The sequence below is a fragment of the Rattus norvegicus genome, chromosome 14, assembly GCF_036323735.1.
Source record: "Rattus norvegicus strain BN/NHsdMcwi chromosome 14, GRCr8, whole genome shotgun sequence".
Classification (NCBI taxonomy): Eukaryota; Metazoa; Chordata; class Mammalia; order Rodentia; family Muridae; genus Rattus; species Rattus norvegicus.
Window position 1 is genome coordinate 72,701,450 of NC_086032.1, and position 72,089 is coordinate 72,773,538.

Sequence of the window (72,089 nt, forward strand, 5' to 3'; positions counted from 1 at the left end):
TACCTTCTTCCAAGATGTTTCCTGAGCCTTGGAAGGAGTGTTAACTCCCTGCCTCTCAGTTTTCAGTAACCCTACAGACAATTCTTCTGTGCTTATGCTAAGCATGCTATCATATCCTTGGAATAATCACTCTGCACTAGGTAGATTATCCCTTTTGGAGCTTTAGACTCAAGCTTATTGATACTCAAGAAAAAAAGTAAAAAGTCTCTTAAAGATACTTTTATCTTTAAGAGAAAAGGGTCAAGAAATTGCACTTTTCTGATTTAAACCCATTGTATAACTTCTGTATGAATAGTATGAATGCTAGAAGTTCCAAATGCTCCTCTTTCATCAACATACTTCCTTCTTGATTTTGTTCCCTCAATGGATTTTTTTGTTGTTGTTGCATGGAGAAGCATGATTTTTCCAACTCCACTTAGTAAGAAAATTATTCAAGAAAGAAAAGGAACCTACCTCTGATATACTATTTAGTCTGTGAAATCTTTTATTGATTTGCTTCCTTAGTTCTCCATGTACCTAATGAAAAGAACATTAATCATCTCTATTAAAGGGTCTCAAGCCAAGGCATTGTTTTCATGTACCGTGCTCATAAGAAAATCTAACTTTTTCATAAAATAACATTGACAAAACTACAGGGAAAAAATCAATACATTGCTTGTCCAGTCCACTAAAGGAATACTTACATGCTGTAATCAAGATTATACACACTCTTCCTTTCTTTAGTCTATCATCTGTAATTATGGGAATATTGCTCATGCACTTTAAAAATAATAGATTATAAGATTATGTTTTAAAATGTCACTTTATAGCAATGATCAAAATCTATTCAAATGCTCACCAGTAACATTTTAATATTAAATGTAATTACTAAGCTATTTTAAGTCATTAAGGAGTTTTCAATTAAATAAATCAAAAGATAATTAGGATGTATTTTCAAGAAAATCCAATGACAGGTAATAGTATGATATCTTAGTAGTTTATTTCCTTTTGCATGATAGAATATTGACCAAAATCAACTTGGGGAGAAAAGAGTTTATTCCGTTCTACAGCTAACGTCTGGTATGGAGGGAAATCAGGGCAGAAAACACAGAAACTCAATGGAGAAACCTGGTGTTAGGAATTGAAGCAGAGTTCATGGAGAGATGCAATTTCCTTTTTTTGTTGCCAATGGCTTGTTTAGCCTGCTTTCTTATACAATCCAGATCTACATGCCTATGAGTAGCACAGACCACAGTGGACTTTAAACTCCTACTGCAATCATTAATCAAGATTAAACCCACACAGATTGCATATGGACCAATTTGATGGAGTCATTTTCTAAGTTGAGGTTTCCTATTCCCAGATGATGCTAACTTGTGTCAAATTCATCAGAGTTAAGCAGCAGAGATGTTAGTGTTAATAATTTGTCATTCCAGAGACTACAGATTTCTATTGCCGTTTGTAACAGACAACTGAAATACATAAGAAACTAGTGATATTTAATACTTTTCAATGAATAGAAGAATAGAAAATAGAAATAAAATGAAAATTTTCACTATTAATCCTAAAAGTAGATAGGTAAACGTTATATAACTTTTGACTCATTGACAAAGCATAATGTGTATACACATAAAGCAGTAATTAATATCCCAACTAAACAAGAACAAATGTCATGATTCCAAAATCATGCAGAATGTCATGTTTTCACTTCACTGTGCCTCCCAAATGTGTTTAAATGGGCTGTGAGATTAAGAGATGAGAACACAAAATAATAAAGACAATATTTTTACTTTCTCTGTATACATGAAAAGCCTTTATACTAAAACTTACAGTATCAACACTACTTGTGAAGAGACTAGAACATCTTTTCTCACTTAACAACCTAATTCTCAATGACTCTGACCTGTACAACCAAATTGGATTTTCCAGAATTGGTTTTATGGGTAAAAACATTTAGAATATAAAGTCATTTCAAGGTAAAATAGATAATATTCATTCAATTAGCAAAGACTTGCATAATAAAAGTCTTAAGCATTATATCAATTGACTCAGAATAAAAGTCAATTTCCAACTAGAAGAGAAGCAAACCTTGCAAGGACTTTCTAGCCTGATACTTTTCAATGGCATTGGCAAAATGAAGGCTTTGTAATTACTATTCACATTGACACTGTCTCAGAATTCAACTATACCTCTTTAAGGATCTCGTCAGATTACATGTGGCTACCTCTAGATCCAAGGTCAGAAGACATATTCCAGTGTTTAGTGGTATGACCTGACCCAGACATAATTAAATACTTCTCTGTATACACCATTTCTTTTTCTGCAAAATAAGTTATTTGGTCTATATGGAGTCTGCAATACCCCTTGGTTTTGCATACAGTGTCTCAATTTTATTTTTACACTGAACACAAATGGGCACCCAGATGTCCTGCACATGCTCTCAAAAACATGCATTAAAAATGTGGGTCGGTCCCTTCTCCTCTAGGTCTGAGAACACCCACCTGCAGCACTAGGGAAGTGATAGCTGATCCTTAGTATATCTGACATGAAATGTGTGGTTCATAACCTGCAGCTAAATGATGTTGGTGACATTTGTGTTAGAGAGCTCTTTAACATTGGTCATCATGTAATTTTATTATATTAAATAAAAAACTGTTTTGACCAAAATGTTCAAATGCTTAGGAAACTTTTGACTTCCTGTTTCCCCTTTCCAGTTCAACCAGCCCAGATTGCCCCAACCCATGCAAGAATTGACAATTAGAAAAGAAGAGGGAAAACTAGACCCTTAGCGATATGCAACTCAGCCTCACTAAGAGCATGAAAGAAGGAAGAGTAATGGTACCTCAGGAAGGTTTTCTTTCCATAATAAAATCTCCTGTGAGTTAGCACCTAATATGTCTTCTGTGTGATCACTAGAATCCAGAGATACATATCTCCTAATGTTCCCTTTTTATTTACCCACTACTCATAGGACACATGTCCTAATTAGGCTCTCTATTGCTGCAATAAAACAGCATAATCAAAAATCAAGTGGGACAGGAGAAGATTTATTTGTCTTATACTTTCCTTTCATTGTTTATCATCAGAGGAAGTCAAGACAGAAACTCAAACATGGCAGGGGCCTAGAGGCAGTTGGTGGAGAGGCTGTTTACTGGCATGCTCCTTATGGCTTGCTCAACCTACTTTCTTATCAATTTGAGGGCCACCAACCCAGGAATGGTTCTATGCACAATTGACAGCACCTACCTCCATCAATAGCTAATTAGGTAAAAGCCTTACAGGACTGCCTATAACCCTGTCTTGTGGGGCATTTTATTAATTGAGCTTTCTGCCTCTCAGATGACTTTAGTTTGCATCAAGTTGACATTGAGCTATCCAACACAACACATTTTCTCAGTACTTTGAGACGCCATGCGTCTGTGTATTCACAATCACTTACTAGAGATTGAGGTCTCTCTGATTACTGTTTCTAAAGGTTTTCAGGTGAAGAGAAGGTGACATAAAAATGGAAGAGATGATTAAAAGTAAGGCTGATGTGTTTATATATGAATTATTCTTGTTTATAATCCATGATAGGCTTATGAGTTTCTTCAGTGACCTACTTAAAACTATTGGTGATTTTGGAACAAGAAAAGGTGTCTCAGTGCCTTGGGCTTAGAACAATAGCTGAATGAATTCTCTGCCTCTTTGAATAGTAGCTCATTTATCAAGAGCCTTCACCCTGGGTCAGAAAGTGGAGAAACAGGATTGATGGGGATATCTAAGGATATTTATTTCGCTTGTTTCTAGACCACATCAACTAGATAAATTGAGAGGATGTGTCCCACTTTGTTTTTCTGTTACCATGATAAACACCATAATCAAAAACAAGTTGAGGACAAAAGGTTTTATTTGGTTTACAAGTCTGGATCATAATCCATCATTGAGGGAAATCATGTGAGAGAGTCAAGAAGAAGCAGAGGCAGGAACCATGGAGTACAGATGCTTACCAGTTAGCTCCTGTTTTGTTTAGTTAACTTTCTTATAAAGCTCAGGCCTACCTGTTGAAGGTTGTCACCACACACAATGCCCTAGGTACTTCTATAACAATTAGCAATGATGATAATGCCCAACAAGTATGCCTACAGGACAATCTGATGAAAGCAACTTCTTGGTTGAAAGTCCCTCTTCCAGGTATGTCTTAGTTTGTATTAAGTAGAAAAAAATTTAACCTTGATAGAATGTCCAATTTTTCTCAGACATATTAATTTTGACTACCCTGTAACAAACTATGCTTTTGTAAAAAGGAAACTTGGACTAATCAGAGGCCTTATTAATTTGGACAAAGCCTCTAAGATGTTAATGATACTACTTGTTAATGCTGTAAGCATCTCTGAGCTCAATTCATCTTCCAAGACAATCTCATGTGCTATAACAACAAGCATCCTTCTGAATCATATTTGTGCTTGTTAACATCTCTTTGGGAGCTGACAATTTTCAGAGAGCATAGGAGGAATGAAAAGGTTTCAGTGCTCAGGATGACTATCACTGTCAGGTTTTATGGTTCTCCCTAAGATGTGTAGGTGAAGTTTCTTTTGAATTCTTATTCCTGTAATTCATTAATCTTCAAAACCCAGCCTATATATTTATGTGTTATGATCAGAGCCAAGATTCTCACCATTGATCTTTCTAATATGTGATACCAATTCCTCTTCCTAAAGTCCCCTAAGTGAGACAGATATAACCTAGTAGGACATGGTGACCTCATTGTGTTCACTAGTCCAAATTTGCATTTTGCTGAAGTTCCAAGACTGACTCCCCAAAGCACGCATTGTTATCTACCATGTGAAGCCTCCTGAGGCTATCTAGTCAGCTCTCCATCTATAGATATTAGCTTGTATTTGTTGGCAAGATAAAAGTCTGCTTTCACGCTCATGCACACATACACAGGCACTTGCAAATGTGCATGAGTACACACACACACACACACACACACACACACACACACACACACACACAGCCACACATTCCCAGATGAATCCATCATCCACCATGCATCTATCTATACATTCCATGTGTAGCTTCTGTTATCTTACTTCTCTTCCACATTTTGTTACAATTGATAGTATTAATAGTATTGTGACAATCTGTCCATAGACTTTTACAGAAGTTTAGATTTAAAATCAAACAAATGAACAGAACAACTGACGTGAGGCATGTCTATCAGGTTGGGCTGACATATTAGGTCTTTGTGCTGACTTGTATGTTGCCCCTTAGAAATGTCAAGTTTGGAAAGTCAAAACAGCCAATAAAAAAGAGACCAAGAGTGTTAGCATATTTTTTATAGCATTGGGAGTGAAAGAATATAGAATTAGAGAAGAAAAAATAAAGGGAGAAAATATTCTTCAACTGTGATGTGAATATGGGCTAAAATATGGGCTAAAATTTTACCAGGAAGGATAATTGTGAAAACTCCATGACCTAAGGGTGTGAATTTCTGGATAACTGCAACATGTTTAACAAATGTGGGGGAGGCAGGAGGGAAAAGGGGCTTATGGACAGAAAACTGGGAAAGGGAATAACATTTGAAGTGTAAATAAAGAAATGTATCCAATAAAAAACAAAACAAACAAACGAAAAACTGTGAGTCATTAATAAGATCCTATGAAAATAGAGTACAACATGATTGGTCAGTTGGAAACCAATTTTTCAGATAAATGTATACTATCTAATTTTACAAATCTATGGACAGATGGTCATAATATTGTCAATACTATCAATATAATTGTAGATAGTGGACAACACATGAGTATTTCTGTGTATTTTTACTCAAAAGCAAATTGATTCAGCAATATTAGATTGATTTTGTTCACATGCATACTTACATTGGTTGTACTGGCTTCTGTAATTACAAATTTAAATTAAATATTAAACCACCTGAGGCACCATAGGTATCAACAGAAAGTTACTGAATATTGTTCCTATTTAAACAAAGTTTAATGCTTCACATGGAGTAGATAAAATAAATCACTGAAAAATATTTGACTTGTAAAAGCAAGACTGATGAAAATAGAAAATTCATATTATTCTGGAAAGACTAAACTCAGAGAACCCCACAACTGTCAGCCTGTGCTACCCCATTTTAAGACAACTGACATCAGTCCCTGTGAAGAAATCATTAGGATCCAGGGTTATAGAAAAGATATAATGGGGTATATTCAAGGGGCTGGTAATTAAACAAAAGGCTTGCCCTGACATCCAAACATTACTTGGTGTATATTATCCTGTTGAAAATTATATAGAATGCTTAAGAAAGGCGTATATTTTTTCTCGTGATTTTCTAATTTAACTGACTTTTCTGCTTAGCCAACTAATAACTAGTTCCAAAGGCATTAAATAGAGGAATTTGCACTGAAATTCAAAATAGTGAAAATATGCCTTCTCCAATAGATCCCCTAATAGAGGGAGAGAGAGAGAGAGAACTCATGTCCTCAATGAGAAAAACTACATTGCTCGTTTTGAGCTGCGCTTGTAGTACTGGATCCTTCCACCTGTTGGGTCCTTTCCATTTAATCTCTTGTGCCTAACATTACAGTGTGTGTAAGGCACAGGAAGAACATCATCTGCATGCTGAGGAAAATTCCCCCCAGAGCTGTTTCCGAGAATACCCTCTCATGACTGGAATAACTCATGATTCCCCCATTTCATAAAGTTGCTAGGAACAGCTCAACTTGGAGCTATTGCGGAGTGTATGAAACCCATACTGAGTCTGACACCTGCACTCCAGCCTGGACTCAGAGATCCAAAGCAAATCCTCGTCCATCATCCAGGTCAGTGAAGCTTGAAAGTGATAGCCAAAGCCACATACACCATCTGGGAAGAGGAAAACAAATAAAACTGGAAAGCAGAAGCCAAAAAAAAAAAAGACTTTGAGGTTTGGTTATGACCCTATTCAGTAGGAAGAGTCTAAGTCTAGCGTTTAGGAGAAGCCTGAAATGGCAGTGGTACAAAATCCTCCCTGTTCTCCTACAAAATGCATTTAATTTCTATGCTGTTTTCCATAAGAGTTCCTTGTGCATGAAGGAAATAGAGGTTCTTCCCCACACTCCTGTCTTGGAGTTCCTCAAAGAGAAGCCTCTCCCCATCTCCTCATGTCTTTGCCTCTTTACCTTTTCCCATTGTTTACTCCAAAGTAAAGCAAGATAGTGACTTGTGACCATGAGACTTTTAGTGATCTATTCTTCAATGGGACTTTTATATCAGTGTTTGCATGCTGTTTTCAATCTTTGATTGGTGTCTGCTGAGTCAGTGAATTTATTGATAGTGAGTTTTGCATACATATTAACTTTTTTGCATCCACAAAAAATTATATATGGACACATTTAGCCAGAAAATTTTGTTATAGCAACTTATTGAAATAATAGTATGCAAATAACAATCTTTTAATAACCAGTTGTAGAATCTAATACCAACTTTCTCAGGCTGAAGTGGATATGCACATAGATTTATAATTATTTTTAATAGCTTGGACACTCTGAAAATAATACAATCACTGAAATCAATAAAAGCCAATAAATATTTTAGTTTTACGGGTTATATCCTTATAGGGCCATTGAAAATCAGTGGAGGTTTATTGTACATTAAGTATATCTTTAAGATATTTTATCCATGTTTTGTCTTATTACTAATGTAGGAATAGGTTACACCAAGTACAGGTTAGAATACAATAGAACCCTATACGTCGTTAGTTTTAGCACCAACATTGTAGAAGTAGATTCTGAGGGCAAGAAAAATAAGGGTCTGGTAATAAATAAATAAGTACCAATTCCTAAAAATAGATAAAAGAATAGATCCAAATCCATATCCTTTAAGTGTGCTTTGAATATTCCAGTAGATCAATTATCAGACATTCATCAGGAACAAGCTAAAAGCTCCAGTAAAGTAGAATCTTGTAATCTTGTTATACCGCAAACATCCTATGGTTCCCCTATATGTGCTTTCTTCAGAGCAGATAGTTGAAAGAAATTCATGGAAACTCTTTGCATTTTCAGAAGTCACTTCCCACCTTCATTGTCATGATTTAAATAGGACTCCTAATGGAACAAACCTCCAAAGAACATTAAACATTAACTCATAATGCCAACACGAATCTCCTCTCTTTTGGTAGATTTTCTCCAACTGTTTGGTATAATTTATATCATAAGTTACTGTTCAAATTATATAATCCTCCTGGAAATTTTTATGTATATGACTTCCTCAAGGGCTCTCACATATGCCTTAGCATGAAGAGTTAGTAAATATGAACGTATGCTTTATCAACCATCAACCATGTACCAAGAGAGTGTTTACTATGCTGCATGTTCCCTTAGGTCATTCATCATTTTATAATTCCATATTGCTAATTTTTAATATACAAGTACTTGATAAAAACTCTTTTGGGGGAAAGAGACTTTCTGAACTTGGAGATAAACAGTACATCACTAAAATCATCCTGACCACAAAGTCTTGTGGATGTTAGGAATGATGTCTCCTCTCTTGTCACACTCCAAGGGCTTGGATAAGGAAAACTGCCACTTAGCCCAGTCCAAGCTGTGCTGAGATCAATGTTTACATTGTGTGCAAGCAGATATAAAATAAATGATGTGGGAAGAAGGTTCATCATCTATTTTAAAATGCTACCTTCTATTTTAGACTGAACATGTACAATTTCTGTTTAGCAATTTCAGCTAATTGTTGGATTAACATTTTGGGGAACAGATTGCAAACTTCAAAATGGAAAAGATCATTTTAGGGAGGGAAGCTAGGCAGCTGTCAGGGAGTCAGAATTAACATACATTTGCATAACAGATGTACAGTAAGGTGTCTATGACAGACAATCACTGAATATTAATGCTGTAGACCACGACATCATTTGCGTAAATGCTGTCTGCTGGGTATTGAGGTTGGTGTGCTCTTTGCAGAAGACAAAGGGCCAGAGAATGGAACAGATGTACCAGATACACTGATGCATCTTAATTTATGACATCCTAGTGAAAGACCTTGTGGTGCAATTTCAGATTTTATTACAAATAATTTGGAGATAAAGGAACTAAGTAATTATCTTTTTCCCCTACAGTTAGTCTCTCTCAAAGGATGAGGGTTCATTTGTGGACTACAATTGTGATGCCTCGAGAGAATAGCATTCTTTATGTGGCATGGGGGTGGGGTAAGGCTTCAAAGAAAAGCTTTCCTCAGAGTCAACATTGGTCTTTCAATAGATTTGGCTGTTAGCATGTTGTTGGACACCTGTCACACAGAAGCCCATCCCCTACACACATTCTTGAATGAAGCAGCAGGTAAAACTAGAGCAGGATTCAAACGTACTTTATAAAAAGTTAATTGTGTTGAAGTAAAAACTTACTTTCTCAAATCAATGTTATAAACATATGCTGAACTCATGCTAAGTACAGAGTTTTCTTTAGTATCCTAATTGATTTTCTTTTAACTCTTTTGCTCTCTTTCAGCCAGCCTTTACTGGATACCCTCCCAGGTAATGGCAGTCCATGAATTTGTTTGCCTTCTAATCTTTCATTGAATAGCTAGTCTTGCTTGGATAATTCACCATCACACATTTGATCAACATATATTTAAGTGCATAGCACATGCTGGGGTTTGTACCATAATCTGAGATAGAAGGAAGCTTATTGTTTAGTGGGCATGGCAGTCAACCAACCAGTAAACACAAGTAACTCAGCTGTGGTTAAGGTATAGAGCTGTAGCAATAAATAAGACTGACAATCGTCACCCTTAAGGCACTTTTTTTTCTAATGGAAAGAACAACCAATAACAGTAAATAAGATATTATCATGTATGCAGATAAAACACGGTAATGGGAGAGAATGTAACAATGAGTGATTGGCAGTGATTTGAAATGGGCAGGCTAGCTTTATTTTCAATCATGAAATATATCTCTAGAAAGCAACAATTGGCCTGGCCCCTGAGAATTGAGAAGCGAGCAGTCACATAGAAAATAGAAGTGATATCATTCAAGTCAAAATATTGCAAATTCATACTTCCCGAGACAGAGTGCATGCAGTCAGACATAATTTGATCGGGAGAAAATAGGTCCAGTGCATTAGGCTGCTCACTGGTGTTACAGATGGGGACAAAGGGAGAGACTGAGAGAGCTGAGACTGGCAAAGGGAGTCAGCAAAAAAAGGAAAATTCTATGGAGTTTGCTCTGTGTGTGTGTGTGTGTGTGTGTTCGAAGTCCACCATATGAGAAGTAATTGTGCAGTCATAATAGAGAAAACCAGATATAAGAGATGGAGGAAAGAGAGACATACTTTGATAATTATACTTTTCTGTATGTAATTATATTTTCTGTGACTTAGTAATAAATTGTTTAATTATGTGGTGTTACAAAGAAAATTCAAAGACGGGGCCAAATTTAGACTAAGAACTTCAAAGCTAAATTACCAAGAAATTTACTCAACAATGTGATCAGATTTTAACCTGAAAATCTCTCTGGGCCCACTGTGTGGGCATAAGCAGAGCTATAAAACAGAGTGACAATTGGGTAAGCTTCTTACTCCTCTGGATAGGCAGTGTGTCCTTTAGTAACAAGCCATGTTATTTCGACTCTCAGTAAGTGCCTTCCTCTTTACTGACAATGGAAAGAGGACACTTGCACTCCCTTTTCTTACAGTGTTTCCGGTCCACGAATAGTTCAGGGAATTTCTTGCATCTGTGGGTTTTTCCCACTATGAGGATTCAAACACCTCCCCCAAGGCAGGGGCTTGACTGGTACTTGCTTCCCTGCAAGGAGTGGTGTTGAGCTTCTCCATGTCCATGAGCAGAGGTTGGATATTTTCGTCCTGTGTAATATCACCTTTGGCCAAACTGAAACCATTAATTCTTATTATACATGGAGTTTCAATAACATTTTTTAATGTTTCTCTCTCCATAACTCCTCATTTTAACTGCTAACACGTAATGAGAAAATACCATTTTAAGCTCTGTGCAATATTTTAAACTTGAAGTATTTTGCTTCAGTCTGCTAGTGCCCCATAATGTACTTTCCCCTTCAACATGTATGAAATAGAAATAGAAAGGAGTCAACCATTGGCCAAGTTTCACAACCATCAGACAACAACTTGGAGAGTTTGGGAAGGATGGCTGAACAGACCATCCACAATCACTCTACAATAGCATCTTTTCACACACATAAAGAACACACCCATGGAATGAAAGCAAGGCAACAGCATATACCGTAGAGAAGTTGGCCAGTGTTCATATCCCCCATTACTAACACTCATCACTAGGGTCATCCTAGGAGATTGCAGGGACTTTCCACTTCATAGATTTCCACATCAGCCCCGAAATGCCCCCCAATTCTAATCATCTCCCCCAGTACAATCTACTCTCTCCTCCTCCTCCTTCTTCTTCTTCCTCTCTCTCTCTCTCTCTCTCTCTCTCTCTCTCTCTCTCTCTCTCTCTCTCTCCACACTCACTGCACCACAGCCTTGATCCTTTCTTTTTCTATCTCCAACTTTACCCAATCCACCCTCAAAACTGATTTTATTTCCCCTTCCCAGAGAGATTCATGGGACCTCTCTTGGGACCTCCTTATAACTTACCCTCTCTGAGTCGACGGGTTTTAACATGATTATCTTTTACTTAACAGCTAATATATACCCATAAGTGAATACATTTCATGTTTTTCTTTCTGTGTCTAGCTTACCTCACTTATGAGGATTTTGTTGTTGTTGTTGTTTTGTTTCTAGTTCAGTCCATTTGCCTGCAAATTTCATGATGTCATTTACTTTAACAGATGAGTAATATTCCATTGTGTAAATGTACCACATTTTCTTTATCTCTGCTTTGGATGAGGGGCATCTAGGTTGTTTCCAGTTTCTGTCTTTTATGACTAATGTGCTACTATGGGAAATGTTGTTTTTAATATGGTCTTGTCAAAGACCTGGCCTACATCATTAATATGATTTTTTTCCTTCATCTATGTCTTTAATTCAGAGATTTTTGTCTTCTCATGCTGTCCCACATTCCCTGCATATTCCTTTCATGTGCTTTTAACTGTTTTCCATATTGTTAGTATGCGTAGTCTAGTTCCTCTATTTTGCCTTTAAGTCCCAATAGTCTATCTTCCACTTCATTGATTATAATTGGAAGATTTTTGCATGAGTTTCCCAATTGAATAATATGTCTTGTATTTCATCTAGAATCTAAATAATTCTCATGGCATATTTTTTGGTAATACTGGCAGATATTGGGGGGGTGCTATACTGCCTTGATCTTTAGTATTATTGTCATCATTATGAGACCATAGCATTCATTCTTCAGTCATGTTCCCAATGTATTATTTTAGACTGCCTTGGACTAGGCCAGTGTATAGGCTATATACTATATATAAGGCCTGAGGCCCCTGAATGGTGAGATTCTTTGTATTCACTACTGCAGATCCTCTCAAAAATATAAAATCTGGGCAAAGCCTAGATATGTGATATGGTGTAAGTCAGCTAGAATATGGGATAGGGACTAGAAGTTGAGGAGGGCATACATAAGTTGGAGAGATGATCAAACTAGAACTGAGCAGAGGCTCAACCTACAGGTTTAATGTTGTGGGGAAAGCTATGATCAGGAGGGCAAATGAGGCTGGGTTAGCACACACAAAACAGGACTGTCTAACCCTAGGGGTTGTAATAGTGCAGAGGAGACCAATTCAATTGGACCTATAAGGGGTATATGTACTTACAATAGGTCTGGGAATTTGGAAGCAGGTTCAGGTCCCCTAAGGTTCAGTGAATTAATTGGACTGGGCACAGGATCTGAATTCTAGGTAAGATCTGGAGGTTGATTATGACATGGATGGATATAATGGAGTAACATATAGGGATAGTTCAGGTATCCTGTTTAGGTCCTTATTTCATGTGGTGCTTGTTGGTCTTTTGTAGAAAGTAGGACTAGGGTAGTCACCCCAAAGAAATGGAAATAGACTATGATAAGAGTACTGAGGCATGTGGCAGGGGATGTCTAATAGAGGCCCCAGGGATGCTTTAATTGAGGAGGAGAAGAACACAAGTAGTGTGCTTTTCAATCCTTGCCACACATGCTGCCTGCAGATTCCTTCGTGGGAAGTTGGTCTAAGGTCAGAAGCAAATCATAAAGCAGTGGAGATAGTCTAGGTAGAGAGGCTGAGGTAAGTGTCACAGAACTAGAGATAGCCTAGGTTCTTCATCTTCAAAGTCAACTTTTTTTCTCTTTCCTAGCTGTCATTCAAAGCCAACATCTTTAAAATTCTTCACTGGATAAGTAGCCAGTGACTGTTCTAAGTGAAAGTCTTCCCAGTCCATCAGTGTTGTAATATGTCCATGTTACCTCATTACCAGGAACCCATGAATGCTATCTTGACTTAGACTTTTGGGATGTTTATATGACCTCCTCAAGTAGCCATCATTGGCACAAAGGACAAGTTACAAGTTGAGATTTGTTGCCTACACGTTGGGACTTGCCTTATCTGATATCTGTGATTTTCCATAGTATCTATGTGTTAAGAATGATCTTTTTTACAGAGGTGACTGAGGTACAGAGAATTGGAATTTGCTTGTAATAGAAGCATTTGGTTGCCAAGAGCTTAAAGAACATAGAAAGAAGATGCAAGTTGAAACTTTAGTAGATTAAAAAAACATATAGAAACAAAACCATGGCAGTGTCAGGAAATAACATAATAAAATTGTACAGTTTTAGAAGGATCAGAACAATTCAAATTTCAGAGTGATGTTTGATACCATTCAAAAGATTGCTTTGTAGCCTCTGGGGGAGGAAAAATTGATGAATTTTATGGAAAGAAATGACATCTTTAGATTTTTGTCTTAAAGAACTTATAAAAACTGCAGGAAGACTTGGTTTGAAGCGAGGAAGAGAAACTAAAGGTTCAAATAAAAGCTGTCAGTGCCTGTAGTCCAGAGAAGGATTATCAACCATAGCCTATAGGAAGTCTTTAGAAACAAGAAGGAGAAGAAAATGTTCTCAACACCCAAGACACTGAATGAGATTTCGCTAACTGAATGTAGACTTGGGAAGGGAACTGAAGAACAAGATAGTCAAATATTTAAACTTAGATAAATGGGTTAAAATTAAGTGTGGACCCTTATGAAGTGTTGAAATGATCATAGTTTTACTTTAGCTATCGGAATTTAGAAAGAAGAGTTCAAAATGTGTTTAATCTGTAGCATTTGAACCCAGTAGAAATTGTTTGTGTACATAATGTGTTTGTGTGTGTGTGTGTGTGTGTGTATGTGATCACTAAAAGCACAAAATAATAAATAATCCCGTATGACTAGAATATATAATATGAAATTGACTGGGGTCGCAGGTTAAGATGGAATCCCACACAAAAAGTACTGTGTGTTATGTTGATTTAAGACCAGTTTGCACCATGAGCAATAGGTACATGTATATAAATTGAAGTACACAAAGTGTTTTAATAAAAACCTATTAGTGATAAACAAAAGTATATGAGACACAGATCAAGAGAAAAAAGCATTTCCAGTGAAGTAATAAATAATGAATACATGTTAGAGATTGGTTCTAATGTTTTGATTCAATCAGGAATCTGCATGACCAAATGCTGAAATTCCTTGTCCCCGGTTGGTTTTTGATCAACCAATCAGCCCACAGTCATTGGTCAGGTGGAGAGAGAGAGGAAGGAAGGGAGAGAGGGAGTGAGGGAGGGGGGAGGGAAGGAGAGGAGAGCGAGGGAGAGAGAAGGGGAGTGAAGGAGGGAGAGCATTGGGAACTCTGTGTTCCCAACTGCTAGAATGCAGAAAAGAGAACCAGACAATCCCCGTAATGCAGTGGAGATGGATCCGATTAAGAGCTGCAGGAAAGAGAGAGCGCCAAGGAACCATGTAAGAATTTGTATAAGTAGCCACTGGCCAGTCCCCTGATTGGGCCTGGGATAGCAGGCAGAGGATTAGAAATGCCAGCCTGGAGCTAGTCAAGACCTATTAAAATTAACTGGACTGCATGAGTGAGTGTGTGTGCGAGCCTATGCATGCGTGCGTGCGTGCGTGCGTGCGTGCGTGCGTGTGTTCATGTGGCTTTCATTTCCAAACCCAAAGAGCTGCTGGGTGGGTGGCTGGAAGAGCATGACCTGATAGGAGCCAAAGCAGAGTAGCAAAACTCCCACTGCTATAGACAGCCAATTCAGGTAATGCTTCTGAAAGTATTACCATTTAGTGAAGACAAAGGAATACTCTAGCTGGGGAGTAAGGATAACTAACTGTGTTTATATTTTGTCATTGTACACGTATGTCTGTGCTTCAAAGTAGAGAGGCTACAGTGGGTTCAAAGTCAAATAGAGTGGTGTATGAGGATGAAATGTTAAAGAGACAGAGAAGAGAATATCAAATCAAAAAGTAAGGTTATTGGGAAATGTGTATGGCCCTTACAAAGAAGGTAACGCATCATTCTCTCTGTTGGAGGCATGGATGAACTTTGTAAGTTTACTGGTACCTGAAGACTTTCTATAGCTTCAGGAGCTTCTGGTTTCTTGTTAACACTGGGAAAAACATGTGGCAAGTGTGATTAGGTACAATGATGAACTTCTAAAATTTCAGACGTCCAAAACGTTTGAATTAGATATTCTTCCTGAATGACTGCTGATTGGGAAAACCTGGAAGAGCCGAGGGACTTCAAACTCCTTTGAACTTTTCCCTCTGACTCACCTGGTCTCCCCAACAGGCCTCTTTGCAGAGTTGTGATGAAAGTCACTCTCTTCAAATTCAGAGCAAGTGGTTCTTTATTTATAAAGCAGAATGAACCGGTTCTCACTGTTGAGCAATTGGATAGTGGTTCTGCCAGTATCAAAGTTCAAGTACTATGCTATAATCAAATAGTCCCATGACAATTTTGGCTAGTTACCACAGGAACATAGTCATGGAAGTCCGTGAGTCATCCTGACAAATGCCCTTGTTTCAACACTTCCATTATCATGAATTTCCCAGATGGACCTTCCAACAAATCTGATGCCCCATCTCATCTTACACACACACACACACACACACACACACACACGTTACTTTATTCCCATGATAGTATTCTGAGTACCCAAAACTAAGGTTTGTATGCAATGGCTTGACAGAGATTTGTGAGCTGAGAAAACACTGTTTTAACAGCTTGATAAGCCTCTAATAATTTACCTCAGGACTCTACATCAAGTTGCATAGTAACGCAAGGAAAAAGAGGAGTTTATGATAGCAACTAACATGACACTGTGAAGTTTCAAACCATCTGGCACTGGCAGGAGGTTGGGACATCATCTGTGGAAAAGTAAATCATAAAGCATTACCTTTGGGGAAATGTGCAAGAGAAGGTCCTTTGTCAGGAAGAAGGAAGTTGAACTAAGCTAACTTGTTGAGTTTTTCTTCAGTTTGATGACTATGGTCTAAGGCAACTACTTAACTATTTCAAGGGACATTCACAGAAGAACTGAGGTCTCCATAAAGTTTAAGATTTTTTTTCAATGCAAAAATATATATTAACAAGGAATAGGTCAAATCTGGGTCCAAGTCACAGTTCACACATTTGTATGTAAATTCCTGAACAGGTTGCCTAACATTTCTGTCATTACTTTGTGCTCTACAAAGAAAAGATGGTGGTCACATTGATTGGTGTTCTACACGGTGTATACTGTATTCAACAAGACAATAGTTACTAGGTATATGTGAGCATTACAATTACACTATTCAAGATAAATAATATTATGTCCTGTAGGCACTCTTGAAGTGTGGTAGCAACACAAGGATAACACCTATCATGCAACACATGATAGACAAAACACTGGTATGGTTTAGCTCTTAAATGTCTGTCAAAATTATGTTCTGAAGACTGTACTCAGAATTTTAAGGGACTGTATTTAATTGGAAGAATTGGGCTTTTTGGAGCAGGCCCTTGAAAGGTGTTTGCATGGGCTAGTGTTGTGTCAACATGCCAAATAGTCCTTTTGGAATACGGAACTTCATTTGGGAAAGCGCCCCTAATCAGATTGGCCTGTATAGGAGCCTGTGGTACATTTTTTGGTTAATGATTAAGGAGGGAGGGCATAAGTTACTGTGCTGATGGTGTTGGGGCCTTTAAGAAAGGGTGAGAAAGCCACAAGAGCAAGTCAGTAAGCAGCATTCCCCATGGCTCCTGTGAGGGGAAATAAGGTCTTTTTTCCTCAAGTTTTTTAGTTATGATGTTTTATCACAGCAATAGAAACCCTAAGACAGTATCTTAATCCTTTTTTTTTCTGTTTCTTTCATTTTAACAAAAGCAACTTAAGCATTTTAACAATGTCACTTAAGCATTTCATTTTTGTCACAGCTTGAAGGTGTAATTTACCATGCCAGGCAAGTGACACTGGTTGGAGCCTGAAGCAGCTGGTGGGTCACATGGTGTCCACGGTCAAGAAGAGAATAATGTATGCTGGTGTCAGCTAACTTTGTTCTTTTTATGTAGTCCACGATCCAAGCCCAGTTTTAGTGAGATTCCTCCTACCTCGGTTCATCTAATGAAGATATTCCCTCACATGCATTCCTACAAATGGTGCCAACCTTTTGTAAATTATTTCACTCAACTGTGCCTCAATTTCTTCAAATAATTACAGATATTGTCCAATTGACAGGCAAGAGCAACCATCACAAAGGGTGTTTTGGAAGCCTCTGCCTTCAGATTTTGCTTTATTTCACTGATCATCTGGGATGAGAAGTTTGATTCTGTTACACACCCCTAACCAGCGTGCTCTGCTGCCTCACAGGCACAAAATGTTGGGGTCAGGATATCATGTACAGAAACTTCTGAAACTGTGATATGAAAAACAAGACTCAAAACAAACAAATACCAGCAACAACAAACTTAATCTCTTTCTAAGTTATTTATCTCTGGAATGTTGTTACATCTATGAAAGATAATAAATACAAAAATGGTTCTTATCATCACAGAAATTCCTACCTGCCAGCATGACAATTAGAATTAGAGATGATCTATTAATAATATCTATCATATACTATATTTCCATATATAATTATAATTTTGATTAGTTAAAATTAATTTTTAGCAATATGTGCTAAATTCTCTACTAAGTATGTTACATATATTTGGTATACTTGTTACTCTAATTGCAATTAGAAGTGAGATTATTCTTATTCTGTGAAAGAGGAAAGAAAAGATTCTTCTAATTATATAGTCAAGATTATACCTACCATAATGTCTGACTCAAAAATTACAGAGAAAAATTTAATAAAAAAGTTTTTCTTTTTTTAATTCTCATTGAATTATCAAAATCTTGTGCTGCTATATGTTTTGCAGAGGTTTTTATTAATATCCTTCAAATCTAACAGAAAAAAAGCAACTGTGGTTAAAGTAGAGGTGGAAATGTTTAAAGATTTTGTGAAAAAAAAGGACAAGAATGAGGTAAGAAAGGCATTATAAATAAATGAAGGTAAAGTAAGGAGGCTCTGAGGTATGTAGTCTTGGCTGGTACATTTCTGAAAGGACTTATATTACATGTTCTGTTCCTTCAGAGATAATTGGAAGGTATGGTTATTATTGCAAGAAAAAAAGATACTTTCTCTTTTTGTCTCGGCTGATCAATACCTGCTTCTTTGTGGAGACGTTAGCTCTGAGTTACATGTCGAGAGGAGCAATTTGATGCTGAAAGCACAGAAATGGGTTGGGAAATGTGTCCAAGTAGTTGAGTGTGGGATCTTATCAATAGAACAAATTGTGCTCTTAAGAAGTAAGGCCTTTGTCCACGTTCTTATATAGGCTCCACACCATTTATATTAGTTCCAAGAAAAAAAAAACAAAACCAGAAAATTCAAATAGTAAGTATAACTGTGTCTTGTTAAACCCGTGCTTGATTGTAAAACAGCAAATAACAGAAGAAGCACATGAATATGAAAATATATCATAAAATTAATGTCCCGATACTTTATACCAGTTGCGTTTGTCAGAGGGTGTCCTATTATCATTCATATCTGTTACTATGTTAAAATATCCTGACAAATGCAACTTTCATTGGGAAGGGGCTTGTTTGCTTGACAACTCTAGGTGACAGTCAATAATTATGGAGAGTTGACAGGAACTTGAATCAACTGCTTATATTACATCCGCATTCAGGAGCAAAGAGGGAATGAATGTCCATGTGCCTGCTTGTGTTTAGCCCATTATGGGCATGTCTACACTCCAGGGCCCAAATCCAAACCTTGCTGTCTGTGTGGGAAGATCTTCCTACCTCAATTCAAACAATCAAGACAGTCTCCCGCAGATATGCCCACAGGCCAACCTGATATATGCAATTCTTCATTAATACCCCATCCTGAGATAATTCTGCATTGTAGCAAGTTGACAATTTAACTAAGCATCCCATATATTAATTAAAAATACACCCCACAATCCCAGAGTTTTAAGTTAGAAAAAATTCTTATGTCTCATTCATGTTACAGTGAAGGTAAATAAATTTAATTGATTTTAGCCATGCTTGATGATTTCCTTCCAGATGTCTAAGAACTCTATCATGTAGAACTTGCCTTTTCCAGGAACTATAAATTCACATTAGATACCTTGTGTGTATTTGGGGGTTGGGGGGTGGGGAACATAACTATGACATCTTCTTAGGTAGCTTCCTTTAACCAAGGCCCAGTCACATGGTCCAACATTGAATTACATAATGTGGTAACAATAGATTACACTGCCAAAGTTCTGAGGGTCAGGCATATGTGACCTTGCCTCTGAAGAGATTACATTAGTTTATAGGCATTTGGAAGCTATTCATTAAGGAAACAAATTATTTTCCTTCTACAAGCTTTCTAATTAAATGTCACCTTCCTTGTCCTTAGCAAACAGACTCAGTTCCTACTTGAGTAAGAATATCAAGCTCATCAAGTTTCCCCCTGGTCTTTTCAGTCTTTTAGACTTTCTTCCAGAGAAGTTTTTTTTCCTGACGAAAATCCAATTCTTGATAGAAATCGCTGGGGTTCTTTGTGTCCCACCGCCCTTGCCTTATCAATTATTCCTCATTCTTCTTACATAATTACCAGTGTGAACCTTCACAATGTTTTTCATACATCTCACTGCAAAAGTTCCCTCGAATTAAGGCTGTACTCTGAATATTAGTTTAAGTCGGTTTCAAAAGAGTCCTTGATGATAAAGTCTCAAAAGTATATTCTATTGACTCTTCTAATTTATTTTTTAAAACCTATCTTCATAACACATCAGCAAAGTAATTGCTTTTATTCCACATGGGGTTGTTTACTATGTCCTTGTCACGCACTAGAGTCCAGGTTTTCCACTGTCTACACCTGTTTGATTCACCCTGATTCTCAGTGCTCGGCTCAGTGCAGGATAGTAAGTGAAAAAATATCCAATGAATATTCAACAAATAGGTCCACTGTGATTGACACAAACTGAGATTCTAAGTGACACATTCATGATTAAATCTAGTAGATATGTTTCCACTTTTAATTTCCCAGACTGCTCTGTACCTTGCACCCTCAGATGAATCATTTTGTTTAAGTTTTCTAATTCTTTGATGACCCTGGCCCATTAAAACCCTTGTTCTTTTTGATGGCTCCTTCTCAGCCTACTCAATGGCTTATGCCATCTTCTCTTTTGCACATAAGAAAGGACATTGAAGCTTCACATGTGGGCTGCACACTTCAGTCTTTAAGTTACTGTTGATGATTTCATTTACATTAAGGGTTTGGTCTGTCACTCACATAATGATACTCCTGTGACTATATTTATTTCTAGACTTTTCTTTGGAGTTATAGACTTTTAACCAAATTATCTGCTCAATGTTACTGAAGTCTTAAGTTCAATTGGATAGAAATCAAATCACGTATTCTTTAAGGTTATTTTTCTTGTTATCTGAAAGTCAGATTGACATCAATCTGAAGAAACAAGGGTTTCTAACCTAACTTTCTTGTCTCCTTCATCCTGTCAATCATAAACTTGCTCTGTCACTTATAATTGCAAATATTTTGTTTGTCCTGTTTCCCTCCATTCTTCTCATTTTTCTCATTCCCTATCTTGGACTCTGGATATTCAGCCCTTGTTAGTCTCCTTGTCCTCAGGTCCCATGTCAATAAATGTATTTCCCACATGAAAGCCAAGTTGGCTTCCAGAAATAAATTTGGATATCTTATACTCTGAGATAGACTCCTTTAAACTCCTTTCCTATTAGATTAAAGCCCATACTTCCAAATGTCTAGCCTTTCTAGTAGCTTGATTCTTTCTAGTTTCTTTTTTCTTTGTCTTTTGATATCTTTGACTTTATAATAAGCAACAATAATATTCTTCATACACCTGTACTTTTTCATATTGACAGCTGTGCTTAATTAAAGTTTGGTAATTATAGCTAATTTCTCCATCCATGAGGCTTTACATGGTTCAGAATGCCTCTTTGTCCCTATTCAATATAGACTAAGTACCATTCTTCTGTACTTATATGATACCCTGTACACACCTGTGACAGTAAATTATACAGAGCAAACTCCATTGGGAAAAGATGACAGACTTAATCTGTTCACGAAACGCAACTTTGTGTTGTCATGAGGACTTAAGGGTAATTTTACACATTGGCACAACTTGGCAACTCCAGAATAAACTACAGTGAGTGTATTCAAAAGGAAGAATGGGGCTTAGAAAAGTTAGTCCTCCTCTCTGCTCACACACTCGAAGCACAATTCTTTTGTGCTCTCCAGTTTGCCTAGTCACTGGAGCGGTCTTACTAGGAAGTGTTCAAACAGAGCCAACTTGATTCTAGAAGGAGATGAAGAAAATGATGGGAAAGGGCTTTTCCTAAGTATAGCAAACATTTGTAGAATTAATGAGTTTGCAGTTTATAATCTGTTTTCCACTCTAGCAAAGCTGGTCCTGTCCCATCTGAGCTGAGAAATTGCTGGAGCTTGAATTATCCATGAAGGCGCTGACTGCTTGTTATGCAGACTAGCTCACAGAGGACGGGGTTGCCACAATGAAACGTATTGCATTCTGGAAACCCAGCAAATGCTATTGAAATTTGATGGTCAGAGAATCTTACATCTCTCCTTGTTTTAGGAGTCATTCTAGGCACATTGAAAATAGAGCCAGGGGATATGGGCCTTCCAACAATGGCAGAGTTCTTCTCTCTCACTGTATCTGCTGCTGATGCAGCCAAGGGTCTCAGATTAGTCTGTGGATGCCTACTCCTACAAAAGACAAAACTTCCAAACTTCTCTTGAGAATGAGGGGTAAATATCACTCAACCCATACAATGTTTACTCATTCAACAGGAAGGCTATCTACAGATAGCTTGTTTCTACCTTGAGTACCATTGGTTATTGCTGTGGTTTGTCTTGGTTAGAGCATATTGCTTTACGATTTTTTGGAATTTATACTGTTATCTAGTGTTTAGCAAATCCTTCAGGATGTGGTCCTAGTGAAAGGTAGAACCTGCCTCCACCTTAGAAGCCAAACAGCCATATGTGTACTTGAATAGTCTTGACTTTTGAGACTCATCATATTCCTAAATATCAGATAACCAAATGCTCACAGCAGGGAAAGATGCAAGAGAGGAGTGCTTTAGATGAATTTAGGTAAGTTTAGTGGCTGCAGAGGCAGCGTTGTCAAGATTCTTGGTGGGTGGGACGGAAGATGATCAAGGAAACCACACGTGGCACAAGACAATGCATAGCAGCAATGCCTACCAAACACACGTTAAGAATGATCTTTGCCAGTGTCCTGACCGACAGCCTAGATTTCATTTGTCTTGTTCTTGTTGCATTTTGTTTGTTTTATTCTGTTTTTTTTTTCTGTCCCTGGCTCTCCAACATTCACAGCAAATTTTGCCCTACTTAAATAGCCTTTATAATAAAGTCCTCCCCTTTTGTATCAGTCAAAGCAAGTTTCTGTATTTCTATTAAAATTCGGCACTAACAAACTCCTTCATGCTCATAGTGTAAGAAATTGTATTAAAACGATTATTATAAAAACTATTAAGGGATTCTATTCATAAAATAGATGAAGGGAAATGGTTTCAGTATACAAAAGCAATTTACCTTGCCATAGGCTAAGATTTTACTTTCTGTTGGCTTCATTTATCATCTCAGATTAGTGGTTATCAACAACTTTGTCTAAGTCTGCTTGATTATCACAATAAGTTGGGGGTATTAACACTGAAACTAGTGATATTGTTCAACACCCAACAATGCACAGATTAACTGTAATGGACCAACTTGCCCAAGAGGTAAACCACACCAACAATAAAGACTGCATTTATATTTGTGAGACTGAATGGATCATAGGATTTATTGCTTCCATGATATTCCTATTTCCTTACAAACTTTTTAAATTAATAGTGGTTAGGCCAAAATACTTCCCATGTCTTGTTATTCTTGGCCCAGTAAGTAGTTAAATTGTCAGCTCTCTACCAAGAATGATGTCACAATAGTGAAAAAGAAGCAAATAATAGAGCAAATATGACAATCTCTTTTAAGATTCTTCAGATAAAAGGGAAAGCTACAATAGAAAACTGTATCAACTAATATATCCATAGACAGACTTTTAATGAAGATAATAAAGGGGAAGAAATCTGGGGTTAAATGTTTAGGAATCAGTAAGGAAGATAAACTTCAACCCTGCAACTTCTCTAGAAGTCAAAGCTGGATGGAGAGCATTTTAAGGAGAAAACTCAATTTTATCCTTTCAGTTAAAACTCTTTAAATGGTTACCTAAACGGAATGGGATGTTTTAGCCACCACCCTGAACAGGCCACAATTTATCTCAAGGCTTGCCCTTTAAAAGCAAATCACAGGCGCTCATCACCATCAGACAAGATGTCCAGCTTCAACTGTTCTACTTGATGCAAACAACAGTTCAGATGTTCTCGCCAAATGAACTCTGCATCAGGTAATCCTCAATTTGTTTTGTGTCCCTCAAGTGTGCAAGACTATGCTAGTACTCAAGCTCCTTTGACTTTATATCTCCTGTTAAAATTCTTACCACCGCAGTGTCTCTGAATTGATTTTGTAACAGCTATTGGTTTAAATTATATTGTTCTCGGATTTGGTGACTATCAGATAGAAGTTCCAGGAAAGCCGATAGGCACAGGAACTAATATGGAAAGCCCCTGAAAATCCATTGCCTACTGTGAACTGTTCCTATGTATTCATGGTTTAATTCTTGGAAGAGACTGTCTGTGTTCCTAATCTGGCTTCTAACTGGTATGGAATTAACTTTCTTCTGGAATTAACTATTAACTTCGCTCTTTGAAAAAAGTATGTTATCAATGCTCTAAAGTTCTATTTATCCATTTACAATGGATAGGCGATAATGTTCAAAAGGAATGTTAACATTTATGGAGCCATTAATCCAGGCCTGATAATTCTCTATGTACACAATGAAAAAGGATAGGACATATTAACATCTTGTTTTAAAAGGCAAATAAAAGTACACTCTTGGATGGCTTGCCCCAGACTATACAAATAAGAAAATAACAAATCAATTACATCCCAAAGCTTGTCTCTACAAACATATGAATCTGCAGTCTAGTTACTTTGTTTTCTTTTTCTTTTTTTTCTGGAAAAAAAATGAGTAAATACCAAACTCAGAAATAAAAATGGAAAAACTATTGAATGGCATAGCTGTGCTTATATTTTCTGTCTCGTTCTTTACCCCAGTGCATTTTCATAAAAATCATGTTGCCCCAACAGAGAAATTCATTTTCTGCTGTAAGAGAAAGTCTCTGGTAGGTTGATGACAGCCCTGTGAGGGCCCATGCCCATGAACATATGAAGAACACAATTGAAATCAGTGGACTGTAAAGATAAAAGAAAGAAAAACTTGGTATAAAGTTGAGAGCGGTAGGAGAATGGGGAGAAGAACTAGCAGGAGCGTGGTGAACATGATCAAGACACACTGCATACATATATAAAACTTTCAAATAATTAACAAATGATGTATTTAAAATGCACCTGTTTCTTAAGCTACTGGAGAGAAATTGAATTTCAGATGAATGTGCATACAGATATATGTATTTGTTTTTAATGTTTTTAACATGGCTGGAACTCCGAAGCATGCTCCTGGGATGTGAAATTCTCTTGGCTGTGAAGCGAGCACGGTGGTGTGTCATACTATTTTCATAGATGACACCTTTTTATTTACAAGCAATAATCTGTTAGACCACCATTGTAGGCTGTGACACTGAAACTATGACAATCTAACATTGATTTCCATGTTATGAGAGCATATAAATTCTTCTCTCCTACAGTGACTTCTAACTGCCTTTCCTATGTCCTATTTACCCTGGTCTACCCTACTCCATAATGCCCCAGTCTTTTTGTGATTATGGCATTTTAATCTTCATATGCTACTCAATGGTGTCTTGTTTCTGTGTTTGGATGATACATGGTAGGACCTAGATCCTGTTTGTTTCTCCCACCTTAGTTCCCATAGCTTCCACTACCCTACCCACCTACACTTAATTCTCATCCACTTTCTGCTCTTCATGCTGAATCAGAAAAACAACAGTGATCGGCTAACAGTAAGAACACATTTATAGCTTCAGACTTTTATTCACTTTATAGTTCATTTCATATTAGGAAAGGAAGCTACACTGTTCCTCGCTATGACACTTTTCATATAATCTCATCTTTCTGACACATCATGCATATCTCAATCTTCCTTTCCTTGACAATATGAGCTACTCAAGTCTCTGATTATAAATATTAAAAGCCACCAATCTAAATAATAATAATAATAATAATAATAATAATAATAATAATAATAATAATAATGGCATTATACTAGGGCTACTCCTTGTGTGTGTTCCCTAAGAATCTTAAAGCCTCCCTTTCTTATGGGACATTCTACTAAAACAACTTCTTTTAAATCATTCCCATTTGTATCTCCAGTCCAGAGTAGCGTCATCTATGATGAAAATATTCTCCTTAAAGAACCAAGTGTCCCTTTTCCTCTAGGTAACTAGAGCTAGAACCAAATAGAAATGGTAAGTCTTTCACAGTGTGTGCATACAAGATATCCTGCATATCAGATATTTACAATACAGTTCATAACAGTATAAAAATTACAGCTGTCAAGTAGCAACAAAATTTTCTCGTGGCTAGTGGTAACAATATGGGGAACTATATTAAAGCGTCTCAACATTAGGAAGGTTGAGAATCACTGGTCTAGAGAAAAAAAAGAAAAGTAGGAGTTGGGTATACTAGTAAAAAGTTTATAAGAATAAAAGTAATAAACAGAAGCATCCCCTGGGCTATGAAGTCCCTCTTTCCCATTTTTTATAACATCTTGAAGCTGCTTTTTAACCTAAGCTCTATAAAACATGCATGTAATCACTATTTTGTTTGCATAAGTTATTGTGTATTCATGTCTATTATAGTCTATAGTACTGTAATATTATGTAGATATACATGTAATATTTATTATATGCATGTGTATACATATAATTAAGATAGCATATCACTCAATAACACTGTACCTCTGAATAAATATGTTATGCTTCCATTTTACAGATAAAAATCAGAGTCACAAGGACTTTATTCCATCTATAAGGTCCCAGCGTTAATTACTGTGGAGTCAAATATGAATCAAGTACATTTGGGTCTCAAATAATTTTTTTTATATCTTTACGTCTTTAAGTCCACTCTTAGCATCCTAGTATCAACTTTCATTCATGCATATACTTATTATTTTGCTCTTTCACTCATGAAACATGAATCAATATTTACCTCTATGGCAGACAGAACACAGGGAAATGTTTTCATGAAACTTTAAAATAATACTGTTGAGAAATAATTTCTGTGTATCCTGCATGGATGCCTATGTATTTTGAAGCAGCCATTCTTCTGATTTATTTTTAAATTTTCGTTTTGTACTTTGCCTAAGAAAGTAGAGTTATTACCTCCCTTCAAAGCAGAGAAAGCATTTTTCCATGAATAGTGTAATAAATATTTACTCTTGATTCAAATATTGGGAAATCTTTATATCCTTAGGTGCAATGTAGCCCCAGCTTAAACACAGAAGCTTCCTGGGTTAAGGTAAACTCATGTGAGTGTAAGGCTCCTATTACCTGCAGGGCTGACATTGACAAAGTCTATGCCTCTGAGCCAGAATTCTCATATATCTTGCAGACATATTCTTGTCACAAGCTAACATGCTGCCTAGCAAAAGGAACCCTGCTTCCAAAAGAAACCTCCTGGAACCTTCATTCTCCTTAACAGATGCAACTGGCATAATCACTACAGATTAATAATTATGAACATACAAATTGATTCAATAGTATTACCACAAGCTTGTTAGAGCTAGAGCCAATGTTTGAATCTTAGATTTAATATAATATACAAAGAAGTTAAAGGACATGGTTAGAATTAATCAGTCAGGCAGCCCTAATTGGTCAACCTTTTTCTATTCTACTAAATCATGAAAATCTAAAGAGTAACTGGGATTTGTGAAATGACTAAAAGCCCAGCAAAGGAGAAGTGATCTTCAGGTAGTGAAGAAAGATGATTTAACAGGTTAAGAGACTCAGAGTCAAACAGCCCTAGGTTCACATCTGACACTGTATAAAAATGAACCATTTATTCAATGCGTTTGAGTAGTAATTTTCTTACCTCTAAGGCACAAATAAAGATCCTGTCTCACAAGAGTCCCATGACCATTAAACACAGTGATACATACGAGCATTAGCCATGAAGTTGCACATGTAAAAAGTATTTACAAAATGGTAGCTATTACTACTCCTAAAAGGTCCTCAATGAATATCAAGTGAGTAATTTGACTGATTTACTTATATCAACTTCCCTATACTTTAACTCTCAGACTATCTGCTATTAATATTCCTAGTTTTCAGCAGTGTAGCCAGGTTACTAAATACAGATTTACTATCTGAACTACTGAAGCATTGGGAACTAATGTGACCCCTGACTTTAACTGTGACTGACACTAAAAGTCCTTTTGTGTAACCAAAATACCTCCAGGCTGCAATTGTGAGATAGTATTGATGTAGAGGCTCACAGTTTGCCTTTCTACAAATGGTATGAGGAATTACAAGGCTGAGGGTTTTCCTGGTTATCCATTTGTCTCTTTCCCTTCTTACAAGGGAAACCAGGATTGCTGTTGCCAGGCAACAGTGCAGTGCTGAGAGTGATAGAGCGTGTGCAATGTGGCACCTTGGGAGTGAAGGGCTTAGTTCTAGAGTTGGCCCAAGGGCACTGAAAAGGAACAGGGGAGAGTATACTATTCCTCAACAGCTGGGCAGTCTTGTTATTAATGCAAATCCCCCAATAATGAAAGAAGCTGCTGCCACAGAGAAATCCCATCACTGGCTTTCTGTGAACTGTGGAAAATCCTCAGAAGCACAGTGCTCAGAAGCTCTGGAGAGTTACGATTTACACTTCTAGCTTCTCATCTTGATCATGGTGGGGCTTAAATCCAGCAGTATTTCTTGACAAGTAGTCAAGTTCAAGAATATTAAAAGAAAGTTTGGAAACCCCAGCACTAAACATGCATCTGATCTCTGGAAAACCAGAACTGGCCTCTGATTGATGTCAACTTTTCCTTCTAAGACAACTGGACAGACTAAGAATAGGATGGAGGGAGAGCTCGGACTTTGGTGGTGATACTCACCTGTTCATATTTATTATCAGAGCAGAAATGGAGGTTGAGGATGTCTCAGTCACGTTAGCAATAAAGTCTCCACAACTAATTGTAGGCAGAATTCACTAATAATGAATGAACTATATCTTGCATCCAGCGTTAAGCACTGCAGCTGCATATCTGTTAACAGCACAGGCTCCAAGCGCCATCAGTATCTGTCCTCATGCATACATACCAACACACAGACGCATGCACTTCATTAAAACAAAACAAAACACTAAACAATAAAAATGATTCCAAAACACCCAAGCTTAATTCTCAATGTTTCTACTGTAGCCAAACGTCTAAATATTTAGTCCTTTTCTTAATGTTATCTTTCAGTTATTCAGTTCTCCTTTTTCCTTGTTTTAATTAAAACATGGCAGAAAACATGGGGAACCTTTAAAATTTTTCCTTTTTCAGTGCTGTATTGGAGTTAGAAATAATAAGTATGAACCTGAGGTTGATGGGTCTACCTCCTCTGCTCTTTAACGGTTTCTCTGTGACTCACTGATCCAGAAGATGAAAATAATATTTATTTAAAAATTGAGGTATATCTAGGAAGGCAACCAAGATGGTAGACTTTTTTTTTTTGGATATGTAATCAAGGTTCATTTTTATCCTCCCAAGTGCTTCCCGTATTTGTTGTCTGCAATGCAATGCATGCCTTGATTATTTCTACCAAGTATTAGGAGGTAACTTTTTATTATAATCATCACCAATATTTCTTTATATAGTCTCCAGTGTGTATAGTTCACTGTGTATAGTTTTCAGTGGAGTCATAGGATTTTACTGCAAGAAAGTATTTATGTGTACGCTTCTTACAAACTTCATGTTGAAGTATGCTATGTGCAAGTGCGATTTTCTCTCTTTTTCCATAGTGCCTGGATGAACTGAAGCCCACACCAGTTTCTTTCAAACGTCTCTAGTCAAAATGAACAAAGTTTAAGTGCCACAACTGAACTCCAGCTTGTCTAGAGCTGAAGAGAATATTTACATTGTTACATAGTAATGGCAACTGGGTTCATGCTTCAACACTGATTCTGATATGGATATGACACTTTTCTGTGTTTTTTCCTCAGTACTAAATTTCTTAAAAGAATGCAAAGTGCGGTGGCTTAATTGCACAGCAATGAGCCCTGTTCCCCAAAGGCACAGGAGTTCTTGTCCAGAATGACAAGGTCATGAGCTCAAAGGTCTATATGGTAATTTGTTTTTCGAATATGCTTACATAGATTTTTCAAAACAAGTAAGTATAAATCTTCATAATATTTGGTTCTATCTGTATGGATTATCATAGCTGAGCCCCTGTCTAGGTTTCCAATTTCACTCATTCCATCTCCTACCAGGTTCTCCATCTTCATGTTCCTCTCTACCTTATTCCTATTAATCTTCAACTCAAAGGTGGGAGAACTGTTGAACACACACAAATCAAGAACTATAATTTACCATAGGAATAAACAGAGACCAAGTGCTTATCTCATTAGATGCACAACAGATGCCTTGAAACAAGTACCTTGACCTCAAGTGGCAGACAACATAAAAAGAGAGAGGAAGGCCAGGATACTCACTGTTAATAGTATTCAGGTTGTAGATCCAGAGCCTAACAGTGCAGAGATGAAGTTAAAAATATTCTTCACTAAGACTAGGAAAAATGTGTAGAACTGACATCTTAAAAATTGCTTCACTTTACTAAACTAGCATAATCTCTAACCTATAAACATTTGTCCTTATATACACAAATAAGTGTAGCCCTCACTTTTCATCAAGAAAACTCTGTATAACAATAGAGACCATTACAGAAAACCACACCCAATCAATGCTCAGCTTGTGAAGCTCAGTCCTAGTGGATATAACTTCAAAACACTCTACCTTATTCCGATTAATCTTACAGGTTCTTCATCATCCTGAGGGAATGTTGTGGAAAGGAATAGAAAATATTGGAAAAGCCAAAGATTCAATTATTGAGAGACTGTATATTCTGGTAATGTTAGAAGCCATGTGGGTAATGTCTTACCAAAATGACTGTCCAAATGTGAGCCTAAAATGGATGAGACCAAGAGAAATTCTAAATTGAATGGGGAAAAGTCCATGAGGCTTCAACTCTATCTAAAGAACTATAGACACTTGAGGAATATTGGGAGTGGAAGAGGTGGCTTTCATTAGAGAATAACCCCAGTTGGTTTCCTAGTACTAAGCAGTCATCGTAAAAGCATACACACACATAACATTGTATAAACTGAACAGTTGAGTGGAGATTTACTATATTAGCTATGGTTGGCATAAAACCCCTATCTATATCATGGTGACAACAGTAATATATGACCCATTCTCTCTACTTTTCATATACAATCATGGCTTTTCCATTCTTCTACAGATCTCTTTACTATGAATTGGGTCTGAATTGTTTTCCTTGAAATAGTGCAAAATTGTCACATTGAGACTTCATCTCCATGCCTGGTTTACAAGATATCACTTCTCAGACAAACAGAAGATCTGTTCCTCAGTTAGGGTGAGGGGTCTAGAAGACATACTCAGTTTCCAGTAGAAGGAGGAGGAGGAGGAGGAGGAGGAGGAGGAGGAGGAGGAGGAGGAGGAGGAGGAGGAGGAGAACAAGAAAAAGACGGAGAAGAAGATTGACAAAGTTTGGAGTCAAGAATTAAGTATCTACCAACTATATCTCGTGTCACCATAAACTGATGCCTTTACCCAAAGCAGGGCTTCTCAACCTCAACTCTAAAAGCATTTTAGGTGGATGGGTTTTGTTCTGATAGCTCTTCTCTATGTTAGAAGATTCCACGAAACATCCCACCAGTGCCCTACTCCTCCTCATATTACAGAAGCCAAAGATTCCTCTTGATGTTTTTTTACCCATGGTCTCTGTAATGCAAAGCCATTCATGGCTACAAAGTATTGATATATTTCCACCTACTAGATAGTATACATTAACCATTAATCTCTTAACAAATGTATACATTCTCAACAGTTTGTAATATTTACTCAAATTATGATGTTTTTAAATTAAATATCATTTACCAGGCACTCTAACAATAAACTGCCATGATAAATACTATTTCTGAGAAAGAAAATTTAGGATCATTGAGTTTTAAATGATATTTTCCAGGGAAATAGAGAAAATAAGGAGTGGAGTGGGAACCCTTAGTCCAGTCTCTCTCTCTAACTTCAAATTTTTCTAGCAATTCTGATATTTCTCAAACATATACAGCCTACACTCCAAGATGAGTATTGTAGGGATTCAAGGAAATCTTTGAAGACCTAGTCCAATCAAATCACTTTGAACAATAGAATTATTGAGATATTTAGTAACTAGTCTATTTGAATATTGAGTGTTTCAAGATAATAAGAGTGGAAATCAAATCTGAGAGGCAGATCTGTTGTGATAATTTGGACGCCCAGCCCAAGCAAGGAGGACTACAGTTTTACGCAGAGGATTCTGCTCCTCCTTCATGGAAACATGCTGTCCACTGTGTCTCCACTGCATCTTACGTTTGACTGCTCTCGTGTGCTGAGAGCATCTTCAGCACAGCAGTATGTTTGCTCATTTTTCTTGCAGTGAAAGCACATAGGAGAAAATCAGTCACAGCTGGCTGAATTGAGTGAATAAATGAACTAATGAACCACAGATTCATAACTGTAAACATGCAAAAACAGGAGTTATAACATAGCTCCTAGCAGTCCAGGTACAAATGGGAACCTGTCAAGTTATCCACTACTTATGGGGACTGTTTAATATTTCCAAACAGGAAGCCTGTACATGCACAGTCCATAGACTTAAAACAGCAAATAAAGTAGGGGAAAATGACTGAAGCAGTGTAAAAAGTTGTCCAAGCTATCTTCTCAGTTTCGTCCTTCTGGAAGTAGCTGGTACAAGTCAACCAATTCATTTCCTTCCACCTTTAGAACTGGTGTTTGACCTTGTGTAAAGGCTCTAAGCATACTACCACCATAACGTGATGTGCAATGCTTCTATTCATGTACAGCCTGTTGAAAGTAGTCTAAAAGCACAGTACATGCCCAGAGAAGTTTCCCAGATCTAGTGAGGGGCATATGGAGGCAATTGGTGACTTCTCTGTCTCCATAGCCAAAGCTGAGAATGGCTCCTTTATTCTTAGATGAATTACTGAACTGGAAAGATTCCTGATGCATCTTTCTCTTTTAATCTTCATGATAGTTGATGATCTTTGGAATTTTTTTCTATTAGAGGTGCTGGAGCCCAAAGTGATATCCATATTGATGAGCCAACACGAGTATAAAGAAGAGAGGTGACCTGTCCAAGGTTTCCCAAGAGCTGTTGTTCAAAACCAAGGTCATTTCAGAAGAACAGTTAGACTACATAGCTAATGCCTCACATAAGAGGCTCACAATAGATATTGATCAAGTAGTCTGTAACTGGATTAGGGAATCCATCAATTAACAATTATAAATTTTCAGGTTGGCTGGAATTATTCATTAATGTGTACATGCATACTAAATATTATTATATATCTACTGTGTGTTGAAAATATGTGTTTTCAAATATGTGATAAATGGGGCAGACATAAATCATGAAAACAAACTGGGAAATTGAGATAATAAAGCAAGGAATAATATAAGTACAATGTCTATAATGAAATACAATATTATATAAATCATAAGGTAGCATATGAAAAGTATTCATTTAGTTTTCTTAGGCTGCTATAAAAGCAGAGAGGCAACTTGGTTAAATAGCAGATGTTTATTATGGTGGCTAGACAGCTAAGATCAACCAGAGTGCCAGCTACATGTTCTTTGAGCAAATGGAAGAGATCTTTGAGAGGTGGAGAAAAAAATGGGAAGGAAGGAGAAAAGGAGAAGGGAGAATAAACAAATCCAAAGTCTGTGGGCCTTTTATATTTCTCCTATAAAGGTGTTATCTTCAAACACAATAACATTGAGTGACACTCAGACATTAGACATTCAGCATGAGTTTGGGAGGTGCTGAATTTCCCCATTAACACATGTAGCTATATATACCATGAAATGATATGGTCAGAATACAGTGTATACTTGTGTGAAAGTATCCTCAAATTATATAACATTATGTACTGTTAATAGACACAATGCAAAAATATATCACGCACAATAAATGCAAACAATGAATTTTTTAAAGAAGAAGATAATTACTGAGGATGAAAAGAGAAAAAGACCAGATAAAGGTTCTTATAGGAATTAACTAAAATCAAGTGTGCTCTCCACTTCCAAGGAAAAATATGGAATCAGAAACTTGGTAGTGATGTCAAAAGATCCAATATAATATAGACATGGATAAAGAAACGAACAGAAAGGTACAAAAGTACAGTGACTAAACTCCTGGGCTACAGATTCAGCAGAGGTTGATACTAACCAGCTGCAGTCATGGACAAATCATCTACGTTGTCTGAATTTTCTTGAACCCAACTGTAAAATAGAAGGAATATATGTAGCTCATTTATAGAGTAGTTCTGAAATTTGCATACGATAATCTATGTAGACTTCAGCCTGAGTTTGTAAAAACAAATAACAAGTGGCTATGGTTAGTGAGGAATTAAAAATATTTCATCAGCATTTTTTATGGTGCCTGTAAGCCTTCGGCCAACCACCTCCAAGGTCACTGATCTGATATAAACCTTCATTCCTTGTATTACCCTGAGTCATTCATTTGCTGAAATCATTTGCCTAAATTTTCTCATCTGCATAATAGGCAGAATATTAAATGCATGTTTCACAAAGACTTATACTTATAAAGTTGAACATACAATGTACTTTGAAGAGAGTTTAGACCCTAATGAGTGGATAAGTATGGACCAACACCTATATTTACCATTTCTTCTCATGGTCTTTGTAACGGCCTTCAGCCTCCTTCTCTACATCTACTCTTCCTCCCTAATCTTTACCCAAGGAATCTAGCTCTATAACTTCAGTAAATACATAAAATAACTTCACTGCTTGCCAGAAACCCTGAGATAGACTGGCATCTCATTCAGAATGAGGACAGTATTAATACTGCCCTGGACATCCTCACTTCCCTGACCTCAGTCAACAGTACCTAGCCTTACCTCATGCCCTGACCTGGTCTCTGTCATAACTTGTGTTTGATCTATGTATTATCAAATATTTCTTTTATTGGATATGTCCTTATTTATACCCAGGTAATTCATGACATACACCTTCATTCTGTTTAGTTCTCTATGTTAGCTCTGAGACCAACTCTGACCAACTAACCTAAATATTGAATGCCTTCTAAGTTTGTCCTATCACCCTGGTCCTACTTGATTTTTCTTTTTATTTCTTTTTATATATTTACATAATATGCATATGTGTGCCTTAGTGTATGTCTGTCCACCACTTGTGTGCGAGAGCCTATGCAGCTCAGAAAAGGGTATTGAATCCTCTGGAACTAAATTGACAAGCATTTGTGAGATATCATATAAGAGTTGGGAACTGAACCCTACAAGAGCAGCAAGTGCTTTTACCCACTCTTTTAAGCCATCTCTCTAGCCTTCCTTATTGTATCATCTCAAGTGTTGTGTATTTAAGCTGAACATTGTCCAATGTCTACCACCTTGACAAATATATGCTCCATGAGGGTAAAACTTTGATTAAGTTGTCACTGTCTTAGGCAAGAATTATGTTAGTCACATAATAGAAATATGGTAAATATTTGTTCCATGAGCAATGGATATTGTTTGGACAGGATTTCTTCTAAGTGACTGAAACCCACGTGAGTGAAGTGGACCCCTGTAGTGGAACTTTTTAATGCCTGCAATCCTCAGTGAAGTACTCACGTGCTCAGAGCTCTTGTCTGCCTGACTTGTGTCTTCTCTAAAACCGTGCTGGAAAATCTATCAGGGTCATTCACAGAGGCAGAGGGCAAGTAATCTGCATTGTTTAGCAATTTAAGTTTTACCTTAATGACCCAGTATATCATGGTGAAATTTTGAATGCCTCTATAACACAGTGATTCTGAGGAACTGCTGACTCCAGCAGCCTCTGGAGGGATGTTATTACTGATTAGTTTAAGATGGGTCTTCTGCAGGCACTTTTACGCTCCACTTAGGTCAGGGAGCAAGAAAAGATGTATATTTTTCCTTTTTCATGTGGCAGAGTATAATTCATTCACAGGCAAGTCAGGGTAGTGACTCTCCTGTTTATATGCTCTCTCTCTCTCTCTCTCTCTCTCTCTCTCTCTCTCTCTCTCTCTCTGTGTGTGTGTGTGTGTGTGTGTGTGTGTGTGTGTGTGTGTGTGTGTGTATTATGGCATTATTTTAACCAGACACTTTGGATTTTTATCATTTTTGTCAAATATTAGAACAGGTTGAATTCCCACAGGTTTTGTTGCCCACCTGCTTATTACAAGGGCTCCTTACCAATTTTGCACTGAGCTTGCCTTAATCCCTGAGCTGTCCCAGTGCACCTAGCTTTAGGACTAGGCAACAAGAGTGAACACCTTGGCTCATGTGCATTATAAAAATGCACTGATTAAAAAATACACAACCACCTCTACTCTTTGATATCCAGAACTCAGCTGTGGCATACCGTGAGACTGAGATTGCATCACTCTGTGTTCAAGCCTCAGGGAAATACTTTTGCACGTGTTTTGCTCTGTGCTGCTGCAATGAAAAGGTCAGTGCATCTGAATGCCATAAAGTCTTGCAGGTGTCTCACTGCCAATGTTTGAGACAAATGCTAAGGCATTGTAGCAGTAGAGCCTGCAGCAGGTAAAAAGACAAATTTATGTGTGTGACCTTTCTTCTCTGTCTTTTCTGCAGGAGAACTTCAAGACTTGTGCATCACAGTGTGAGGGAAATGTCTTTACTTGTGTATTTTCATCTTTCTGCTCACAATTGCGGGATTCATGAGGTGTTTACATTGGTTGCATTGAATACCTAAGAAACATTTTCCTATACCAAACTCTTCATATGGCTTGTGCTATAAATGGCCAGATATGAAACATAGTCATGTTTTACATTAGACATTATGTGACAGAATAGGAAATGTTAGTGCTTATTAAAAAGTTAGAAACTTGAGTTAGGTTTGCATAGATCTGCAAAGAAATCAAATAAAATAGTTCATATATATATATAAGAATTTTGATTTAGTTGTTAATATCTTGTTATAATTAAAGTAATTATAATTGAAATTCTATTTTAATCTCAACAAATTTAAGGGTTTCAGAATTAATTTTTAAAACAAATAATTTTATTCATTTATTATAATGCTCTAATTTACATTTATATGAACATATATTAAAGCTTTATAAAGCAAATTAATTTATGTTTTATGCTTTAATCTTTTAAATCATTTAGAATGAGTATACTTTGAGAATATGACAGAATTAGAAAGGAGAAAATTGAGCATTCTAAAAAGCACTCTGTAAAGAACAGAAACAAAGCATTCCAAGATAGATCTGTTTAGCCCTAGAGATAGCAAATGTGAGTAGACATAATTTTGCCAGAAATACCATGAAATTATAGATTATTTCGATGCAAACTCTTAATGTAAAAAAGACTAGACTATTAATCAAAACAGCAAAATCTAAAATTAAAATTCTCACTAAATTGACTGTCTGATCCAGTCACCTAAAGTCAATGCATGTCCATCCTACCAAACAAGATACAGTTACTGATTGAAGTTAGAGACCTTCAGCCTTCATGTATACCTTTGGTGTGGATTTTGACTGTCAACCTTCCTCCAACATCACTGCAGATAATTGCTACATCTCAGCTCTCACCTACATTACTGACCTTAAATGCAAGTCCCTTAACATCTGTGTTTACACACATGATTCCAGGAAACAGGCAGGATGCCATGAAACTGGAAAGTACAAGAAAACTGGAAGTATTAAAGTCAAGTATCTGTTTTCTGTGGCTCATTTCCTAAGAAGGTAAACAGGATGGCTTTCTGAGACTCTTTTCTTTAAGTTATTTCAAAAAAAATTCAATCTCACTTGCATTGATTACATGTTATACAGGTTTTATACATACCAAATCAAAGGCTTTATGTATTGTATGTTATTTGATGAACACATTGGAAAGAAAAACATTGCACCCTAAGTAGACAAGGCAATGTTAGAATTTGAGCTCAGTCTGACACAGAAGCCCACAAGGGACTTACGCTGTTTATAGTAAGCAAAGTTAACTTCAGAGTCAAGAGTTCATGTTTATCCCTTCTACATTATTTTTGAGTGAAGAACTAGGAGGACCCACCGTTGAATATCTTCTAAAATCGTGATAAACGTTATCTATATCTCTTCTTTAATCAAATTGTAAGTCTTGAGCACAAACTTCATCTTATTCATCTTTATATCTCTAAAGCCTATAAGAGGGATGTGGGTTTGTTTTAGTTTCATTTCTAGTGCTGCAAGAAAAGAGAAATGGGGAAAAAAACTAGGAAGAGATAGGTATACTCCGAGGTCACTATTCCAAGTTTTATTCTCTTCCACTGCAGAGGAGTCAAGGCACTAACGGGAAGCAACTGTCAATGTCACATCCACAGTCAATGACAGAAAATTAATGCTCACATGCTTACTGCTCAGCTTGGCTTCTCTACTCTCATGTAACTCAGAAACAAAGCCCAGGGAATGGTGCTGCCCTCAGTGGGCTGGATTTTCGCGTTTCAGTGTTTGTAGCCAAGATAGTCTACCATAGGCACACTCACAGACCAACTTGATATAGTTAGTTTCTTATTGAGATTCATTTTCCAACAGAGTCTAGGTCGTCTAAAGTTGATAATTACAACTAATTATCAACTAATGATCACCTTGAAGATATAAATACAAGCAGTGTTATACAGACTAAGCAGGTTATAATTATAGGCATATATCATAATATATTGCATATAAACAATTAAAAGGTCAAGGAGGTACATGGGAGAGTTTGAGGAAGAAAATGGAAATGGTTTAATATAGAATATCTCAAAAATAAAAGAAATTATTTAAAAAGCTAATATTACAGTATTTCAGAATTTAAATAGTTCTTTTGGCAATTAGAAAATTAAAATGAACATGTGAACAGAGGTGATGAATGACTCTTAAGTGACATTCTTAATTTAGGTACATACTTCTTACCTTTCCTCGTGTGATTACTAATGATTTTTCATTCAAGAATCAAGTAGAATATACTTCCTTTATTTCATTGAATGATATTGGATATGGCAGCAAGCGTGGTCTCTCTTACTGCCAGGATTGCATTGAAGTGCATACATAGACTAACTGAGGATGTTGCTTCTGGATTATCCTTTTACTTAGGGTACTGACAGATCTTAACTTTCCACTTGGTTTAGGATTAAGGATGGTGTGGCCTCCAGGAAGAGTAGACCATTTCCTATACCCTTCCTCAGCCTGGCTGGGCTCACAAATATGGCCAGACTAAAAGCTCTGTAGGTCAAGCTAGGCAAACATCTAGTTTTCATACTCTGCTCTCTCTGCATGTGGCCTGGAAATCTGAGTCCTAGAGAAAAGGAACAGAACATAAGACTTATACTTCAGACCCCAGCCACTTTCTCTAATGCATCCTAATCAACAACAATGCCAGTATTCTGATCCCATTTGACTCCCATTCATGTGTCTCAATTGGTTCTGCGCTCTAAAGAGGGAAGTGGATGAATAAATTTGGTTTTTTTCAGAGCTTTCTTTAGGCTTGATGACTCATTTTGGCCAAGTCCCACAGCGAGGGCTAACTATAAAGCATTCTTGCTATCAATGTGGACCTCCCTCCCCCCATTTTACCTAGCCCACTTATTACAAGGTCTTTGTGTATTCCAGAATTAGGATATGCTCCAATCTTACCTTCATAACCTTTCCCTCAGCACTTCACAGAATAAGACTTAAAGGGCATTATTAGTGCTATGTTATGAATAGTTTATTATCAGACTTCACAACTTCAGGATATGAAGCTTCTTGCAAGTAGGGAGAAGAAGACTCTCCTCATCTTCTGCTTTACTGCACCTTGAACAGCTTGCCCACGATTAAAGGGCACTAAGTGTAAAGAAAATTAATATGCTAACGCAGAAGTCTAGAGCCCTGAAACTGTTGAGATATTAAAAATGTATCCAAAATACTTCAAGAATCTAACCTGACATTTTTAAATGTCACTGAACCATGAATCTAGTGAGAAGCTAGCACTAGACTGTGAAATAATGTAGACAGTAGAGTGTGTCCAGTTGTCTCCATTGTGTCCAATAGATGTGAGGACCCAGATGCTGAAGATTCATTTGTCTAGATTGGTGATGGAGAAGAGAATAGCAGCTGTTCCTTTGTGACATGGGAGCATATTTTGCCTAATAATAGCAAAGTTAAATTTCCATAAAATCAGACAGTGATGAAGAAAAAAAGAGAACATTTTTTTCACCATCTATTCAACTAAAAGAGGATTCTGAAACCTAAACAAGTAAATTAATACATTCTTCAACCACACAATGCAATGGGGATGGAACATGAACATTGTTGTCTAGAAGGTTTAGGTATTGCTAAGTGCTTTTCAAAAAGGTACCCTGTCTCTCATAAAACACCTCCACACTCAGAGTCAGTAGATGCAAAAGACTCAATAGGATTCTGAAAAGTCCAATGGCCAGTAAAAAATAATTTTCAGTGCATCAATAATTGTGAATTGAATTGAAAAGATGTTATGGTATCTGTGAAACAAATTAATAGGGGATTATGCTCATTTAGATGAAGAGCATTGTATTCGTTATTTTAAGGTGATTCTTGATCTCTTTTCCTGTTTGGGACCGTATACAGAATTACTATGGGAGTGAGAGAAAAATGGTAAAGAGAGGGATTCACCATGGGGGAAATGAAGGTCATTTACAAAAACACCCTTCCTTCTCCATTTCTTACCTAACCTTCTTTGTACTTTTAGTAGTTTTCCACCATGCTTATATCCTTTATAGTCTTTGTCCTTAACACAATCTGGTATCTTTATTCAGGCTGTTCTGGTCATTGTCTTCACAGGAGTGCTTTCCCATGCTTTGCTTTTGACTTAAATGCCATAACCATCAGAGATCCTAATCTATCTGTGCATAGCCTAAAGTAGCCCCTCCCTCCAGAAACTGACATTTTTCAGAGAAAATAATATATTCAAAAAATTTTAATGAAGTATTTAATTATAGGTCAAACTTACTTTTGTGGCAATAAGGATCCAATCCGGAGTCGAATATATGGTAAGCACTTTACCATTGAGCTGTAGTTTCTGCTCACAAGGTTTAAATGATCACCGTGTCTATCACTTTCATTGAACTATAAGCCAAGCACAGGCCTCATCTATGAAATGCTCATCATACAGTCTAGTTCCTTATAAGTTAGTTGATGTACAATCAGCAATGGACAGGTTAAAACACTTGAATGAGTAACTATGTTGGTGGAATAATCGTCATCATCTATACTGAATATATAATGAGTTAACGAATCCATTGCTAGTGAGTACTTACTAATCGTTACTGTTGAACAGACACCAGAAGAACAATGGAAACAAAGACAAGTAAAGGAATTTTTCTCAAGTTCATACAGTGATAAGTAGCTGGCTGGAAGGAAAACCATGCGGTCTGAAGGTATAATCTGTATTTTTAGCCTAGGTGCTTTATACTTCTCATGAATGAGTAGGTGAGATAATAACAGAATAAGTGTAAAGGGGAATTTGTGCTTAGGGAACTGCTAAAGGCTGAATATAATTGCTGTCTAAAAAGATCGAGCAACAGAGTCTCTGATGAATATGTAAAGTGTCATTGAGACCTGGTGATAATAACTCATGATGAGACAGTAAGTTCAACAAAATTGTACATATCCATGGTTTTTGGTAATTGTTAATATAAATGATTTATTTTAGAAGAAATAGGTAAGAAACAGAGAGATAGGAAATCTATACTATTAGGTATATGGAATTCAGTCTTATCTATAAAAAAGGCTAGCCTCTTTTCCAACTTGAAAATAGGGTCCAAGACACTTTATTCCATATATAACTCAGTATACCCATTCTGTAATTCCTTGTCTAGGCTGAACACTCAGAAATAAATGGCACAGCAACAACAAATATATAAGAGAGGCCCTGAACTAAGGAAATTGCCAGTAGATAATGTAAAATGCTTGTTTCAAAAACATGAGGACCTGAGTGCAGATCTCCTGAATTCATTTGATGATATATGCCTGCAACCAAGGAACCTGGTTGGGGGAGAGAAAGTAAGACACTAAGGGATCAATTGCCTGCCAGATTAGCCATAGCGGAGGTCTCCAGGTACAGTGAGAGAAGTATTTCCAACCAAAAACTATGAGGTGGAAAAAAAATTGAGGAAGACATGCTGACATAAAACACAGATTTTACCATCTAGGACCTTTATAGAAAAAGTACCCAGTTAATTTAGAGAACATGCATAAACTTTGCAGGGAATACAATAGTAAAGAAAGCAGGCTCTATCTCTGCCTTACAGGTACATAAAATACAACTCTCTCTCTCTCTCTCTCTCTCTCTCTCTCTCTCTGTCTCTCTGTCTCTGTCTGTGTCTGTGTCTGTGTCTCTGTCTCTGTCTCTCTCTCTCTCTCTCTCTCTGTGTGTGTGTGTGTGTGTGTGTGTGTGTGTGTGTGTGTGTGTGTGTGTTTGCAATGTGAAATTTTAGCACATTTACCGAATGGGAAACAATGTCCACTTAGAAAACAGTTTCTAGCTTAGCCTGGGGAGAGGACTATGCTCGGGGAGAGCGAACCTGGAAAACCCCAGTGAAGGATGGAATCGCCTATGATGTCACTCAAATCCGTGGAGGAAACAAAGGGGCCAAATGATCAAAACAAAAGCAGAATATACAAACTAGAAGTTAAAGGACTATGCAAGGTAGTTGGGTAATAGCAAGTAAGAAGTCCTGTAATATGAGAGTCAAAAGGGGTAGATTTGCTATCTAAGATGAAAATAGCTTTTGTAATGTTTTGTGTAAAGAAAACAAAAACAGGAGAGGCTGACTGGGCAACGTTCAGCATCTGATGGTGGTCTAGAAGAAAATGGTAACAATAGAAAAGTGAGCTAAAAACTGGAATGCCGTGAAGAGGATTTAAGAGGTCCAATAGGGTGGGGAGGTGGGAAGGGGGTGTGATTAGGGAGGGGGAACACCCTCCCTAATAGAAGAAGGGAGAGGAGGATGGGTTGGGGGCTTATGGATCAGAAACCAGGAAAGGGAATAACATATATAACATATGAAATGTAAATAAAAAATATCCAATACAAAATTAAAAATACCTATCCAAAAAAAAAAAAAAAAAAAAAAAAAGAGGCCCAGCAGCAGAGTAAGAGGAGTCAGGAAACAAGACCCTGAATGTGCTAACTGGATTTTTAGATGATTTTCTATGTGGAGCATTACAGGTCTGCATACCAGGTGCTATTTGTGGGGATCCACAGAGATCTGGCTTAGCCTGAGAAGTCAAAGAATTGCAGCTCTCTGAGGAGATGCTGGAACAAGCAGGTGGCCAGGCTTCTTCCACAGCTGCTGAGTTGGTGGCAGGCTGAAGGTCTCAGTAAGCAAAGGTGGAGGACACCAAGCAGGAAGTGGCTGTGGTAGGCTCGACCACCAGGTGGTTTTGCCAGGTAGCGTTCCAGCGAAGAAAGTTTCCTCACAGAGTCCTCTTCCATGGAGTTTTACAGCTCGATAAGACAGGCACTCTCAGATATTCTTTAGTGAGATTACTCACGCACTTTATTCTTCATGGATAGGACCTTATAAACATTTTGGAGTTGGTTGGGATCTAAATGCAGATGCTTTTGATTGGCTTGGTCTAAGATGTTAGGGATGCCTCATCTGCATGTGGAAGGACTTCGGATATTGTCCTTATGTGATTGATTGTCACAGTCTTTTAAATGGGGTGTTGTATTCACGGGTTTCAGGACAGGAACCTGGTCAGAGATAGATTTAAATGCCTACTCTTCAAAATTATGAGAATTACCAGGGTTCCCGAAATCTGTTAGACCTTACCACGTTTTCTGTCTGATGGCACTATCCATTGCCCCACGGACCATTTGTTGGAGGTAAAGTAAGATCATGGGCTATATATAAACCCAAGGGCCAGAAGAAAGAAACTTCACTTGGTCTGCAGTCCCTTTAATGAAATGAAGGAGGTGCTGAGTGTCTCATCTAAAGAACAGCCATTTACTGACTGTAAGACTGAAAATTGTGTTTTCTTTTAATTAATATCTTGAGGCAAGATGACAGATTGGAAGAATTCTGGTCCAGTTTTTGAGAACCAGAATACACAGACTTCTTTCTCATTATGGAGTTTTAACTCAGAGCTAACTTTTCTTATACATAAATTCACATCTGGAAACAACTGATCTTTCCTGACCTATGAGACTCCAGATAACATTTTAATGTGAGTGCCATATTGAATCTAGAATCAGGTCATTGGCTGAAACAGTTGAAGACTTGGGTGAGCTCAGGAATTCTTGATCCCAAACTCCCTAACCTACTAAAGAAGTGAATTGGTTTTTGTTGTTTGCATGGCTATGATTACTTTCTTCCTTATTAAAAAAAATCACAAGTAAGGAACATTTCACTTTGACACTTGAGGGACCAAATCTGGCACATTGTGTTGGTCAGTGACTGAAAATTGTTAATTTTCTGTAAGTCTGGATGGACATGTGTACAAACATACATTCACTCCCACTTCAATAGGTAATCCAAAGATAAAAATCTGAAAATGTTCCCTTGCTCTAAGAATTCACATTGAATTTTACTTTACAATCATTCTGGGTGGAATTTGATTACTGTGAACAGTTGGTTATTGGTATTGATTCAAGTTTCTTAGAACTCTGCAGGGTACTGATAAAAACCTCAGCCAACTGTCAATTCCTGAATGTGTTCTCAGCCAACATGGCTCAGAAGCAAAAGCACTAAGAATATAAGCACAAGTTCAAAGTCTCTGTCCAAACTGCTACGAATGAAAAACCTTACTTGGTTTGGAGTCTCTGGGTTTAATCTGCCCATTTTAGATGAAGTACTACAACCATGTCAGTCTTCAATTATAAGTACAAACTGAAAATCACATTAGCTACTATCATATTTCCATAATTAAGTATATTGGATTGTAATAATAACCTTTTTGTTCCCAGTCAACTCTGATAGTCATCCAAAAAACAAAAAACAAAAACAAAAAACAAATATACCAACATAAAAAAGAAAAATAAACTTAGGAAGATATAGAACAAAATATCAGAGATGCAATGAAGTTCACTAGACCTGAAAGCCCAAACTGGCTTATGCATTAATATCTGTGAAGACTATTTACCCCCAAGGAAGCAAATAATAATTCAAATCTTTTATGAAACAAACAATTCAAGAGAATAAAAGTAGAACAGACTATAGAATTTGTTTAGAATATAACCATAGACATAAAGGCATGATAATATTAGACATATTATAACATTGTCAAAATAAAGTAAATACTATACTTAAATAAACAATGCACTAAAAATAGTCAGGTTCAGATCAGGTAAGACATAGTCACCACCAAACAACACAAAAAGTTTTAAAGTCTTAAGAGATTCCAAAGAATTTGATTTATAACATAGGTTAAGCTTTTCTTCAAATTACAAGTGAACAAACTATTGTTTCATCTTGCTCAGAATCTCTTCCAAAATAATTTCTCTCAAATACATGTTACTATGGGATTGAAATATTATTTATTCACACATCCCGTCTTTACAGTTCCTTGTTTCTAATCATACAGTCATATACCATTTATACCTTTTCCATCAGCTGAACTAATATTAAGACTTGTATCTACACCTTAGAATGATCATTCCCAAGAAAGAAAACTGATGCATGGATCCTGTCAAACAGAAGTGGTCCTCATCACCTCAGGAAACAACCGCACAGCTACAGACTACATTTCCATTATTCAGGACCATTAAAGACATTAGAAAGTGGATGTAGGCTTAAGCACATTTTTACCAGGCTTTCCTATGCTACCAATCTAACTAGAGAACCATAAGAACACATCTGGGTTTTGTGAGCACAAGTACTGTGTAAACTGTGGGCTCAATATTATTAAAAATCTAATTATTCCCTCAATAGAATTGCTGGCCATTAAAAGTGCTCTCATGAAATAATCAAAAGGATATTTACAATAGATTTATCATGCTATTATCTTTCAATTAATTGGTTATGTGTCTGTGGACAACCTCAGTTTTTAAACTGGAATAGAGCCAATGGTCTGTCACTGCTTTGGTTGGTATCAGCCTCCATGATCCTCCGCTGTCTTTTATTCATTCATATACTCACTCTATTCTCATTGCCATGTCCTGTCCTGTTCTGTAGGCACTGAGCTAAACTTTCAGCTTCCGTAGAAGATGTGTGAATAGTCATAATGGGATTGCCCAGGCTATCCCTTTGTAAATCATTTGCTATAAGTATTCAGTAAAGTGTTGGATGGTAAAGGTTCTGATAGGAACAGCAGAACATGAATAACTTAGTCCATGTGATCATAAGGTGAATTATGAATAAAAACTACCTTAGATAGTAAAATAACCAGCTTACTTGGCCTTTCACCCACACAAACCTTTGTACTAACTGTGTGACCTTTGGAATTGTCCACAGATGACACCCTCTCTGGACAGAAGTTCAGCATTATGAGATGATCCATGCTGTGAATGCCAGCCTCGTTTTCAAAATGCATTCTGTAGCTTTGACGACATAAAAGAAGCCCACTTGTGGTCACAAAAACAAGTTTATTATTACGAAGCCTCATCGAGTTGCTGCAACAGAATAGCTAAGTGTTCATTTAAGCAACAATAGACTCTATAATCAACATCAGATACAACACTATTTCCTGACATTACTAGACAGTCACCTAGTAGCCACAATCATTGTGACTATCCCATAGCTTTAGAGGACAGAATTTAAGGAGCAGCCTGTCAGGTGTCATTAGATCGAAGTATCTTGTGAAAGCCTGCTTATTGGTTCCCAGATGGCTGTCTTCTCAGATCCTCACAGGGCATAGGAAGCAAGCCCTCTCCTAATGTGTGGGCGCTCTGATTACATCATAACATCCTCATGATCATGACCTCATCTACACCTGATTCCTTCTCAAGGCCCCAAATCATTATCCCATGTAGCATCTCTTTTTTAAACAAGAAACCCATTAAGTCGCAAATTAAGTAAAAACGAGGCCTTTATTCATGCAATTTTCTTATCTTGTCGATCTAATTTTTCATCCATAAGGATTTGGCCTAATTGGATTATACAGTTCATGCATAGTTTCCTTCCCTGAAGCCAAGGCTACTATTTAAATCTTATTGCATTACCTAGAAACAATCTCCCACAAGTATAAATGCTATATTATATGATATATGTGATTTAAGTCAATAATCATCAAGTAGTGTCATTTTCCTTAAGATCATATCCCATGGGTATAAGTAATATAGATAGGAGATAGCCTCACTATCATATTCCATAGACAATTATGGAATTTATCATTCTTATTTTTGATAATCTTATTCATCTTTAAAATGGACAGTAACAATATTTAGCCCAATACCCTCTCCTATTTTTCTTCCACTACTACTGAGCTCTTTTCTTCTTCAAGACTAGTATCCATTCTACTTTCATGTGTTTTTGTTGCTAACTAATTTTTAGAGAACATTTTAATACATGATCATATCCCTTTAAAAAAGGGAAAGTTTTTAAACAATTGTACTTATTTCTACTGACATTTAAAAGTTCTCTGATTATTTTAGCTTCTCATATAGCTAACATACACAGAGAAAATACCTAAGTTAAAGGGCTAGATTTTTTTATAAAGAAAAATAGTAGATTTTAGCAGGTAGGAAAAAGGAAGAATCTAATTGGAATCCAGTTAAGTTATTGATGTAACTTAATGCTCTCTTACCAGGTATCTTGGTCAAAGAAAAAAAATTAAAAACACAACAATGGATATATGAGTCACCAATAGGAAGAAATTCAGTCCCTGACAATGACAAAAATGAAGGGGAAATGACTAAGTGCCACAATGGAAAGCTGTAATAATCAGTAAGCTTTTCTGTAAATAAGATGTTACCAGATTGCATATTCTACTTTTCCCTCCTCATATTTTCTTCTTTATTGTTATTACTATAACTGCTAACTTGTAGCAATGTGCCAATATAGAAAAACAAGAATTGCTGCCACCAGAGTTGAGACTAGAATGAGGCATGTTGAAGTACCGAAATGGAAAATTCAAAAAACACTCATACTAAGTTTGTACTGGTGTTAGTTACCTAACCTCTAACCTACGGTTGCTGTCATGTGTCTTTTCTGATACACACTGTATAATTACTCCTCTGAAATTTTCCTGTCCAAAGGAAGAACAGAAACAAAAAAATGGAACAGAGACTGAAAGAAGTGCCATCTTGGATCTTCCCTACCTGAGGATCCATCCTGTTTGCAGACACCAAACCTGACACTGTTGCTGTTGCCAAGAGGCACTTGCTGACAGGAACCTGGTATGGCTGTTCCTTGGGAAGTTCAGCCAGCAACTGACCAATGCAGATATGGATGCTTGGAGCAAACCATCAGACTGAGCTCAGGGACCCTGGTTGGGGAGCTGGAGGAAGGACTGGAGGAGCAGAGGTGGATTGCAACCCCATAGGAAGAGGCCACCAACCAAGGAGCGTACAAGGAGGAATCCATGGCTCCAGATACATGGCTGTTGGTCCTGTGGAGGTTTGATGTCCCAGCGTAAGGAGATGCTGGAGCAGTGGAGCTGGAGAGGGTGGGTGGGTGGGGAACACCCTCAAAGAGGAAAAGGGAAGGGAGGAGAGGGCAGAGAGGGCAGATGTGGGAGGGGAGCTTTGTGGAGGGGTAACCGGGAGTGAGATATCATTTGAGATGTAAACAAATGGAATAATAAACATTTTTTCATCTTTATTAACTTGAGTTTTTCTTATTTACATTTCTTTTTTTTTAAATCTTTATTAACTTTAGTATTTCTTATTTACATTTCGATTGTTATTCCCTTTCCCGGTTTCCGGGCCAACATCCCCCAACCCTTCCCCCTTCTCTTCTATATGGGTGTTCCCCTCCCCATCCTCCCCCCAACAATCACGTTCACTGGGGGTTCAGTCTTGGCAGGACCAAGGGCTTCCCCTTCCACTGGTACTCTTACTAGGCTATGCATTTCTACCTATGAGGTTGGAGCCCAGCGTCAGTCCATGTATAGTCTTTGGGTAGTGGCTTAGTCCCTGGAAGCTCTGGTTGGTTGGCATTGTTGTTTTTATGGGGTCTCAAGCCCCTTAAAGCTCTTCCAGTCCTTTCTCTGATTCCTTCAACAGGGGTCCCGTTCTCAGTTCAGTAGTTTGCTGCTGGCATTCGCCTATGTATTTGTTGTATTCTGGCTGTGTCTCTCACGAGAGATCTCCTCTTCTACTAATTTGAGCTCTTAATGATGAGAGTGGGACAAGAGAGACAAATTAGCTCAGTTCTCTGCTAAATGCCCTGTGAGGAGGGAGTCTGTGTTGCTGTCCCTGGTACTGAAAAGTATAGCAAATGCAGAATGTCGGGTTTAATATTTTTCTTATTATAATTTTCGGCATTATTGAGAATTTTATACATATAATAAAATATGATAATATCAACCATATCTTTCTTGCCATATCAATTTTATGTACTTCTTTTTTTCTTTCAGTTTTTTTTTTTTTGTTTTTGATTTTGTTTTTTTGTTTCCTTTTTTGGAAACACATGAATTCTGATTACATACCTTACATGTGAATAGGTGAGGGACCATCCATATGGTCCATGCTTTCCACTAGAGCATGAAAAACCAACCAGTGAGAATATCCTCAAAAGAGAACATTCTTTTTACCAGAGCAGGTATTAAATTCCAATAGGCTCTCAGACCTGCTGTGAAAGTTTAAAGAAATTTCAAGATCATGGAAACGATTTATCAAACTTTATAATATCAAATTATAAATGTCCCTGTTAAGCAATTACATTGACTTTCTAAAATAGCATAATCATCACCTACAAATAGGAAAATAATTGTTCTCCGAATGCCCATATGTTTTTTACAATAGAAATTACTATTTTTGGAAAATATTCTTTCTCTTTCACTGTGTCCCTCTCTTTATCTGTTTCTCTCTCTCTCTCTCTCTCTCTCTCTCTCTCTCTCTCTCTCTCTCTGTGTGTGTGTGTGTGTGCGTGTGTGTGTCTGTGTGTGTGTGTCTGTGTGTGTCTTTAGTGTCCTCAAAACTTGACTCAAGGTAAAACGTTCTATCCATTTTCTGGGTTCACAACCATTTTAATGGCCATTGTTAGGGGTTCTGCAAGTCAAAAATCTAAACAACTACATTTTAACATTGCAGAATAGAAACAATAAAGTCAATCAAACCATTAGACAATAGGTGGCATACCTATCTGCTCTGTAGTTTCAACCTAAGTGAGATAAGCAGGAAATATTTATTCAGAGTTCTCATGAGAGGATAAAGAGGAATGAGGAGAGGCAAAGGAAGACTGTGACAAGAGAAGTGAATTGCTCCACTCTAATAAAAATGGAAGTCCTGACATGGTCTGCAGTGTCAGATATTGGATAAATTCTTCTGTTCAGTTTCTACTGGAATTTGGTAACCAGATAATTGGAGAACCAAGAAATGGAGGAAAGTAATAAATAAATGTGGGTAGAGGCTATTGTGTGTGTGTGTGTGTGCGTGTTGAGAAAAAATTTTAAGATAGATAATTATTTGAACATTATAAAATTGCACATCAGTATTTAAATTTTAAAGTAAATAAAAAAATATTATGTTATCCAAAGAAATAAAAAAGTAAATCTCTTCTAGTTAGTGTTGATAAGAAAATTCCAGGCTATTGCACGTGAAGTTAAATCATTAATTCCTTCTGAGTTTTCTATCATATTCTTTAAAATGTCTTCTGTCATAATAATAGAACAAAATATGACATTTAAATGATAGATACAAGATTTTCTTGTACTTCATATAGATAATGGTTTATCTTTTTCATGTCATGTGAGTTTTGAACCTATCTTAATATAACAGAAGACAAAGCTCAATTATTTGTATTTGATTATGTTTTAAAAGTGTCACTTTTGAGCGTCACATTTTCATAAATAGTAGTAATGCTGATTGTTTCTTTCAGGTGGGATCTTGCTGAGTAGCCCTGATTGGACTGGATCTCATTATGTAGATCAGACTGATTTGAATTGTAATTACCCACTTCTGTCTATGCAAAATTCTGAAAATATAGGCATGCACCCTTATGTCTGGCTTGTAACAAATATTTTACAATACAAAATCAAATATTTGTAAATAATGACTTCATATATATTATTCTAAACTCCAAGCTGCATGAAATCAGTAGAGAGAGGAATTGGAAAAGAGGGGGTTAATAGATGTTGGAAAGGAAAAAAAACATGATCGGGACAAATAAAAATATAATATATTATCTATCGCATAAGAGGGTCAAACACCAACTCGTTTTATGTATTAGATGGCTTAATTTATAATAATGTGTTTAAAAAATAATTGTCCTAATCTCCCATTTTCCTTAAAAATACTTTAGTACTCAAATAATAGCTCCACATTAAAATATGTTGTTTTTCTTACTAAAATGAACAATGACATCTGCAGTCAAGGTGGCCAATGACACAAGTAAAAACAAGGATCCATATACTGTTAGGATACTTGGTGTGCACTATATGTTTCTAGAGAGTTACATCAGGGAATGAAATAGTGTGATGTGCTTCCCACATTCAATAACCTGAAAATTAGTATGTAAAATGAACTTTGATTATATTTCTTAGACCTAATCCACTCTGTCCTTGAGGGTGGGAAAAGAATCCTCTGTCTCTCTATTTTGACTACTACGTTTGTGCTCTTTCTTTTTTGTGGTAAGAGAAATTAACATATAATAGGGGAATTTAATGAAGCTTTGAATTGAATGAGTATGAATAAAGTGCATCATTTAAAATTAAATATGGATTATAGATATAGATAACAAAATTTTAAAATGGTGCTGTCTTTCCTTTCTTTCTTTCTTTCTTTCTTTCTTTCTTTCTTTCTTTCTTTCTTTCTTTCTTTTCTTCCCTTTGCTTAAGATCTAAGAGGCTCACCTGTCACCAAAACAAAGAATTGATGATGCTTCTTTGTTGATTTGAAGACCCATTGGTAGAATTCAGTCAGTCTCCAACATTCTGAGCATTGTATGCCTTCAGTCACATATTATTTCATATTATTTCCTGTATGTAACACTGAATAAGCTTTATGGCTGTGTGTCCTGGTGTTCCCAATTCTTGGACTTTCCATCACGGTATGGTCCATTGTCACCAAGCTATGCGCCTTTTCAGAACCTCATTTGGAGGAGCTGAGGATGGATCATGGTGAACCGGATAGTGTAATATAATCAGTGCACGCTGGAGCATGAAATATTTTACAATGCCCTGTAGACAACTGCAGCCAAAGAGATAATGCAGAATAGAAAGTAAGATAGAGTGAATGACTTCTACATATTATGATGGAACTTTTTTCAGTCATATTTTTAGATACTTTTCAGAGTACAACAAATGAGTTTCTTTGGTTCTTAATAAAAGTCAGAGATTATCAATGCAAGCAGAAATCCTTCTAGTGTGGGCAGAATCTTGTACATTCTGCAATTTTCTGGGTCCATTTATTTTCAGTATCAGAATTTTTTATTCACTTGTCAGAATAGCTTGAGTGAATTAACTCACACTAGCAAAAACCTTTCTCAGGATGTACACTCATGAATATGCTGAATATTTCATCATAACATGAGCCAGATATGAGATATCACATATAAAATAAAGTACACATCATTTATTAATTAACAAGGGAGATATAAATAGAAATAGAAGCAAGAGAACATGATATAAACATATAACGATAAAGCACAATATTACATGTATGTTATAACATATCTATTGTGATATTTATGCTTTTCTTCTACATTAGGGGAAAAGTTAGTATTATTGAATATATATCACAGGTACACAGACCTTTAAGGGTTTTTGTCCAGATGAATAAATAAATTAAGAATATATTTGAGTGATAGACAAATTAAGATATGTGCATGACTGGTTTCTGATAAGCAACACACACAATTTGGGAAAATTATATTAGAAGAGAGAGAGAAGAGGTGGTTCTACAAGGGTTTTGAATTATCTGGCTTTATATTTTCATGGGTTATGATGACTAATTTTAGGTGTCAACTCAGTTGTTCCTGGAATCAACTAAAACTCAAGCTTCTGGGCACTCCTGTAAGTGATATCCTCAATCATATTATTTGAAACAGGAAGATCCTCCCTAAATGGAACCTTCTTGGTGGCAGAGAAGATAAAAGAATATGGAATAAGGAAATAGTGCTGTGTGTTATTTCAGTTACTCTGACAATCCTTCCCTAATGATTAAAAACAACTTCCATATAGTCTAAAGACCAGAAGATCCTAGGAAACCCTTTCAGCCTTCAATGTCAGGCTGATTGAATCAATTAAGTCATCTATCCCTGGGGACTGAGAAAGTACTTTGTTTTCTGCATCTCCAGTGTTAGACAGTTATTACTGGACTATCTTGATTAGATCCTATAAGCCAAACTAGTAATGCCATTCATTTCAGAGAGAGATAGATAGATAGAGAGAGAGAGAGAGAGAGAGAGAGAGAGAGAGAGAGAGGAGGGGGAGGGGGAGGGGACAGGGACAGGGACAGGGACAGGGAAAGAGAGCACACATAATATTCCTTTAGGAATACTGAGTAATATATGAAGATGTCAATAGTAAATACGGAGTGTGAACTTTGTGTCACTATAATAATTATCTGAGATACTGAAATTACACAGTTTCACCTCTGTCTCAAGACATCAGAAGTTCTATTCTGTGGCCAAAAAGAAAAGGGTCAGAAATTTCCAGAAAATTGAATTCAACACTAACACAATTATCATGCCTTCCTTTTGTGAACATTCTATTTAAGTATAAATATAATTCTCTTTTGATTTGAATTAAAGCCTTTTGTGTGCTAGCCCCGATTCCCCAGATGAAAGGAAATGGTTTTCTTTTGTTCACATTTATATTTAGCAACAGAACATAAGACAGCTCTACTCGGACAGTTGTCTTTATTTTCTCTTCTAACTGGAGACTGATCCAATTATCAATGAAATTAGCAGAGCCAAAGAGAACTAGACCAAAGCTTTCATAATTATATCAAGCCAGTCCCTTGACTTTTCACTGCTGCCTGTAACCAGCACACACAATGGCATGCATTTAGTAGGAAAGAAGAACCTTGGTCTGTATTCCTAAGTGCTGACACTGCAATACTCCCTGAGCCCCAGAAATAATCTCCTCTTCTGATGAGTGTCATTCTCTGGGGCTGGACATTTGATGTATCAGGATAACCCAGGATTCAGAGTTGGAAGGTTTTCAATACCCTGCCTCTGTTGCCTCCTATATATGGAATCTGGGCAAACATGGTTTGCTTTTTATTTTTCTGTGTAAAACCAGAACATTTAAAAAATATTTGATGCTTAGAAAGAATATGTATATTAGGATTTTATATTTCTTCTTTATTCCATCATTATCGTCCTAACTTCCTTCCAATCTGCATCCACTGTAGCTTGAATCTTCCATGGCATTGTTAGCATATGCTAACAACATTGGCATAGATGTGTATGATGTTACAGTAGCTTTAAATGTACAGTCTGATATTTATTACAGCATCTAGGAGTTCTGTCTCAATACTGCATCAGGTAGGAATTCATTCTACAGTGGAACTCCTGATGGGGTTCATTTCCTAATAAGGTGTTTGGGTATCCCCCCCCCCAAAGGCTTACCTTTCAGTTCCTCTAGGAACTGTCTCAGCTGAGAAGCAGCAACTGCTTAAATGGATAACATGCATGCTTCCTGGGATGGTGTACACCTGAGGACTAGCAAGTGTAAGGATTCTGGTGAGTTTTGGTAATTTTGAACTGAGTGTTCCTTTGTGTGATCTAATCTATAGTAGTTTAAGCAAACTTTACCTGAAGGGCTTTTGAGAAGAAACATTTGTATTTCGGGCTTCTTTTCAGATTTTGGAATATTTTTATTTATAGTGAGATAGTTTATGATCCATGTTTAAACACACACACATACACACACGCACACGCACACGCACACACACACACACACACACACACACACACACATATATAAAAGTATATATAAAGTATATATATATATATACTTTAAGCACAGATTATTCGCAGAGCCTGAAGTAATTTTGGACAATATTTGTAGTGTTGTAGCTAAGACTCAGTTTTAATGTGGGATCAGATTTGGTATTTTTGTCCTGTGTTCTATCCCTGCTCCAAATGCTTCTAATTGGGGCATTTTAGATTAGGGATTTGGAGTAAGGGATTCTCAACGTACATATGATCACCCTCTCAGTTGCATTCTCCTCTGCATTAATCCCAGGAGGAGTCATGTCCACAAAGGTTGACATCACATTAGCCCTGAGAAATAATCCATTTTTCCTGACTATCTGATTTCTGATTTTTTTCCTTTTTATCTCTAATTTCAAATACTCATATCTCTCTTGCTTCAAATACATAATGAAAGCAATCCCTGTCATAACTGTTAATTAAATGAGGCATGCTTCTCTCTCTCTCTCTCTCTCTCTCTCTCTCTATATATATATATATATATATATATATATATATATACATACATATATATACATATATATATCATTATATATAATGCTATAATTGCTATACCACTTCTTTAAAAAGCATATATAATAAAAAGATTACTAACAAACAATTGAGCATAAAGTAGGTCACTTACCACATGAATATTTTTGTGCCATTGGTCTCCACCCTGGCCATATTAGAATCTTCTTTAGATGTACAATGAAGTTTAGGAATTCAAAATGTACCTCTCATATAGTCACTTTAGAGACTATAATACAAAACAATTGTAAAAGAGAAAATACTTTTTTCCCAAATACTTGGAGATCTGGGAGAGAGAAGGAGTTAATTCAGAAATATAGTGATATTGAGAAACTCAGCAAATTACTAAGTACTTCTGGGAATAAAACTTTCTTTAATTGCCTAAAAATTTTGAGAAAAGAAGGATATTTTATCTATATTTCATACATGAATAACAAAAATATTTTCCCATCTCCAAAACAATGGTGTTTACTCAGCCCAGATTTGTGCATTCTATGAAACAGTTCATGAATACAAATGTAATTCCAATTAAGCAGAAGGCAAGGGGAACGTTCTATGATCCTTACTTTTATTTATCGTACGTTGTCTCAAAATCTCTGCTCCCAAATCATGTCCTCATTTTCATGGTCTCATTTTAATTGGCCTTGATTCAGTATTAATTATCTGGGTTCATGAGGCTTCTCTCCAGATTCCTCGGAATTACTTATATCTTCAAAGTGAACCTCTATTTTTCTTGCATCTCTGGCTCAACACCGCATGCCCGTGGTCTCCACCTCTGAGTTCAATCATCTTTCTACCCAGACACATAGCATTCTAGCAAAGCCTTGCCATTTTTATTGATATGTTGGTAAGCATAGGAAACGTATCAGAAACTAAGCACTTTATGGATACAGCACACACACACACACACACACACACACACTCACACTCACACACACATTGACCAATAACTCAAAAGATGGTTTCTAATGTCTGGTGATGGGGTTTCTATTAGACAGTCTATGGCTTGTGAGAGAGGCAGCATCAGACAACACCTCTATTTAAGAAGGAGAATGGAAAGATACCAGAGGAAGAGGGAATTTGTTGTACTATTGTGTTTCATAGGAATGTCAGAAGTTACACCCATGATATCTCAGTAACATGGCTTCCTAAATGGGACCTGAATGAGAATATCACCTGTAGGCAAGCTAATATGGATGGTAGGAGCTCACAAGACCTCAACCCCAGACAAAAATCAATAGGCAACTAAGGAAGCTGAGATCCAGTGAAATCATCTTACTCAGGGAAGAGCACACCAATCAGTTATATAATACCAAATCATCAGCTTTGAAAATATATACATAAAAATAATATGTATTGAGCATGGTTGCATTTATGTATTTTGAAAATATATCTACATTTATATGCTTAAAATGTGTGTGTGTATGTGTGTGTGTGTGTGTGTGTGTGAGAGAGAGAGAGAGAGAGAGAGAGAGAGAGAGAGAGAGAGAGAGAGACTATTAACAATTAGCAAGAAATAATGCCATGAATCTGAAAGAGAGCAACGAGGGTTACATTTACATGAAGGGGTTTCGGGGAAGGGAGGAAAGAAGAAAACAATGTAAGTATGTTATAATCTCAAAAATTATTCTAAATTTTCACTTAAAATTGTTTGTATAAAAGTTATAGAAAACTAACGAAATGACTATAACCAAAGGTGGCTTAATATCTCCCAATTCCTGAGATAACCTGATTAAGCAGTTAAGGTAACTATGGCAATATGAGAAGTTGCTAAGGTTGACTGAAAGGTGTTATGGCAGAGGGAACTTGCTTGCATGACAAAGTCCTAGCACCTTCTTCAAATTATAATCATGTTCTAGGGAAATCCTGTTTGCATGGCAAACATCAGAACATCAGAGCAAACATTGATGTAAGGGACTTGGTGAAGACTCTGCATGAAGAAATAGGAACAGAGGGAAAGAGCTGACTAACAGCAGCCTTGCATGTTGGCTTCTACAAGAAGCATTATAAACAGGCCTTACTTTTGCTTTCTTACTCTTTGTACTGTAAGCCCTACATGTACACTAAAAGGAAAGCTATGTGAGAGAAATACAGAAGTTTTCTTCAGCAGAAGGGAGAGGGAGACAGAAATAGGGGGAAGAGAAGAACAAGAGAATGTTCTTTAATGGAAAGGGAATGTAGGATTCAGACAAGGGGTCTGAAGCCAGATGGTGATCCTGCCAACAGTCAGCAGCTAAAGGAGTTGGCAGGCTCTAGGAAGCAGGTGTGCTTGGCTGTAAAACAAGCATTACCTGCCAGGCCTGGCATCTCCCCAGATTCATGTGCACTACCCAGGCATATGGAGATTGTGATAAAGAAAGACAGACCACTGGAGAGGTGGTGGTGGGAATTAGGATCCAAGGACACTTAGTTGTCTCACTCAACCTCAGGGCCCTCAGGCTCTCTCTTACTAGGGCCTCAGAGAGTGACATTGTAGTGCAATATTTGCTTCCCTTGGCCTGTTTTTAAGAATAAGATAATCAACATGTAGAATCTCTCATGAAAATGAAAAGGGGAGTTCTGACATTTAGACCCATTGCTTATGGGTCTTTGACCTGTTTTCTTGAGCTTCCTTCTTTTTCTCTAAAGGCGTTAGAATTCAGTGATAACATATGTAACTATGGGAGAACATTTGGTCACAGTATATGCTGAGTAGATGGCCAGCTAGCTCTTGTCTTGGGTATTAGTAGGGCCTCTGATTCTCTATCCTGGTGGGATCATGTTTTCCCAACTAGACTTTTTTTTCCCACTTTGTAAAAAGGTTATCTGACTTGTGTTTTTTTTTCTCTCTCTCTCTTTTATTGTAATCATGAACTTGCTGTGATATAGCAGTGTTGTGTAACAAAACGTCTCCTAGGTAGACACAGCATGTATTTACTCAATCCAGATAGGAAGCCTATGACAGACCACAGTCCAGATTCCATCAAATTCCAACTTTGTGAACTAATGAGTTATATTGAAGTTCCTTATGGGATTATGGATGAGGCATTACTTACGGGAAAAGAAATGACTCACAGAAACCAAAGACTACCCCAGTGTGTGTGTGTGTGTGTGTGTGTGTGTGTGTGTGTGTGTGTGTGTGTGTGTGATGGCTCACAAAAACTCTCAGGCAGCTCAACACATTGGAGAGTTTCCTTTCCAAGTATCTGTTCTAAACCTCTTCCAGGTAACTTGGCTGGTTTCTGCATCTTCTAATCAGCTGGTCTGGTCTCATAATCTTCTTTGCAGATTGGCTTGACTGAGAGTCTTCCTTGCTTCTTAGTTTTCTTTGTTCTGAGAGAGACTTAAGGTTTTTATTGTTTACTCTGACTGAGAAGGACTTAGTGAATTTTGTCAGATTTAGGGACTTCCTGAAGCTCCTTTGAGGTTTTTTTTAACCTTCCTGTTTAAGAAGCTTCTTGCAGGACAGAATGCTTCAATCTCAGCAGAAAGTGTTATAGTACAAGCAAGAGGAGAGGAATTATATAGCGGGAGTACTTTTCTCTCTCTAGATACTAGAACAGTCTCATCTCTTGATTTAAATGTTACCAACTGTGTTTGTTTTCTCTAGAGAACAGAATTGAGGTAGAGGAAGAGGGAAGAGAGAGAGAAAGAAAGAGGGAGGGAGGGAGAGCACATCAAAGAATTGGCTCATCCATTTCTTTCTTTCTTTTTTTTCTCTTTTCTTCCGGAGCTGGGGACTGAACCCAGGGCCTTGCGCTTGCTAGGCAAGTGCTCTACCACTGAGCTAAATCCCCAACCCTGGCTCATCCATTTCTTAAAGGCTGATATGTCCCATGATAGCATTGAGTATGTGGTAGACTTAGAAGAGCCAACTGTGTAAGTCTGATCCTGAATGTCCGACTCCAGACTCAGGAACTGTCATTGCTTCCCTTCAAATGTAACAGGAAGAAAAGACAGATCAACACCCTCTCTTAGTTTCAGGAGTATCAAGATGCTTCTTTCATGCTGAGGGTCTACTGACTGGATGAGGCCAAGGCACAAGAACCATCTGGGTTATCCAGCCTACTGAAACAAATATCAAATTCCTAATGAAGCTTTCCCACAGAAACACACACATTGATATGTGAATGAATATCTGAGAACCCTGTGACCAGTCAGGTGGACACAGAATTAATGAGGACACCTACCATACCATGTAAGAAATAGGATGGGTAGATGCAAGAAATGTAAATTTAATGCCCTGGAAATCCAGTTCTACTTATTAACCTTTAAGGATGCCAGTGACTTTTGAGAGGAATTCAATTTGTAATGTTAAATACAAATCACATTGCTATGTAAGTGGGCATTTTCTATGATTCAGACATCTTCTAAATACTCCCTTACCTGCTCCTTCAGGGATGCTTAGAATTCATATTAGGTAAAGAAGCTGAGACTCAGAGGTGGTAAACAGTATGGCCTGGGCCATGAAGCTACTTAGTTTCAAGGCTAGAAAAAGCCTATCACGATGCTCTAGGCTTATTTTCTTTGTTTGCCCTCTTTGCTGGTTGTCTATCCTGTGCTTTAGTGTCTAGGACATTGACTGGCCAACAGTAAGCACTCAAAAACAGTTGAATGGGTAATGTTTACCAGCCAAAACATTCATTCTCTTACCTGTAAAAATGCATTTCATGTATCTACTTGTTGTCAGGGCCAGAGTTAGGGGTGCTGTATCAGGCACACCCATGCCATGGTACAAGGGTGAAGGTCAAAGAACAACTTATGGGAGACGTTAATATCCAACATGTTGGTCCTGGGAATCAAACTCAGGTTGTGAGGCTGAATAGCAACTATCTTTACTTCCTGCTTGATCTCAATGAACCTTTATTCTCTTGTCTTTCTTTACAGCCTTCCTCATATTGGAATAACTGGCCAACCTTCCTCCACTTTTATTCAATTTCTGAGTCTGTCTATCTTAATTACCAGATTCTCAATGAAAAGGTTTTCTCTGATGAGAGATGGACTTTTTTCTCTAAAAGATGACATTTTCTCTAAGCTATTAAAAAAAAGACTCTAAAATCCCATGAGCCATCCCCTACTCCCCAAATTTTAGTGTTTCATGTCCATCTCTCCTGTGTGAGACTCCAAAGGGCACTCATGGAGCCCCCTCTGGCTCTGCATCATACAGCCCCATTTAACACATGCTGTGAAGTATTCTCAGACATGATAACCACCGGAGCTGTTGACAGCAGAGAGGTCTGAACTAGTATTTTAGCCCTCTACATTGTGTGCATAAATTTCAGCAAAACAATCAAACTTTTAGGATATTCTACCATCTGTAAATTGTGCATGATTTTATCTAACACATGGAGCTGCTGTGAAATTTTAATATGTTAATTCATGCAAAGTGCTTCACACAATGCTTGCAAAGCAGGGCATGAGAATGAGCAGTGGTGATCTCAGAGCTATTCGCCTTGCTCAGACACCATTTTCATTTTACTCTATGAGAACAGATTGGCTTCTCTAGAAAGAAAATTTCGGAGTTCTGTACTCTTCTAAATGATTTCCAAGTTGCATATATTTTTGAACTCTACATTCAAATGTCTACCATGCCTGCTCTGTTTGGCTAGTTGACATGTTTTGCTTTGTTTCTGCTCCAACAGATGCAAGGAGAAAGACCATGGACCCAGATCATGCTCAAATCAATTAAAGTGAGCAACTAATTAAAGCATATTTATTTTTCTTTTTTATTTAAAGGTAGGGTTCAAGATATCAGCATTGAACAAGGGCACAATTGGGTTTTATAGATCACGAACATGAAGTTTTGAAATGACAGATTGGGCAGGCAAATAGGCAAGATTCTAGAAGCAGAGCTTCAGACAACAAATTGGTCAAAATAACCTTCTGAAATAGAGACATGGCTGCAAGGTGGTCATAAAAAGGTAGTCATAAGAAGGTGGTCATAACAGATAACTCTACCTTTTCAAACAAAGGTATAGTTGCTTTTATTTAGAATAGGCAATACAGAATGATCTGTAGTTAGGTTATAGGTGGGACATAGTCCAAAATCCTTGGAAAACATATTTATTCATAAACAGGATTAAATCTACTTTTTCTTTTCTATAAGATGGTATCCATGTCTAAAATTAAAACAGGCTGGTTTGTCACCCTCTCTCTGGTTTGTTTTTTGTTATAGGAAGTCCATCGAGATACAGTATATAGCAATTTGAAATCTTTATTCCAGCCAGGTAGGGCTACACTCAGGTATTCAGGACTGTTTTAGGGTTTGTATTGCTGTAAAGAGAAACCATGACCACAACAACTCTCATGAAGAAAAGCATTCAATTGGGGCTAGCTTGTAGTTCAGAGGTTTAGTTCATTGCCATCATGACAGGAATTATGGTAGCACACAGGCAAACATGATGCTGGACAGATGGCTGAGAGATTTACATCTGAACCATGGGTAGCAGGAAGAGAATATGTGGTGTGTGTGTGTGTGTGTGTGTGTGTGTGTGTGTGTGTGAGAGAGAGAGAGAGAGAGAGAGAGAGAGAGAGAGACAGAGACAGAGACAGAGACAGAGACAGACAGAGAGAGACAGAGAGAGACACAGAGAGAGAGAGAGAGAAAGAGAGAGAGACAGAGAAAGAGAGAGAGAGAGAGAGAGAGAGAGAGAGAGAGAGAGAGAGAGAGAGAGAGAGAGATTGCTACTGGGCCTGTCTTGAGCTTCACTCCCCTCCTCAGTGACTCACTTCCACCAAGTCTGTATCTACTTCAACAAGGCCACAGATCTTAATCCTTTCAAACAATGCCAATTCCCTTGCTCCTATGGGGACCACGTTCATTCATGTTCATTCAAATCACTGCAGGTGGTCGGGTGTAGCACCAAGTGTTTATATATAAAGTGGTTTTTAAAGCAAAGCTGCATTCTTGTGTAGCACTTGACCGGAAACAGCAGTTTAATAGAAGCTAAGATAAGTTATCTGGAGCATCTTGACCTCACATTCCTATCAAGGTGGTTAAATTCTGGTTAAACGTAAAATGGCCTCAGTAAGAATACACTGTGCCTCCTTGTCCTATCACATACTCACACGGACACAACAAAATACTCAAATCTTTTAATTCTCTCTTCTGCATTGCCTACACCCACTGTTTGCCAACCTTATAATTACATAATTTCAGATCTTTTTTCTTCCCTCCTTGTCTCCTTCCCTCCTTACTTTTTCCCTCCTTCCCTACTCCTTCCCCTTTCTCCCTCTTATTTGTATTGGTAGCTTAATTGTCCCATTCTATCTGTTCCAAGTGACTCCAATATGCCGAAAGCATAACACTTGGAAATTGCCCTTAGGTCTCACAATGTAAAACTCATTTAGAAATCTCTGACTCTTTCATGTTTTCTTAACGACCTTCAATTGCTCACAGGATGTATAATTTATTCTGACCCTATATTCACTAATCCTTCTTTCTCAAAATAAATATTAACTTAGCTGATCTGCTAAAACAAGCTCAAATCAAGTCTTCTAACAAATGAACTCAGACAGAACCAGAATGTTGAGAATATGAGCGTAGGGAAATTATCGTTATTGAAAATGAAGGTTCAAATCTCCCCTTGCATTGAAACTTTTCATTCAACTCAGTTCAGCTAAGCATTCTTCAAACTCATGGTAGGGTTATATGGGACAGACACTGAAGTCCTGGGTAGAAGGTAGAACAGTAGAACTACATTTTAAAGTCTACATTTACTCTTAACTGACTGTGAATATCAGGAGGTTCAGATGAAGAGAAATTGTAACACACTGAATTATCAACAATAACCCTCTGTTCCTCAACCCACTCTATTCACCCTGACATACAGTTTGCACTAACGATTTCTTGTATTTTTTATTGATAAAAGAGTAGAATATTAGGGGTGGGGATGGCTTCCTTACAGAGTATGCCTATCTCATTTCAAAGGGAATCTGATGTACAGTTATCTGCAAACAGGTTCATTTGTGCATGAAGACAGCATCACAGTCATTTTCTATCTCGATTCATTCCAGTCTTGCTATGTTAACAGCATGCCTGGTTGCTGTCAGCACATAGAACTGGAGGAGGAAGTCTGAAGATCTCACTTGATCACTGAAAAATAATTTTTTGTTTGTGCTTTTTGATAGAAATGTGATTGGAAGTACCCTTCCTCTTAGATATGACCATTTGAGCCATATAGACTATAAAAATGATATGTTGACACGCCAATATCTGATACACTGTCCAATAGCAATATTTAGGAAGAGAATGAAGCCCATATAAAGGACTGTGAACAGTGGAGACAGAAGTCCAGTTTGTTGTTGCTGTTGTTGTGTTGTTGTTGTTCTTGTTCTTATTCTTGTTTTCTAAGTCAAAACTAGGAATGTCACTGTGGCGCTTTGAATGAGAGCTTTCTCGAAGATATGCTCATATAGTTTTATGTTTAGTCCCCAGTTGATGAATTATTTGGAAAGATTAGGAGCTATAGAAAACATGAGCGATTCAGAGATTTCTAAATGAGATTTCGAGGAGGTGTGGCACTGTTGTAGATGTGGCTGTGGGTGTGGGACTTTGGATTTCAAAAGCTCACACCAGGCACCAGGACCAGAATCAATCAATCATTCAATCTCTCTCTCTCTCTCTCTCTCTCTCTCTCTCTCTCTCTCTCTCTCCCTCCCCCACCCCCTCTGCCCCTCCACCCCTCTTCCTTTCTTTCTTTCTCTGCCTACTGTCTGTGGATCAATATATAAAGCTCTCAGCTACTTCTCTAACAACATGCCTGCTGGAGAGCTACTGTACTCTCTACCATGATGCTAACTAATAGAGTAACTCTCTGAATCTGTAGTCAAGCTCCAGATCAAATGCTTTTTTATGAGCTGTCTAGATCACAGTATCTTTTCTGAAATAAAACAGTAATCAAGGCAGTCATCTAGAACACTCTACAAGAAATGGATGTATAGAGTTCCCTGTGTTGGATTGCATTCCAGGACAAGACACTGAGCTCATCTAATGGATCCTCTTGGATAAACATATTGAGAAGAGAATGTATAGCCTGTTAACAGAAGACAAGAATGGTAGTTGTGATGGTTAATTCAGATTATTGATTTAACTAGATTTACAGTCACCATGGAATTATCCCTCTGAGAGTAGTTCAGAAAAGACTAACTGGGGGAAATAAGATTCTCCCTGACATGGATGACATTATCCAGTACATTGAGATCCTGGTGCAAAAGAAGAAAGTAAGGTGAATTGAGCACCAGTATCCATCTTTCTTTGTTTCCAAACTACAGACGTAATGTGGTGCGTAGTGAGGAAAAGAAGTGGGTGGAGATGAGCAGACCCTCTTTGCAATATTGAATTGAGCAGGAGATCTTTAGACAATGCAGTACAACTAAGCACAGCTTATTACAGGAATTTAAGAATAGCTCACATATCCAAGAATAAGTGGGCAGTATACACTGAAGTTGGTAGGTTTAGAAACAGTAAAAATAAAAAGAGGTCATGTAGTTGGGCATAGGGAAGTGGGGGCTGATTCAAGAGGAATTGAAGAAGGTGAATGAATTTGATCAAAACATACTTTATAAAATTCTCAAAGAATTAATTTAAAATGAGAAATAAAAGAGTGTCATAATGATAAAATAGTCTTATTAATCAGCAGTGTTGGAGAACTCAGGATTCTCCTCGTTGTTCACACTGAATAGAATGGGCTGCTACTTCCTTCCCGTTAGTGAGACAATGTACAATGCTAATGCTTTAGAACAAACCAGAGCGATCCCTAAGTCCTTAGTATGCTAAATGCCATATCAGCCTCTGTAATAGATGTTTCAAGGGGTAAAATCATAATATTCTCATGACTCATTCAGTAAGTTCAGGAAGAACTGGTCATGGCCCTGGAGTAAGAATTCACTGCAGATTGTTGGAAAGGATAAAAAAAAAAAAAAACTTGCAAAGGCATAAGGAAATTCTTCCACATTTAGACAAAAGAAAAGGCAACTGAGGCAATTATGGAAAAGTTACAAATGCCTCAGAAATTTCAAGGAAAATAATTTTTTTGCCCTCTGCGGGGACCTTCAAATGCAGCCTTTGTAAAGCATCATTAAACCTGCATGGGCCTAATGAGGTAACTCCACATCATCCAGTTATTAAACAAACAAAAAGGTCTGCTCTCATTTCCCAGAGAGCTCTCCAACCCACATACCTTCTCATGAGCTCAAATTAAGGAATTAAATATTCTGACATCTTGCACTAACATGCATTCAAGTCCTTAATTGACAGAGTTGAGGACAGAGGAAGCAAGAAGGGGGTATGCTAATTATTTATTTTTCTCACCAGTAACTACTCAGTAGGGCTGTTTTTATAAAGAGGATAAGAAATGAAAACAGATTACACTATTCTCAGCCCTTACTTGGATCAAATGATATAGTAGGAAAAAAGGTATATAGAGGAACAGACTTATAAGAAAATGGCAAAATTATATAAGTGCCTGTTGGATTTTTTTCCATAATTATTTACCACATTTTTTTCAGACATGGTCTCACTATGTAACTCTGTCTGTCCTAAATCTTACTACATAGGTCAGGTTGCTCTCTGGTCGATAGAGAGTCACCTGCCTTTGACGCCTGAATATTTGCATAAAGGCTTATGCCAAATACCCAGCCCCATTATTCACTTTTCAAATGCAGTTTCCTGGCAGGGAAATGTGTTAGTTAAAAGTATCCTCTTGGGGCTGGAGAGATGGCTCAGTGGTTAAGACCACGGTTTATGCTCTCAAAGGACCCAAGTTCAATTCCCAACCCCTCATGATAGTCCATAACTGTCTGTAACTCCAGTTCCAGAAAATCTGACACCTGCACACAGACAGGCACGTAGGCACCAATGTCCATAGAATAAACTTTTTTTTAAAATCCTCTCAAAAATCTAAGGAAAGAGTGGTGGAAGAAAAGAATGCAATCAAAATATAGGAGATGAGATAATTTTCGATAAATGTGTTTGTTTTACAAAATTCGTAAGTGGGCAATTATACAGCAAGTGATGTGTGTGATCAATTGGATTTCCGGTGTGATAAAACTGATATGTTTGTTGGCAACCCTGTAGTAAATAAGAACTAAAGTCTGGAGCCTAGGAAAGTCTCCCACCACACATTTCCTTAAGGAAGGTAGTTCTTAATATATGATGGGTAGGACCAATCAAAAAAGTAAGGTAGTTCGTGAAGTGCCGAGTCTTATAAAGAAGGGTCAGTTGAATGACATGAGAGCTTCTAGATTTTCCAGCTACAGCTTCTGCCCTCTCTTCTCCCTTGTTTCCTCCTCATGCCTACAATGTCACTGGGCTGGAAGTGTCTCTGCTTAAGCCATTGTGGCATCCAGTGTCCTTTCCACAATTACCATACTCTCCTTTTTGCTTCAAATTCATAAATCCAAAGTCACCTAAGAATAATAAAACCTAAATTCTTCCCTCTTTCGCGTCCACCCACATGACTAATGTGTTAAGGTTTCTTTCCCTCTCTGACTTTAACGTTTGTTCTGACTGTCTTTGCTGTCATTTCATGATGTCTTGCTGTGGCTAAAACAGGACAACCCTGAACATTCCAAACAGTGTTATCAACGAAGGATGGAAACTAGCTGCTTCAGCTAAGTGAAGGTCTGAAAAGGAATTGGAAGAGTTCAGTTCTGTCTGAATATTAATCAAAGAAACAGACAATAGGAAAACGAGACCAGTCCAGGCCTCTGTGCTGAAATAAACTCAAAGCAACACAGACTAGCAGTCAAATGCTCTTCTCTTATCCTGCCACTCTTTGATAGTAGCTTGGAATTGGCTATGTGAAAGGGTTTACATTCATGAGAATTGCCTGCTACTATAAATCACAGTGTTGGGGTTGTCCCTGAGAGTCCTTGTTAAACTGTTGCTGATGTTAATGGTTGAAAGTCTGAGGAGAGCTAATGTGTCATTGTCTTCTGCAGTTTAAGCCCTTAAAAATAACGTTTTCTTGTTTCTGGAAAATCTAAGGAAGTGTCATCACATGAGAATCTTCCTGAAGCCATGGTTCTTTCAGCGTATTAAAACATCCTTAGTCAGGGTTCTGGCCAGCAACCTTATTTTCTTGTTTCCTATAATGTATCATCTTCAAAGTGGTTTCTCAGCCTCTTGTAGCAGTGGTTGCAGAGACAAAGGCATAACTACCAGTCAGAAGATTTCCTTAATCTTGTAGGACCTTAGCTGAAATCGAACCTGTTTCTTGGCTTAGATAAAGTAAAATATTTTATTAAGGACAATCCACTATGAAGCAGAGTAGGAAATATTTTTAATGATTTTTTTTATTTTAATTATATGTATGTGTCTGTGTGTGGGTATATACTTGTTAATACTGCTGCCTTTGCAGGCCAGCAACTAATCAGCCTCAAGTTAGCACTAATAGACAGTTGTGAGCCATCTTACTGTGTTATAAGAACTAAAATCTCAGTCCTTGTTCAAGAGAAGTTTATATGTCTAACCCCTCAGCCTTCTCGCTAGCCCATGGAGCTCATTAAAATTGGCAAAAAGCAGTCCTGGAAAGAATAAAGCATTTCAGAGATCAGAAGTGTGGATTTCTCCAGGAAGACTCTTAGTTTCCTAATAGACATATTAACATAAGTTTTAAGAGCTGATATAAAGTAATCCTAAAGAAAAGGGTAAGTCATATCAAATGTGCATATGAACTTGTTAAGGGAGATTTGCAGTTAAAATTCAGCCATAGTCATGATATCATTTTGTTCTCTCTCTCTCTCACACACACAATAAAGTGAGATTTTTAGGGTGAAGCTAGTAATTCAATTAAGGTAACTATAATATGATAAAGTATAAACAGTTATCACCAACTTTGCCAAGATGATTAGGATTTTTTTTTACTGTAAATAGGGTTTCCATAGATTCTTAGTAGGTTTATAACTGAGAGAGGAGAAAGGACATATGAAAATTCCATTGAGATTCTTGACTCTCATTTGGCTATAGGACTCAAGTGGACTCTGGCTTCTTCTTCTTCCCCTGTATCCATAATGCTCCTTGTTTTTATAACGTGTCCCATCCATACCAGTATTGTGAGTTAGCCAATATAATTCTGGGATCACTCTTCTAAAAGGATATCAGTCAAACACGTAGTAAAGAAACTGGCAATATCATTTACTTGGCTTAAGTGACTATGTCATCGTGTGTAACAAGAATGTGTAGCTAAGGGTGAAAATACGAAGAAATTGACAACACTCGTAATAAGGACCTGATTTTATAGATGCTTTGAACATTTTTCTTCTGCTTTCCTTTCTGTTTCTAACTTCCTTCCTTTCCTAATAAAGCTTTCCCAAGGTGTTTTCTTCCTCACTCCATCCATGTACCAGCTCCTCTTACCCACAGTCCATGAAGTGGACTCAGCATGTTCCACTCCTAGTAATGGAAGCTGCCTCTCCTCAGGGCCCTGGATCTTCAGGTATCGTTTCTTTCTTGTTCAGAAGTCATGTCTCTAAAAGTCTTTCCTTAGCTACCATGCCTGTTTGCAACTGTGGTTAGCAGTCAGCAGTTCTGATTGATCTCCTTATTTGATTGGATTGTTTTTCTACTCAGAGTTCCTAAATGCACAGGTTCTCAAGGAATATGGAATGGGCACCTGCCACTGACCTTGAAAACCCTTTTTATTATAACTGATACTTTTCTTTGAGAATGTGCTGTCTCCTGTAGTAGAACCCAGATGAAAAGCAATAAGCCATCTTGAACTCAGGATTCCTTATGGACCTGTCTACAAAGGAGGTGCTATGTAGGAAGAATGACCTCCATCGTTACTCCTCGGGGAGCATGTGATGGAGTCTCAACATAATTTTGATTTTCATATTTAGAGAGGTATTGTGTCTAATAGTTGGAGGTCATGGGTGTTGATAAATGTCTTCCAATGTATACAAAACCCCATGTCTTAGGGTTACAAAGCATCATGACTAAAAAGGGTTTATTCAGCTTACAAGTCCATACTGCTGTTCATCACTGAAGGAAACAGGACAGGAATTTGAACAGGGTAGGATCCTGGAGGCAAGAGTTTATGCAGATCTCATGGAAGGGTGCTGCTTACTGGTTTCCTCTACCTGATTTGCTCAGCTTGCTTTGTTACAGAACCCAAGACCCATCAATCCACAATGGCAGCACCCACAATGGACTAAGCCTTCCCACACTGATCGTTAACTGAGAAAATACGTTACAGCTGAATTTCATGGAGCCATTTATTCAGCTGAGGATTGTTCCTCTCTGATGACTCTAACTTCTGTCAAGTTGACACACAAGTTGACTGCCAGTACCAGTAGATTCTGCTAAAATAAAATATCTGACCAACATATCAGCATGCTGAATTGGGGAACACCAGTTTTAGACAGTTGATTATCTTGTGTCTATCTCTCCTAGAAACTCACTGGTTAATGAGAATAAAAGTTAGTTGTGAATATGTAGTTCTTACAGAGGTGCCTACAATAGAGGTAGGAGTATAAATCATACTCATCTCACTGTCCACTACTCCAGTTACCCTAGTGTTGTACATTTTCTTACTCACCAGTACCTAGGCCTCTGTTTCTCATAATGCTTCTGAGTCTTTGCAATACTTCTGACCTACAAAATGAGAACTCTAAAAAGGCAGAGCTCATAGCAACCTGAATGCTCAGTAAGCTGGGCAAGTAAAGTGTTTAGCCAAATGCTTAGCTGCTAGTAATCATTTGGCAAATCTGAGGCAGCAATAGTAAATCAATATCAGAGTCTTCAACATTGGCAAGAAAACAGGAAGCAAAAATATTCTTTGTGTATGAGAGACTGAGAAAATATTGTCTAACTAATAACATACTTCATGTGTTTATACTTGTTGCTGTACTTTTGGCTACTGTGTGGGTCCCCTTTTTCTACCACCTGTCTCTACCCTTCCATCCCCAACACTAAGTAGGAGAGCAAAACGGTTAGAGGGGAAAGGGAATATTGATCTCCTTAGAGATCAATGCTGATTAGGGGCGTTGGATTACTTAGGGCAAGTTTGATCTTTGTCATCAGGATATCTCCAATCAGCACCCAGCACCCAGCACCCAGCACCCAGCACCCAGCACCCAGCAACCAGCAACCAGCCACCAGCAACAGCAAGGACAGCAGGGGAAGCAGGGGAAGCAGGGGAAGCAGGGGAAGCAGGGGAGGTGGCAGCAGCCACCCTTGTCAGGGCACTAGCATTTTTAAAGCCTTTCAATAGTCGCCAGAATTCCACAACATCACACACTTGCAGAAACTATCTGAAGCTGGAAAAAATCATGTCCCTGACAGGGCATGAGGCAAATCATAATCTGCTCCTGTGGACAGCCTGCAGCTCCATAACCCAGAGCTAGAATTAAATCAAAAGCACATTCCTATAACACTTTGTGTTTCTCGCTACATATTGTATCAATGTTTCATGCATTAAGTTGAAATGGACTGATTTAAATCAAGTATACATTTAATCCATTATCTGTAACACCAACAGTCAATCAGATGGAACAATAGAGTGTTTAAAATTTAATTCATGAAGCATTAAAACAATGAAGGAAAGGGGTTAAAAGTGAACACAGAACATAGAACACAGGAGCTGTTGCTGAGAGACAAATCTGCTCCATTAGCTGGGACTCAGGAGCCCAAGCATCTTGCTACTCTAATGACTGCACAGAGCATCCTGGTGTTATCATGCCAATTTTTTGAAACCTGAGCAAAGTGAAGAACAGAAAAATTGAGTGAAATGCTCAAGGTCACATGGACGCCAAGCCCAGAATAGAACTAATGACGGTTGGTTTCCCGTTCAGCTGTGACTCTTTCCAATCCACCTTATTTAAAGCAGTCTGGTTGGCAGTGGCTAATGGTTTGGATATTCTTGAATCATTAATACTTCTTTCTGAGCAATACTCTTGGCAAAACTGCTTGTTTTCCAGAGTGAGAATATTCTTGTAAATAAAGTCCATAAATAGTATTGATTCTCAGTCTTAAAACAAACAACAAAACAGCATCAGAAGAAATTTAAACTTAAAGTGTGTTTAGACTATACTCAATGTCGACACACATCATAGCAATATCATGAATTTTGGGAGATAAGAAAGCTGGATCAAACAAACTGAACCAAGTTTACAAAACTTGGAAACGGGAATTCAGACTGTTAGCTAGGAGCTTGAATTTCTGCCAGATAATGCAGTACACCTTGGCGTCTTGCCCTGACCTCACAATCCTGAACCCCGGCTTACAGCTCATGCTACAGCCAACTCATTTCCTCCAGCCCAATCGATGGCTTTCTATTAGCTGTGCATCCTGCCCCAAATCACTTGCAAACCACTAAGATACACTTTCACTATTTATTTTCTGACTTACAACACCGAAGAGCAAGGTCAGTTGATTCTTTCAATGATTGCTCCTAAAATAAAAACTTTCACTGCAGTCTTTGGAGCCACGGTAAACCAGTGCACAAAAAGAGCAATTTTAGCAAGCCTGGCAGTTAATGAATTTAGCTTATCCATAACTTTAGCAACCATATCTATATGTATGTGTATCTATATACAGTAAAGATTGTCTAATTTATGAGTAACTACTTAAGGTGTCTATGGTCTTATAGGTACAAAATATAGAACCTACGTAAGCTAGACACTTAATGAAATGCCTATTAATAAAGGTTTCCTGAATAACTAAAGGCTCACTTCAAAACAGAATACTTATAATCAGAGTGATTATTTTTGATCGTATGATGATGATGAGAATCCCTTCTCCAGTAGGAAGGTTATATGTCAAGGAGCTCTGGAAAATGAGCCAGAGATTA

General features: G+C 37.4%; 1 long non-coding RNA gene across 1 annotated transcript; it reads left to right on the forward strand.

The window, feature by feature from the left end:
* Positions 1–23,449: 23,449 nt before the first annotated feature.
* On the forward strand, positions 23,450–48,529 carry LOC134481762 (uncharacterized). Its single transcript, XR_010057543.1, has 3 exons — positions 23,450–23,889; positions 46,219–47,649; positions 47,961–48,529. It is a non-coding gene; the product is annotated as an uncharacterized LOC134481762 (long non-coding RNA).
* Positions 48,530–72,089: the final 23,560 nt, after the last annotated feature.